We start from the raw sequence: 71,621 nt of genomic DNA on the forward strand, positions 1-71,621 counted from the left end.
ACATCTCAATACAATAATGGAAGTTGAGATGTTACTGTACTCATTTCTAGTACTAACTTACACACACATTCAGGTCTACCAGTCCAATAAATTCTTAGAAGTCAAACTGGAGATCTTTGGATGATATCTAGGGATGTATTTCTAATTATGAAGTTAAAAATGGTTGTCTCTAGGACAAGGAAGTTTAGTGAATTAAGAATGAATGTTCTCCACATATTAAAAAAAACCCAAATGTATAAATTTTAATCAAAGAGGGAAAAGATGAAAATAGAAATACATGTGGAACATAGACTTCAGATCTAAAAATATTATGCATAACGTTATTTTTAAAGTGTACTGGAATGTAGTACAGTGGTGGAACGCTTGCCTAGGTGCCCAGGTGTGAGGTTGATGTCTAGCTAGCGCTGTCAGAAGTTATTCAAACTACACAACTGGTGAACTCAGTAATGCGTCAAGCTAGCTGAGTGTGAATTAGGTGAGGGTGTAGTTTAGTGTTTGAAGGCTTGGTTAGTATGTGCTAGGTACTATGCGTTGAGAAAAAGCCACAAAGAAAGAAAAAAAAGAAAAGAAAAAAAGCTACAAGTTCAGAGAAGGAAGAGTGACAAAAATGAATTGATATCCAATTAAAAATATCAAGATATTTAACCATGTAACCATTATAAAAATCATTAATAAAGTAGTTGCAATACTTTTTATTTCAACAAAAGAGTTAATTTGGAGTCACTCTAGTTTTCATGCTGTCTTTGGAATCTGATATGTATTTCCTATAGACAACACATTTCAATAGCTCCTGCAGCAATTGGGCCCCATGTCGGACAATGCTGATCCCTCATTAGCTCCTGGATTTTGTACTTTCTTGGATTTTGTATTTTTTGGACATTCTTGGTGCCAGCATCAATCCTCAAGACAGGCTAAGTGTTCTACTTTGGTTTCTGTTGCTCTGACAAAATACTGACCAAAAGTAACTTGGGGAGGAGAGGGGTTGTGTGTGTGTGTGTGTGTGTGTGTGTGTGTGTGTATTTTATTTAATTACATTTCAAATGTTATCCTCTCTCCTGGTTTCCCCTTCAGAAATCCCCATCCCACCCTCATCCCCCTGCTTCTATGAGGGTGCTCCCCTTCCCACCTCACCGCCCTGGCATTCCTCTACACGGAGCAATCAAGCCTTCACAGGACCAAGGGACTCCCCTCCCATTGATGCCTGTCAAGTCCATTCTCCGCTACATATGCAGCTGGAGCCATGGGTCCCTTTGTGTGTACTCTTTGGTTGGTGGTTTAGTCCCTGGGAGCTCTGGGGTGGGGGTGGAGGGGTCTGGTTGGTTGACATTGTTGTTCTTCCTATAGGGTTTCAAACCCCTTCAGCTCCTTCAGTAATTTCTCTAGCTCCTCCATTGAGGTCCCCACGCTCAGTCCAATGGTTGCTGCAAGCATCTGCCTCTGTATTTGTCAGGTTCTGGCAGAGCTTCTCAGGAGATAGCTATATCAGGCTCCTGTCAGCAAGCACTTCTTGGCATCTGCAATAGTGTCTGAGTTTGGTGTCTGTATTTGGGATGGATCCCGGGTGGAGCAGTCTCTGGATGGCCTTTCCTTCAGCCTCTGCTCCACACTTTGTATTTCCTTTAGACAGGAGCAATTCTGGGTTAAAATTTTGGAGATGGGTGGTGTGGCCCCACCCCTCAACTGGGGACCTTGCCTAATCTCTGGATATGGTCTCTACAGGTTCTCCCTCCCCTTTGTTGGGCATTTCAGCTAACGTCATTCTCATTGGGTCCTGGGAGCCTCTCGCTTTCCTGGCTTCTGAGACTTGCTGGTGGATGCCCCAGTTCCGACTTACAGGTTCCAGGCCATCATTAAGGAACGCCAAGGCATGAGTTCTAGGCAGGAGCCTACAGGCAGCAACTGAAGCGGAGATGACGGAGGAGATCCAGCTTACTGGTTTGTTCCTCTGGCTTGCTCACTTGTGTTTTCTTTGTAGTTGTTTTTCTGTTTCTATTGTCACTTATCAATTGTGCACAATAATGGGTTACATCACAACGTTTCATGCATGGTTATAATATACTTTTATCATCTTCAATACCTGATGGTCATATCCTGTTGACAACTCTTACTGTTTCCCTCCTCTACCTCCACGCCCTCCCATTGCTTTCCGGTATTATCTCTTTTTCTTTTTCCTTTAATTATTATTGTTACATGTATCCATACATATAAATATATAAATTCAACTTGCTCTAACTATATATGCAAGGGCCGACCACTTAGTATTGCATATCCTGTTTGGTGGGGAGGGGCTCATTTGTGGGAAAACTTATTCTCTCTCGGGGGTCACTAATTTCCTGCAGCTCTTCATTTAGGGGTAGGACCTTGTGAATTTTTCCACCTCCATTTTGGGATGCTGTCCTGATGTTGTCATTGCCCAGGATTTGTTTAGGTTTCCATGTTGTTGAGATTTCATGGCTGCAGTTTCCCTATTCAATGTAGAAGATGTAGTCTCTTAGCAGGTGTCTTGGTCCTCTGGCTCTTACATCTTCCTGCTTCCTCTTTCCTGACCCTTAGCTGTAAAATATTGTAGATATGTCAGTAGGGGTTGGGATCCCTCTTCATGGTCAGATGTTCTCTGCATTTCAACCAATTGTGGATTTTTGTGATGGTCTCCATCTGCTGCTGCAAAAAGAAGCTCTCTTTGATGAGAGATGAGAGCTATCCTTTTCTCTGTGTATAAATATTTAGAACATAGTTAAAATGTATTTTGATTTAGGAAAATGGCAGTAGTAGGCTCTCCTCTGAAGACCACAACCTCACCAGCCATAGGTAGTTGGCTAGGTTTACAGTTTTGTCATGAATTCCATCCTAGTGGGTGGGCCTTAAGTCTAATTAGACAGCTGTTAGTTATCCCCAAGATATAGATACTACTATTATACTTTTGTGGATATCTTACTGTACTGGTCATTGTTAGATATCTTAGGCATCCATAGACATTGGTAAGACTATTAATCATTTTTCTCCCTTGGAAGCTTGTATAGCCCCTTTCAGTAAATGAGAGCTAGCTCTAATGGAGAAGGCTTCCAAGTCAGTTTCAGCTAAATTCCTCCAACTCTTATTTTTGAAGCATTTGGTGTCTTCAACAATAGTTACCTTCAAATTCCATAGGTAACCAAGGTCAAAAACCAGGCTCAATAACCTGCATTTTGGTGGGAGTCTCTTAGACTCCCCTGAACTTGGAAGAAAGTTTCTCATGTTTGGTACTTGGATTTTTGTTGGATAGACTATGGCTTTTGGGAGGGCATTATTAACCTTAGTGCTACAACTTCATTTAGACTATATGTACACTTGTGTGAAGAGTACACATACACATGAAATTTCATGGAGACTAATATGATTTTTTTCTTTGCCTTCTTTTTTTGTTTTTGTTTTTTGTTTTGTTTTTCTTCAAGAAAGGGTTTCTCTGTGTAGCCCTGATTGTCCTGGAACTCACTCTGTAGACCAGGCTGGCCTTGAACTCAGAAATCTACCTGCCTGTGCCTCCCAAGTGCTGGGATTACAGGCGTGCGCCATCACTGCCAGGCTAATAATATGATTCTTTATGGCTGTCTTTTAAATATCCTTAGTGTCATCTACCCTTCCTTCTTCCCTCTCCCTCTGTATTTGCTGTCCTCTTTGGTCCTCAATTAAAGACCCCCTCCCCCCTTTTCCAATTCCCATCCTTATAGTACCTGTAGCCTACTAGTGCCTTTTCTAGAACTCCTCCCCCCATTCCCTTTCTGCCTCCCCGGTTTCTGTAGTTGCCTTTCTTTCATATTGCCCAGGCCTAGCCAGAGATGATACCACTCAGAGTGGGCTGGACCCTCCTACATCAATAGCAATCAAGAACATACCTCACAGACATGGCCATGGTCCAGTCTTATGGAGACCACTCCTCGGCTGGTGTTTCTTTCAGGTGTATCAAGTCAGCAGCCATGATTAGTCATCACCCTGGGTGTTTTACTCCTTGTAGCCCTCATGCTGGGTACTGTGACTCATTGATCTGTTTTCCTGGAAAAGGCCATGTATTCGACCTCTATGGTGAGTGGTGGTGAGTGGGCCCTGGGAAAACTGCAGCCAGTGGAACTGATTTTCTGCCTGTGAAATGTGTTGCAAAATTCCTGTTTGTTAGTGATGACTTCTTTGCCCTACGAAATGTTTAAACTGTTATGTGAGCAAGTTTTTTCTTTTTATTAAAAATCTATAAAAGTATTAAACAACAGATGTTAGCATTTTTTCCAGTAATCTCCATTTTGTATATATTTTATTTTTCCTGATACTAATTCAAAATGTATGCAGAGAGGAGACTATATTATTATGAGCCCCTAGGACCTGTCACTCAGTTTTAATGAAGATCAAATTTTTGTTTTCACTTATACTGCTACCTTCTTTCTCACCAAAATTTTATTTTGAAGTCACTTTTAAGTCAATATTCTTGTTTATGCCAATCCTGCAGGGTGAAGCCAGGTGCATGTCAGACAACTGGTCTACCAGCATGCACAACTTCTATAAATGTTTGAATGTGTTACCAGAAAAATGTTTTTTTTTTTCTGTTTCCTAGAGTTTTTTAGTGAGAGCAGGAACATGTCAGGTCACCAGTCCCAATGTCAAGGTAAATGCTTAGGCATTTAATCGGATGGCTTGTTCACGACATGAGCAGCCGGTATTGCCATTAACCCTTGATTTATGAAGCCACATGTTCAGTTGTATGACGGATGTCATTAACATCGGTGTGGCAGGTTCATTCATCTGTCTCTGCCGAGAACTCTTCAGTCATGAATGCACTCAACAGATGGGGGATTTCATGGTCACAAATGGAATTGTTTACCCTCTCATTGTTCCCCTGTCAGCAATCAGACAAAATCCATTACCCACCAATAAAAAGATCAGCCTGCTGCCGGTTCAGCTGGGGAAGGAGCGAAGCTATGTTGGAGGGATTTAGAGTTTTAGAAGAGATAAAAGATGCAATAAGAAGACACATAAAAATTAAGACCCCAGAGAAAAATTTGAGTCTCTCATTCTAAACCCAAAGGATTAAGGGATTTGAAAGAGAAGACCCAATAAGCCTCCATTTTCTTTAACCTAAATACTCTGGAGCCCCTTTAACTATGAACACTGCGTAGCATCCACTGTGTACTGACAGCTTTATTATGCCATTTTAAATTCATAAACACTCAAACTGTTTTGTTTTATTGTTGTTGTTGCTTTGGTTGGCTGGGTTGGTTTTTCACCGGGTTTTGCTGCATAGCCTTGGCTGTTCTGTGTCCTGGGAAAGACAAAGTTTGCTTTTCTTTGGTGTGTCTGCTGTCAGTAAATGGCTTTAGGAACTGAGGTGCTGAATGCCAGTCTCCAGACACCAGAAGAAATTTTCAGGGCAAAGCCCTTTGCTTAATGATTCTACGAGGTCAGCAAACTATCTGCCCTTGGTAAGAATAAAAGACAGCCACCTGACCTGGCCTTGGGACCTTGTAGAGCCAGAAGAAATGTGAGGTTCCTATTCAGACACCTGTTTATTCATGACTGGATGTTTTCAAGGGTCTGCATGGCTAGCAATGAACAAGGGTTTTGAGCAAAAGAAAATATTGATAATATCCAAACAGAAGGCTGCTGCAGCTGCCTCTTCTCCTTCTCCTCCTCTTCCTCCTACTATTACTACTACTAGTAGTAGTACTACTACTAAAAGATTTATTTATTTATTTTTGTGAGTACACTGTTGATGACTTGAAACATGAGAAGAGGGCATTGGATACTATTAGAGACAGCAGTAAGCCACCATGTGGTTGCTGGGAATTGAACTCAGAACTTCTGGAACAGCTGTCAGTGCTCCCTCTTAATGGCCGTGCCATCTCTTCAGCCCCAAGAAGGCTTCTTAAAATGGAGTAATCAACATCCCAAATGTCATGTAGAGTCTACTGAGCTTTAAATTTAATTTCTAATGCACTGCTGTCAATTAATATTCACCTATGGACTACTTGGTCTACTGTATTTCCCCATCTTATCTGTGGTTAGGATGACAAAATGTTCTGTTTTTGTCAAGGAAAGTAAGCATGCTTTATGGGTCAGGTTCGATGAGGGAAAAAACTCTATTATGTTAGCTACTGGGTCTCAGGAACCACCCATGACTTTTCCTCTGTATCATACCAACATGTAAATATAACCAAATCTGTAAATATGCTATATGCTTCAATGCACTTGGGATTCTTCATAATGAAATGAATTTGAGAGCAATTTGCAAGAATAAAGCACCATAGAAATGCTTAAATAAGTAAACAAACACTCAAACTGGGTTCTGAAGGAGGAGGAGGAGGAGGGGAAGGAGGAGGAGGAGGAAGAGGAGGAGGGGGAACAGGAGCAGGAGGAGGAGGAGGAGGAAGAGGAGGAGGAAAGGTCAGTTTTGTTACAGGAGGGCTGCTGAGATGGACACTGGTCAGGACTGTTGTGAGACTTTATGTCAGTAACTTTGCTCTTTAGACAGTTCTTACTCTGGCTTAGCTTGCCAGCTCTCTGCACATATGTCTGGTTGTTCTCTGGTCCTCCTAGCTGAACTCCTAGCCTCTGAAGTGGACTATGGAGCCTTGTTTCTAAGGATGTGAATTCTACAACATTCTTACCTTTTGTTCTAATACGATACGGACAGAGGTGTTGCTTCCAGCACTCAAACACAGCAGGTGAGGATCTGGGCACGAAGTCTCTCTCACTCAGGATGTGAGACTTAGCCTAACAAAAACTAGTCTAAGAGTCTGTTTCATTTTATTCTATCTTTCTTCTTCAGAGACCCACTGCCCACTCACTGCTATGGCTGTTGGCTATGATGAGAGAGCATGATGATCTTTGACAAAGACAAGGTCCTTTAACCCTAGTTAACACATTAGAGGGAGAAATAGAGCAGATAATACATGACAGACAGATACACAGACAGACAAGTACTCAGACAGATGATAGGCACACAGAGGATGCTCAGAGAACATTTCAAATCAGTGTTCCTTGGTTTCTCTAGGTAGAAAGCTAGCCAACGAGATTTGACTTTTCTCCTTCCTTCCTTCCTTCCTTCCTTCCTTCCTTCCTTCCTTCCTTCCTTCCTTCCTTCCTTCCTTCCTTCCTTCCTTCCTTCCTTCCTTCTTTTCTCTTCTTCCTTCTTTTTGCTGTCGGTAGTGTGGATGATCAAACCCAGGGACTCATATGCTCTTCCATTGAGCTGTTTCCATCTTCTACTGAAAGATTTAGAAGAATATGTATTATATGAAGACCATTCTGGACACGGAAAAGGGAATTATTTATAGGATGTTTAAAGATTGAGGCAGGAAAGTGTTTGGAATAGTGCTTGTGTAATCTAACCTCAATGTATTAGTCTCTAAGAGTTTTCTAATTAATTCCCTTTCATTACTGACCCTGCAAGCATATCTTGTTAGGAATTCATAAGGGAATGTTTTAGAGACTCTTCACCCAAAAGGACAGTGAGATGGTAAGTCAACACATGACAAGATGTTCACTATCATAACACGAATCAAGTCTGTGACAATAGCTCCATACAAACTTGCTAGAACAACTGGGGAGAAAAAACGTTTAGGCCTCAGGATATAGCGTAGTTGGTAGAGGCTTTGTCTAGAATGCTTGAAGCCCTAGGTTTAGTCCCCATTACTACATAAATCCAGGTGTGACGGTGCACACCATGCTTGGTAGCACAGCAGGTTTGAGGCCAGCTTGGGATAGATGAGCTTCTGTTTCTAAATAAATAAATAGAATAACGATCTGTCTTACAAATGTTTTTCCTTCTGTTTAGTACATGTGTAAAGCTCACACTGGCTGCCCTGTAGTTGCTGACAAAGCCATCAAGGGAGCACATACGCATACAGATTCCAGAAGGTTTTTAGAGAACATAGAGAAGTAACTTAGACCCCTGGGACGGGTCTTGGGATGCTTCCTTGCCTCACTCAGTTCTCACAGGGCAGCAACTCTTGCACTAACAAGCCTGAATTATTTGTAGAAAAGAACATTTGATTGTTGTTCTCAGCCAGTAAAGCCATGGCCTATGACTGTGATAATACAGGCCTGCTGGCTAGGGAGCCACTCCAAAGAGTCCAAGAAGATGAAATGATAGATAAATAAATAAATAAGCAAAAAGAAGATTTTATGATGTACAGATTCACTTTCCCTTTACTCAAGTAAGTTTTATAAATTGGTTTGAGTTAATCTGCCCTATGCAGATTAATCTTCAGGCTATATAGTCATCTCTCCAGCTCAATGCATCCTGTACATTTGAGGGAGCACGACTCAAAAACACACAGGGGAAGTCCTCCCCTGACACCCACATATGCTACTGTTCTTGCTATATAGTATCTTGTACCCCAACAGGTCTCTGCCAGCCTGAAGACCATTGCCAGATGTAGCTCTAGTCCCTGCATCTCCAGAACTCTGCTTCTGCCATCTCAACTTGGTGCTACCTCCAGCTCACTGGATGTCAGTTGGAGGCAGAAGTGGTGGCAGGAAGTTTTCTATGCTGTGGCTTGTTCCAAGATACTGCCTGCAAACCAGCCAACCGGATGCCTTAGTAGACAGGCCTGGGAGTTAACACTGCATGGTCAGAAGTTCATAGAACCCTAACTTTTCAGCGGACTCCTTAAAAGTCTGGTGTGAAAAACTTAGATATAGAGGCTTTTTGTTTTTGCTTTTGCTTTTGAGATTTAGAGTAGTTATTGGTGTTCTGGAACAGTAAGTCAAATTAAATTGGCCCCAAAAGACCTCAGTCTCTCTCCCTCTCCCTCTGCCTCTCCCTCTGACCCCAATCCCTACCCCCCCCCCACCTCTGCGTTGGACATATACAGACTTCCCTCATTCTTGACATTCTTAAACAACACAAAATAACTTTTTATAATAATATGGAGTTCTAAGTAATGTCTATGCACAGGACTTGGGCATCTTAAGACATTTGGTGTCCAAGGAGTGTCCTGGAAACTCCACAGACTTCAAGGGTAGACTGTCCTGACAAAAGGGAAATCCCAGTTGGTTTTTTTGTGGTCCTGTGTGAATGAACCTGGAAGCATTTATTACAGTGCTAGGGTTTGTTCTGAAGAGAAACAAGAGGTGAGGAAACAATGCTAAGGTGAGGTCCTGATACATTTCAAAGGTACACACACACACACACCATCTGCATCCTGCTGCGGCTCTGACGATAGTGAAAACTTGAAGTCACCCCAATTGCCGTCTTCTGGATAAATTACTAAAATTCCACTCTGTAAACTATTGTGTGCTACTTAAGTGATCATGGAGATTATGTGGAAACATGGGAAAGCTTAAAGCATCTTATATCCTGAGAGAAGAGATGGTGAGTATGCCTTCAATATGGGGAAAGCCATGGAAAGAGAGCACATGACTACAGCCTTGTTTGGGTAATGGGATTCTAGGTCGTTTTTCTTTTCTCCTGAGTATTTTAATTAGTTTCCAAGGTATTAAAAAAATATACAGATTGGAAAGTGATTAAAACCACCCAGCTAAAAATCCAATATTTAAAGCCATAAAGAATGGAGGATTGAAGTTAGCTGTCCTGGGCGTAGCCTCCTGAGGGATGCCACATGGGATGTCTCCTCTCAAGCGCTCATTGTTATTTGAAGGGACATTGCATTTAATCTGAGAGTGAGTGGTGTTGAAAAGCAGAGGAATAATAGCAGGAGAAACCAGGCCCTCCCAAAGCAGCTGCCATCAATTAAGCTGGGGCCTCAAGAATTAATTCCCACCCATCCACCGTGGCTTGCTTAGGAGACCTGCTTCCCCGGGACATTTTGATGGGCATGGCCTTGTGTGCCAATGGCTCCCAGAGGACCAGGCACTATGGCAGCTGTCTGGGCTGGGCTGCAGGCATCGGGAATCATAGCCTGTGCAGTGCTGACCTGGAGGTGAACAGCTACCCTGCTTAGACTTCTTTCCCCAGGGGCAACACGCCTCCTTCGGGCACAGCTTCCAATCCAAACAACCATTAATCTTTCTTCAGGGTTAAGGGGCCAGAAAAGCAGTTTTTGTGCACACACTTTCTGTTTAGATATGGTGCTTGTCTGAGTTTTATGAGAGAAGAATTATTTCATTGAACACGTAAAAATCCCTGCAGCTGTGTCCAGTGCTATACAAACAATGCCTAACTCAACACAGCCCTTTCTGGAGAAGGAGCAAAAGAGCTAAACCTGCTTATTGTGGCATGTGACAACAAATCACGGTGACCTGGCTTAACTTAGTTAACTTAAATTAGTGCTTACCTCATAAGTAAACTTGAGATGTGCGACTTAAGTGAAAGCATTGTCGCATGTGCTAACTGCATGAGCGGAGCATTATATAGACTCTTTTAATTATCCCTCCCTTCCCAAGAAAACCAAGTAAATGAACCTGTAACTCTAGAAATGGTTTTTAATAGAAAAATCAATAGAAAAAATAAATTTGAAATGAGAAAAATGTACTTGTTACCTCTAACATGAAAGAATTTGATTTAGACACTGGCCTTGTTCTTTCTGTCAGACTTAAAATTGTGGGCAATTTACAAAACACTTATCTTTCCATGCTTTCAAATTGTAGAGATCAAAATGGTGAGTTTCAAGATTTAAAAAAAAAAAAAAAAGGAAGGCTTCCAAAGTCTGTTTCTTAATGCATGGCCTTTACATTTTTCCTTTGCAGAGTCACTGTCAAGATGAATGCCAGACATTTCTGGTGAGTCACATGTAGACATCTGGCTACTGTTAGGAAAGGCATCAAATACTTAAAGGATAAAGAATTCATTTTTATATCTCAAATTGTTTTTCATTAACTTTCTTGAATTAAAAAGAATCTCACATTCAAGAATAGATAATATATAAAATATATTCAAAACATTTTCAAGCTTAAGGGGCCTTGGTTAAATAAAGTAAGAGCCAGGTGACAGGAACAAGAAGCCAGCACCCCAGAGTCTCTAAATAACACCATGGAGCACCAAGGAGCGGTACAGAAAAGACATTACTCATGGGCTCCAGATCTGGAAGTCAACCAATTCCAAATTGAAAGTATTAAAGAAAAAGTTGTCACAAATTTCCACCTAGAAAACCAGAGTCGGCTGTGCACCGATGGCTGCTGGGAGCAGGAAGTGTGTAGCCACGCCCGGCTGGAGCCTCCTGCCCTGCTCTGCTCTCCTGCACTCGCTGGCATTGCGTGCCTGAGTCTTGTGAAGTTAGACCTTCAGCAACACCAGCAGGCTTCCTAGCCTTTCCCTCACAGCACAGCACAGCCAACAATTACATGGTGTTACTTTGTGTTAGGTAGAGGGATCGAGGCAGTTTAAGGAACTAGAAGGCTATTCGTAGGTTACATGGCGGGCCATATGACTCACAGGTGAGCGTGTGTGTGTGTGTGTGTGTGTGTGTGTGTGTGAGCTCCATTTATACCAATTTACCATTTTATGTGTAAGAAGGAACTGGGCACTCTCAGATTTCAGTATCTGAGTGGGGTCGTGGAACCACTTGTCTAAGGCCAAGTAGAACAGTGTATCACTGTTTGCTCTGGACATTTCTTTAGAGTGGTGTAGATAATGGGAGAATCTCCATCTTCTGTTATGCCAAATGTACTTTCATTGACTGACACATTTTACTGAAAGTTACTTGGATTAACAGACTGACCCATTCTCTGCCTCATTTATATTAGCTTCTATTCATGTATTGATTTACAGAAAGCAGGAAGTAATTTTAACTAGATATGGTCAGTTTTAGCTAGCATACTGTTGGTATCATCTGATGCTTGTCTTTGGGTGTTGGGTATAAAGAATAAGAGTGTTTTATAGGAATTATCTATGTGTGTGTGCACACATTTGTGCATATGAGTGTATGTATCATGTGCTAAGCATGCACTCTATCATTGAGATATACTCTCATTCCCTCCTACAGATATGATGTATGTGTGTGCACCTGTGTGAGTAGCTGCACATTGTGCATATGTGCATGTATACTTAGAAGACATAGGTCAACATTGGATATCTTTGTTTTGGTCTCCACCTTTTCACTTTATTTTTTTGAGAAAGGGTCTCTGAGTAAAACTGGAGCTCACCAATTGGCTCGGTGGCTAGCCAGGGAACTGCTGTTGCTGCTGTTGCTGCTGCTGCTGTGCTGCTGGTTGTGGTTGTGGTGTGTGTGTTGGATGGGGTGCATGTGTGTGTGTGTGTGCATGTGGCCAGTGAGCCCAGGGGCTCTGCTCGGCTCACTTGCCACCACAGTGCCAAGTTTACAGATGTATGAAGTTATGACCGGCATTTCATGGATATGAGGGGAGGATCTGAACTCAGCTTCACGTATGGATGGCAAGCACTTTACCTACTAAGCACCTTCCCAACCCTGCCTTCCCCCTTAAGATTAGAAAACTGCTTCCTTTAACAAACCCAGGCAATAAGTATGTATAAAATACAAGATGAGAGAGCAGCCCAGGTATGGTGCACATTTATAATCCCAGTGCTGGGGAGACCGAGGCAGAAGAACCCCAAATTCAAGACCAGATCTGGCCATGTGGAGAGTTTAAGGCCAGCCTTAAACTGAAGATACACAGTGTGACTCTACCTTGAACCGCAGAGCTGAGGTAGAGCACTTGCTTAATGTGTGCAAGACCCTGGATTCTAATTTCAGCACCTTAAAAAAATGGAAAGCATAAAATACCCAATGCACATTTTTTCCTTAATTTATTATACCCCTGATTTCACTTCTCTGGTATATTTTAATATTTTGATGTGCACTTTTTTCTCTATATAAACACACTCACACACAGTTGAAAAGCTAAGTCAAACTCCTCTTTATATGACTTTTCTGCCACTTGTTCCCTGCCACCATCTTTTATGAAACAGATGTATTTTCAAGAGTTTTACTTCATTTTTATTAATAATACCACCATATTCTGTCATTTACTATATTAGGATTCATTTAGTAATGAATATTTAGATTCTTTTAATTTTTACTATCCAAAAATACTGTCAGAAACTTCCATGTGTGCATCCTAATATGCATTATTTTTTTGCACACTAATGCTAGTATTTCTTCAGGGTAAATTTCTAGACATGCAGTGTTTGGACATAGGCATATTTATGTATTTGATGGGGTTTGGTGCAGGAACACTGACACCATGGGTCAGTGTCCTTAACCAAACACCACAACTTATGCTAGTGGCAGATAAAGCCCATGGGTTTTTATGTAATGAGAACCAAGGAATCCCCCAAAGGATCAACATTCAAATCACATCACCTTTAAATCAGAAACAGGTGAATTAAGTGTGGTGATAAGACAACAAAGGCCAACCCCGATCAACTTCTGCTGTTTGTAACTTCTGTTGCAAGGGCCAATGGTGATTCTTTCCACTAACGCGTTAATCAGTACAGTTTCATTGATGCTTCAAACAAAGCAGACAAATCCTCTTCTGACTGGGCACGGGGCGCAAGCTTTGTGACCCTTTCCTGAAACAGTAAATAAAAGGAGTTATTCAGGGCTGGGCAATGAGTTTGTCAATGCTATGTGGTTATGTGAATTAGCAACGACTAGATATTTTAAATATCCTCTAGAAATAGCTCGGTGTCTTGGCACATTCCTATGACCCAGCACTTGAGAGGCAGGGCCAGGGGAGTCATGAGTTCAAGGCCAGCCTGGGATGTATAGAAAGATTCTGGCTCAAAAAACAGATGAGCAAAGAAACTTTCTGCCCCAGGTCCTTGTGTGGCTTGGCCTAACTCCCAGCCCAGGTTTATCAAGCACTGCTTCTTTCTCATGAGGCTTTGGGAAGCCATCAGCCCTGGTCTTCTGCTCAGATGTACAGAAACAAACCATCCCCCACACTTATCAAACTGGGCCAGTCAACAACTGTCCCTGTACAGAGTCTCGTCCCTGGTAAGGACAGTACAGTGTGGCTAAGAAAAATAACTCAAGACCACGTTCTTCACCGCTTGGTGTTCAGATGCATCCAAGAGAACTTTCTGTAGGACATAACTGTTTAGGCTATACACAACAAGGAATCCGCTTCCCTCCTATTGACCAAAGTTTTATATTTACTTTTCCAGGCTAGTTTAGTGGTTTGCTTAATGTCTCCAGTGATCTTTATGGGTGGAGTTGGTGATGTCAACATCCTGTGGCTACATGTTCTCTCGTTGGCTCCATGATCCTTCTGAAACAAGGGACTAAAAGACAATGGCTATCTGGCACCCAGATGAAAGGGAGAAACATGACATCTTGCGGGTTCCATTTTCATGGGTCATTTGGCCTAGTTTCTTGTGATAAGCAGGTGCTTGGTGTCTGCCCCATTGGCTGTGCTAGCACAGGTGCAGAGAGGCCCTTGTGTGTCTCGTGCTCTGGTCGGACTCATCGTGGTGCTTAACGTACTGTAAATGAATTGTCAACAGTTGGCTGCTGAGTTAATGAAGGTGTTAGGGAGAGGGGATAATGGCGTCTGAGAGGTCACATATGCAGGACGGACTGCTGGCTGCCCAGCCTCACGGATATCTTTGCACACAGGTTCCTTGATCTGCCAGTTCAGTCTATCAGTTTGGCCCACTTTCAAGATGAATTACAACCCCTTGCACCACAATCTCTGAGGTACCAGAGAGCTGCTGTTTCCATTTTTGCTCCACCATCGCCTCCTAGTGGTTATTCTCTTGACAGCAGCCAGATCTCCATTCCCCACAGCAGTGGGGGTTTATAAGCTCTGGATAATTTCCCTTTGCGATAAGAACAAAATCATGGCGCTGCCACATGACTCAAGTTGGTAGCTTACTTGCCTGGCAAGCAAGAAGCCCCGGCTTCTCTCTCCAGTACAACAGAAACTAGGAATGGTGGCTCCCACAGCACAGGAGAGGCAGGTAGGCCAGCAATTCAAGCGTCAGTTACAAAGGACATTTGAGGCCATCTTGGGATCCGTGAGATTCAGTCCCCACATATCATGATGTCTGATGTCTCCCTAACCCAGCTCTGTTTCTCGGAGCCCCATCTCCCGCTGCCTCACGCTCCCCATTGTTTGATCGAGGCAGACTCTATGTAGCCCCGACTGGCTTCAAACTCACTGTTCAGCACCGGCTTGTACTGCTGATGCCTCTGCCCTGCTTCCTAAGTGCTGGGGTTACAGGTCACACCACCGTACCCTGATCCACCATCCCATTTAGATTTTAGCCCATCTCTTCATCCTTGTCTAGTTGCCATGTCTGGGTTGGGAATGTCGCACAAGTCACCTGACTGCCCTCCCTGGAGTTCCCCCCACATTGTCCCCACAGGGTTTCTCTCCACCTCCTCGGGCCTCCCATCCCACCAGTGATCACATCTAAACCTCTTATGTCACTTGCAGATGCCTGTTGCCTGCTTCAGAAGGTGGTCAAGCTCCAGGTATTAGCCCTAAAACACTTGAAGGAATATACAAACAGTATATGTGCTGATGTCCAAAATATAAAAAATCACTCTTAGAGCACAAGAGCAAAATACCAAATGGATCAACCCAAAAATCAGCAAAAGACTTGAAAACATTTTCTCTAAAGAAAAATACATGAATGGCCAGTATGCATGGAAGGAGGTGGTGGGGATTCTTAGCCTTTGGGGTGTGTGTGTGTGCAAATCTAACCCTCTCCACACCACTGGGATGGCCATTATAAAAACAATGGAAGCTAACCAGTGCTGGAGAAGATGAAGAGGACCAGAACCCTTCGTGTTGTGAATAGAAATGTAAGTGGTGTAGGCTCTATGGAAAGTTACCAGAGCATTAGGAAGTTAAAAACTGGGCTGAGAGTGGTGGCACTCACTGGAAATCCCAGCTTCCTGATGACTTGAAGTGGGGGTCAGGGCAAGCCTGGGCTACATAGTGAGATCCTGCCTCAAACAAATCCAAATAAATAATATGATTATCATACAAAATAACTAGTTCTTCCAAAAAACTGAAGGATGGGGTGCTAGCATGCACTTGTGCACCAGCATTCAGAACAGCCAGAGGTGGGAACAATGTGTGTTCTAACACACGCATGAAATGGTAAACAAAATGTGGTCTATCTACACAAAGAAATGTTACTTATCCTTAAACCGGAACAGAATTCTGACACATGCTACCACCTGGTCAACACATTACGCCAGCCACAGAAGCACGGTGCATGATTCCAGGTGCTTGACACTTTCAGAGATGGGAAATAGATCCCAAGTTACTACGGGCTGTGAGAAAGACAACAGGGCATATGTTGTTTCGTGGATGTAGAGCTATTTGGGATACTTAAAAAAAGTTCTACAGTGGGTAATGGATACTATATAGTGCTATGGATGTGCCAAATAGCATTGTATTATACACATAAAAGTTATTAAAATGCCACATTAATATGACTTTACTACAATTAAAAAATAAAAATGAGAAGGATGGATGCCATCTTGGAGAAAGTGGGAGGAAATGTTGATGAATACAAAGGGCAAAAATTTATATTCTGTCAGATCTTGTTAATAGTCATTCATCAATCATTTTATCATCTATGTATCTATTGTCTATCCTATCTACATACCATTATAATCAATCACTCTATCTCTATCTGGCTATGTATCAATGTACGAATGTATCTATCTAATTTAATCTAATCTAATCTAATCTAATCTAGTTTATCTTGAAAAGAAAAGCTGGATCTCAGTGTGTGCTATAATGGGAGGTGAAGGTACTGGCTCCCACCACAGTTTATTATACCACAGGAGTCCTCTGCCGAGCTCAGCCTTTGGCCATGATCCGTCCGTTCATCTTTGGAGAGGCAGTTCTGGACGTTCGGGAGCAGCTGAGCTCAAGCCTAGCCTACCTTTCTTTCTGACATTTCCAACCCCAGTGATTGCACAAACACAGATGGAAACAATGTATCTGATCCTGTGCCAAATCAGCTCAGAAGGAAGATGTGTTGAGCAATGTGCTATTATTTACAGACAAGAAGACCAAAGAACAACTGATTGATATGGGCACTGAAGTAAATACTTCTCTTTAGCACATCCGTAAAATAACAGCATTTCAGCTGGTCCGTCTACCAAGTGTGGGAGTGCTCACTTGGGCAGACAGCTCTCCCCAGTGAGGAAGTGTTTTGTTTTGAAATGCAAAATGGTTCTTTCCAGAGGTTTCCAAAGTCTCTCTCTGAAGATGAGCTTGTTCTGGCCTACTCCTGCAGCTGGGCCATGCAGTTGGAAGGCTGTGTGCGGGGCCGCCATTATCTGCCACTGGCAGAAGCTGTGGTGTCTGCTTAAGGACACACTGGCCTCCCTGGCTCCTGCTAGAGAAAACCAACCACTGGCTGCCGAGTAAAAAAGAGCCTTTATCAAAAAGAACTATATAAAAATAACGTTCTGGCAAGGCTCTTTGCAGGGACCAGTTTATCCTAATCCTACAACATTAAATCTGGTAACTATTAATGAGCGAAGATTGGCCTACTGTATGTGTAAAATTCTGAGGTTGCCATGACATTCCTGTAAAATGTTCCCTGCTGCCAAAAACCAAACCAAACCAAACCAAACCAAACCAAACCCCCCTATACCAGTTCTTCATCTGCAGCTTATTTCTGTTCTAGTGAGGGCTTTCTGTCGTTGTGTCGTGTGGGGATGGAAAGGCTAATTTCATCACAACAGTTCCCCAGGTCACAGTCTATCGCTGAGGGAAGTCGGGGCAGGAACCTGGAGGCAGGATCTGAAGCAGAGGCCATGGAGGAATACTGTTTACTGGCTTGCTATCATGCTGCCAACACCAGTACCTTGCGGGAGACTCTTACCACACACAAGTTTGGCTACCATCTTGAGATGCAGCCTTGGCCCCCTCTGGACCACAGCTTCTGTGTGCTGGTTCTCAGGAAATACTCCCCTGACGGTGCCAGCTTCTGATTAATCACAGTTGATCTTTCAGCTCGAGCTAACCAGAATCCATTATTTCCATGAAGCCAAGGTTCACATCAATGCTGCTGGTCTATTGTGAATCACAGCAGAGCATTCGGTCCCAGCTGACCAGAAACCACAGAGTCTTAATTTAAAATATCAACCAGGGGCTGGAGAGATGGCTCAGTGGTTAAGAACACTGACTGCTTTTCCAGAGGTCTTGAGTTCAATTCCCGGCACCCACATGGTGGCATCTGTGATGGAATCCCATGCCCTCTTCTGGTGTGTCTGAAGATAGCGACAGTGGAGTTAACACAAAAACACATAAATATATCATCTTTGAGGGACTCTCAATCTTCCCTGTGGCACTCCACAAGCCAGGCCTCCGTCGTCTGCTTCTGTCTTTAACACTGCTTTCTTCCGAGCTCCCGTAACAGCTTAGTAAGGTTGAATTCTTAAGAAACTGCAATAGTATTTATTGTATGTATATGTGTGCACCATGGTACAAGGTGGGCAGAGGACAACTTGTGAGAGTCAGTTTTCTCTACCATGTGGGTCCCAGGAACTGAACTGGCTTAGCCGCAGGTACCTTCACCTGATGAATCACCTTACTGGCCTAAGAAATTCATATTCTTAAACACAGTCCTGGGATAAACTTCAGAAAAGACAGTATCCCTGAGAAAATGATATGAAACCAGAAACCACATTGAGATCATGTGGCCACTAGGTCTGTGGAGTGTGTGGCCAGGCTTTCGTGTCTGTCTTTGCTTCACCCAGTCTTAGGACACACCTGCAGCCACTGCCACCAAGTCACTCGCTCACCTGGACAGAAGTTTTAGGAGAAGCTGCAGACACAAGCTCACTTGATGTGTCTATTAGCCTGTGCTGGGCGGGGCAGAGGACAGAGGGGTAAAACAGGTGCCCGCCTTCCTGAGGAGGCTTGAACGGTCACTACCACGGCTCAACTTTGGCTCAACACATTAGAACTATAGATTTGTGGGTTGGCATAGCTACTATGCTACATCTTAAAACACTTGGGTTTCTCACTCATGTACACCGATAGATAAAACTGGATCTACTGGGCTTGAATCTAAGTCAGGGAAACAATTAGCCCATGGGCCGTATTTCACCAGTACACTGAGAAGCCATGGACTAGGTGTGGGAGCTGATGATTTTCTTACAAGTTGGAAAGTCTACCTCCCCAGGAACCTAAGTTTTGCTTTCCACTTTACTCCCCCCCCCCCCCCCCCCCCCACTAACTCAGAGTACTTGGTTCATTGCTATTCCCACATGCTTCTGTAGATATATCAAGCTGTGAGCTCAATCTGTACAAATGTCTTCTGTGAATGATGAGGTTAGCAACGGTCTGTACAGTGACGGTGTGGGGAAGGAGGGGCTAGCTTGAGTTCTTGCTTTCCTGGAGTTGGGTAAGGAAAGGGTACCACTGTTTGTGGTAAGCAAGGTCCTGCCTGAGCGGATATTCTAGCTGTGTGCTGTCTCAGTGTTGTGTGCATGTGTGTGTGTGTGTGTGTGTGTGTGTACACTGTGATCTCTGCTTTCCCGCTTGTCCATATTGACTAGGAGGACTGGGGAGAGCACTGGGTGTGGTAGGCATGGTATGGGCCACTAACTAAATCGGTGCTCAAGGATCTGAGGTCCCTACTTTATAGTAAATAGCAGTATCAGGGTCTTGGCCCCTTCTGATCTGGTGTACTAGCTCCAGAGAGCTCTAAACAGATCACATCTTTACGAGGTTCTTGGGAAGGGGAGTTTTACATCTGTAATGATTCTACTTTATAAGTGGGGATAATTTAGTTCACATTCTTTAGCAAAGTTTAAACAAGTGACATAAGGCACAGAAGGACACAGATTGTGTGAAATACACAATGTCCCCCCAAATAATTCAAATGCAAAGCTGCCACAGTTTCAACATTAAAGCTATGCTGCCTTCTATAGAACAGCAGGAATCTCTGATGTTTTATAGTGGAAAATAGTAGCATCAGTGGTCCTTTTGAAAGGGCCCCGCTCACTGTCTTACGGGAGGGGTGGGGAAACTCCTTAGACAGCAGAAATGTGGGAAAGGAAGGCTGAGGTTTCCACAGCTCAAGTCACTTTGGCAGTTTGCATCTTGAAGTTTTCATAAAGGACCCTTTCAGTTTTGCCACACTTTTACGGAGGAGTGAAGAGGCACAGGGGCCAGGCTGCCTTTGTACTGTGGGTTCTCTCGCGGCTGTGAGGGACGCTGTGAGGTCACCAGCACACTGGGCGTTGGTCCCTTCCGGCTCTGTGTTTAGCGGGCATGAAGGCCTTGCTGTGAATCTTACCTGGGGCAGTGTTCCTTTTACCAGTGAAGGAATGTCATCCTTGGAATAACCAAGAGCAGCGAGGCCGTCCTCAACATTTAGGTCAAATAGGAATTTTCGGAGGGCATCTGCCAACACAGGCCCAGCATCTTGAGTCTTGGCGGTGCGGATATTGGCTCCTAGAAGAAAAGTTCAGACTATGAAGAGAGGGGAGTAGCTTCCAGATATAGCTCAGTCACAATATCAGCTGAACATGTAATTTGTACCCAATGCCACCTCCAAACACTGGGCACTACTAGGGTTTCCTAAGATGTCTCTGTAGTCAGCGGCCCACGGATGACAGGCTCAGATGCCATTAGTTCTTTAGGACAACCCTGTTCACCCTTTGTATGGTGGGGGAGCAGAATGACAGAGCCAAGAAAGGAGGTACTGAATAGAGGCCGGGGACGACACTGGCACTAGGATTCAGGGATGGCACATTTGTAGGGGGGCATAGCTTATTTGGCTTTCAAGGCTTGGCATTTACTGACCCCTAGAGGTGTGTACATTCAATGTCTTCTTTAGCAGCAACACAAGGCTCCTGCAAACACTTTTAGGTAAGGATACAGAACTAAGATGGCAAAACTCTGTTACATGTGATTAGGGAAAGGGTTTCCTCTTTGTACCTTAAAAAAATTGGACTACGTTGCTAAAGGTCAGGGGATGTCCCTCTTAATAAAGGTCTCAGTGGCAGCTGGGCACAACAAAGACCATGGGCTCAAGGAATAGTGCTTCCTGTGAAGTTGACCATGTGAAGAAGGTTGCCAAGGTTTGGAGATTTGTAAGGACAGAAGTTTAATGATTCACAGCACAAACGATAACAGAGATGCCAGTCTGCAAGGGTCATGGAGTTCTGTTCTTGGGTAGGATAGTGTTCAAATGCCCAGGCGAAGGGGACAGCTTTTCCAGTCCGTACTTAGGCCTGTCAATCATCTATCTAAGGGGCACACCTGTGCTGCCCACAAGGCTAGCATTCTGCAAATGAAGGTAGCCTTGGACGAGGTATGAAGGCCTACGAGGGAGAGGAGGCCCTTCCTCGCTGCAGTCAGATTGATGCCTCTTCCTTCTGTGAGGGTCAGAGCCTCTCTAGTTCCAGGACAAAGTAGACAGAATCAGGTACGGCCAGATGGGAGCAACAGGGAGAGGGGTGCTCCAGGCTTGGCAGACGCGTCTGCAATGCCTGGCAGCAGCTGAGAGCGGATTAGGTGAGAGGCATGGCAGGATATGGGGTTACAGTTTTACGACCGCGGGAAGGTTGCCACAGAACACACGGTGCAGACACCCAGGCTTCCTTATGGTGCACTTTTAGAAAAAATAACAAAAAGCAGGCGACAGGAAAGAATATAACCTGGGATCGCTAAGAAAAAGCCAAGATTTCATAGAGACTTAACATACTTGACCGGCGATGTGGGACTGGAGTCTCTAAGCAGTTAGGAAAAACTGCTGGGTTCTTCTGCCACGTTAACAGGAGATCTGTCTTCTGGCAATGTCTGTGCTGCCTGGAACATGGTCACTACGATTTTTTTCCCATTTACAGTAGATCTAGTCTACCGTTTAGGACCCCTTCCCCCAATTTCTACCACCCGTATATCTACAGAGGCCAGAGCTATGTCCCAGCATGGCCGCGATTCCCCTCCCTAAAGGGAGAAGGGATGCAGGCCCTGGTCTCACTGCCAACGTGTTCCCACAGTACACAGTGCAAACTGAAGCCGGCTTGGCTCCACGTCTTGGCTTCTGACATTAACATTCGCCGCACAGCACCTGGAGCCCCGGGGCTCACACAAAGGGCTGGTGTGTGAGGGCGGGCCAGGGCAGCAGCCCCATGGGAGGATGTCTGCGGTCATTCCTGCCTCCTTGGGAGTAATCTTTCTAACGGCTCAAGCTGCAAGAGGATAATGAAGGGCTTTCGGTACGGTCTTTCTCTTCCCACCGTAAACCCAAGTAGGGGGATAAGATGGTCTACAAGTAAATCGGGTTCTCAAGTCACCTAAAAAATAAGAGACTTCTTGTTTCAGAAAAACACCTAGATTGTTCTTGTTTTTGTTTTCTTAACCTCCTACTCCAGAATATAGTTTTATTTCTGTAAGCATCAAAAGGCACAGTGGGCATCTTAGGAGAGAGATTACTTATTCGACAGTATGCCAAGCCGGTTGCGCGTTTGCAATCGCTTTAGTTTACTGTTAGGCTTCTCTGTGACTGAGAGGTCACTGTTGCTTTCTTGATTAGTTTTATGAGTGACTGCACAGCAGAAGTCAGAGAGGGCATTAGCTGTGTGCCAAGCAGTACTTTCTCAAGAAGCAAGCGCAGAGCAAAGAGCGATAGGTCACACTTAATAGGGTCAGTCTTAGGTCTGCTTACTTACGGAGCCTTAGAAGGCTAAAATTATGGCATTTAAGTGCTGTCCGGGGCTTCGGGCAAGTCACTGTCCTTTTATCACTGAGTGACTGCACCGTGAACGCTTTTGTTCTCATCCCTGGGGAATGCCCCACCTTGGAGGCCCACAGAGCCAGGGTAAAGGTTCACACCTAATATCTCTGCTGTCTCCAGGTGCCGCTCTGGAAACATCTGGGCTGTGAAGGTGAACACTGCAGGAGAGGTGAGCACCACAGAAAGGCCATGAGGCTGTGGAGAGATGCACACATCGGCGGTTCGTCCTCAGCACTCTGCATGACTAGTACTGTGAGCAGTCAAGAACTCTCAGGGTGGGCTGGGTGCAGCTTGGCAGCAGGGTGGGTTCCAGCCAGGGTTCCATCCCCACACCCGCTGACAAATATACTTACAGAAATTGGGATAATTATAAGAGCTAATTTATTATTATTATTGAGTAATTTATTATTAAATATTTTTTACCACCAGAGGGTGATCCACATTGTATTCCTTGGCTTTATATGTCTTCACTAAACCTGAAATGGGGTAAGACATTCCATGGCTGGAAAAGAAAAAGAAAATCTTTTGTTGACACACAGATGCTAGAATCAGTAACATGGATAGTGTTGCAGGAGTGTCCCTCACATCTCTGGACCGTATGGTTACTGACAGGGTTCTACATGGTGTGCTTCTTGGATGCAGGGAATGCACTGTGACACACTCCAAGTTTATTGGATTCACTAACAAAACCTCTGAAATGATCAGACTCCAGTGACCAAAGAGTTTTATGCATTGTATAATATGCAAACTAGACCTGCTAGCGATCTATTCTGCAAATAATCAACAGATTGTTTCAAGCGCTGTATATTAACGGTGCTGAACTATAAAGAACTAGTCTACCCCGAGAAGCTCGGTTAATCAGTCCTATTTAACTGCCTTTTATTTGCCTGCATCTTGCCTTTGCAAGCACAGGGCAGGAGAGGATATGGGTGTCTTGCTATATTATTCTTGCTTTGCTTTATCCCTGTCCTGAGACAGGGTTCTGAATCTAGAGCTAGGCTGGCAGCATCTCATAGTGCTTGGACTATAGGCAACTGTGGCCATCCATGCCCAGCTTCAGACTTTTATGTGAGTGCTGGGATCCAAAATCAGATCCTCATGCTTGCGCAGAAACACCCTACCCATTGAGCCAGTCTCCAGCTCACAGTGGGTTTTGCTTTTACCAGAAAATAGAAACTTTATATCCTCTTGAACTGTTTACATTGAACAAATAGGAAAACATTGTAGTTTAATAGATGGTTCAGAACATTGCAACAAGTTAATATATACTATTCACAATTAATATTGTACAAATGAAATGCTAATGTGAGCGAAATGGTCTCATTCTTATAAAATAGACTATTGGAAGGTTGCAAGCATATTCAGCAAAAGATCTCATGAAAGGAAGTATTTTGATGAATTACATTAATATTTATCCAAATGTTTTCAGACACCTTGCATGAGATAAATTGGAAGCTACTGCTTCCCTGAGTTATTGGGTACTTTAGAATGTACTTTATCTCTCTTGGAATCAGAAAATTATTGATTAGTATGCTTTCAAGTAGTGTTAGGATTCATGTAGCTTTCAAAGGCAACTCTCTAGCAATACTTAAATTTTCATTTTTTTTAATTTTTAAAAATTTATTCATGTATGAGTGTTCTGTCTGTATGCATGTATATAGATCCCATTATAGGTGGCTGTGAGCTACCATGTGGTTGCTGGGAATTGAACTCAAGACCTTTTGAAGAGTGGCCAGTGCTCTTAAGTGCTAGGCCACCTCTCTAGGTCCCAAAATTTCAATTGTTTTTAATAGTTGTCTATGTTCTTTGTACAAAATAAAAACTATTCACAGTTTCTTTCCTTCTGGCCATTTTATGCATATTTAATTTATGATCATATTGAACATAATTTCAAGATTTGTTTTCCACTGTATGTGTTTGTGTGTTTTGCCTGCATGTAGTCTGTGTGCCCCATGCATAAGTGCCCTGGGAGGTCAGAAGGTGGCATTTGATCACCTGGAACTTCAGTTCCAGGAGCAGTAGACACCACATGGGTGCTGAGAATTGAACCTGGGTCATTTGGAAGAGCAGCTGATGATCTCCAAACTACTGAGCCATCTCTCCTGCCCCTGTATACTGCTTTTGTAGCCTAAGATTCTTTATTTGTTTTAAGACTGAGTCTCAGGCTAGAGAGATGGCTCAGTGGGTAAGAGCGCTGACTGCTCTCCCAAAGGTTCTGAGTTCAAATCCCAGCAACCACATGGTGGCTCACAACCATCCATAACGAGATCTGATGCTCTTTTCTGGTGTGACTGAAGACAGCTTCAGTGTACTTAGATATAAATAAAAAAATTCAAAATATAAATAAATAAATCTTTAAAAATGTCTGGTGTTGTAAACACTTTTCTATATTAATCTGCCTTAAACATGACTTTATTTTATTCTTTAAGTACTACAGTTGAGTATTAACTATTGGAAATCAAACATGCATCCGAAATTTTCAATTATAAATTACACTTGAGTGAACATCTTTATAAGGAAACCCGTTGTACATACCATGAATATTACTTAGGCTAGATTCTTAAAAGTGAAATAGTGGGCTAAGGGGGATGAATCTCTTCAGGCTCTAGCACATTTTGTTTGCTAGTTTTTGGTATAATAAATTCACCCTCCCGTGGCACAGAACGCGATGCTCGCCGCTGCCCTGCACCCTAACATAGCACTACTCTTAATTCTCAACATTCTGTTTTTTTAATTTTTTTTTTTTTAATTTCAAGGTCCTAGACAATAAAGTTTCAGTCAAAGATTGATTTGGGGATATAAATGGAGATTCTGACTGCTCCTTCCTCTGTTGTATATGAACGTTAAGGAAAGATCCTGCACTTGAGATTTTACAAATCACAATACATAGCAAGACGCAGAGGCATGGGAACCCTCATCCAGCACTGCTGTGAATGAAAAAAAAATGGTGTTAAAACTAAAGAAGAGTGGTAGTTTCTAAAAAAAAAAAATGAATAATAATAATACAAAATTATCATAGATTTGGAAATTCCATTCATTTGTATCAGATAAAAGAAATAAAAATGTGCACACAAATACTTGTACAGAGCATTATCAGTACCCACACATGTCTACCAACTGATATTAGGTCAAATCGAATGTGGTATCTCCATACAATAGGATGTTATTTGGCAATAAAAAGATCTGAGGTGCCCCTGCATGAGTGAACTGAAGGTTCTAACAGTATCTAGAGAAAGCACAGCAGGCACAGAGGATCATGTGACTTTATGTCGATATCATGTCTGTGACACACCCGAAATAGAGAATCCCACAGAGAGCTAAAGTTGTTCAGTGGTCTCTGAGCTCATGTGGGCATTGGTGAACAGTAGCTGAGGATGTGGGATATCTTATTTTTCTTTTAAACTGGGGGTAATAAAATGTTCTAAAACTAACGGTAACAGGACTTTGTGCACAGAGTAAAAACCATTGAATTACATGTCTTAAATGAGCAGACTGTATAGTACATAAATTGCATTTTAAAAGCTATTATAAGAAACCCATGACCCAATAAACTAATTCAAATTAAGAAAATGTTTTTGGAATCTTAGATTTCTTTTTTGCATAGCATATTTAAAATTTTCCACTTGTCCTGAATCACATATATTAAAACTCAGAAGCAGAGGCCCGAGTTAAGAAGATGAATTGCACGCTCACTCACCACAGATGAACACCAGCATTTCCGAAGCCAATGCCGGCAAAAGCGCTTGCCAAGTGCATATTAGACCTTGCTTCCAGATCGTCGGGGTTTCTGACAGCCCTGTGGATTAGATAAGGGTGGAGCCACACACCAGCACTGGTGTTTCCTTCTGAATGAAGAGCTGCCTCAGGGAAAGGCAAGGCAGCGTCCGTCAGTAGGAAGAAAAAGTCGGCAGGTTACCCAGACAACCCCTTGTCTTCTAAGTGAAAATGGAAGGCAAACGTATGTTTCTCATCAACGGTTTCACTGAGGACATAATAAATACTCTGTCAGCTGCTCAACCCATGGGAAGATGCCAGGAAGGCAGAGCCCTGACCTTGCACCTTGAGTGCTGCTCTGGGGAGGTGACCTGGGGCTCACTCAGTCTTCATTTGTCAATGGATGGACTCAGGGAGAACACATTCTCAGAGCGCACCCTGTCACCTGAGGCCACCGCAGGTTAAGCCGGCCGGGTCACCTTCCTCTCTGTGATGCTGATCCAAACTGCACTGCATGTTTTTGCTGTTTCGGGAACCTCTTCCCATTTGGCCTCTCACAAATAATGACTGTAAATGTGTGTACCTATATATTTGTATTCTTTAAAAAGTTTAAGGATTGCCATTTGTCCTATTGATGGTGTCCTTTGCCTTACAGAACCTTAGCAATTTTTAATGAGGTCCCATTTGTTGATTCTTGATCTTACAGCATAAGCCATTGGTGTTCTGTTCAGGAACTTTTTCCCTGGGCCCATGTGTTCGAGGCTTTTCCCCCACTTTCTCTTCTATTAGATTCAGTGTTTCTGGTTTTATGTAGAGGTCCTTGATCCACTTGGACTTGGGCTTTGTGCGGGGAGATAAGAACGGATCGATTTGCATTCTTCTACAAGTTGACCACCAGTTGAACCAGTACCATTTGTTTAAAATGCTGTCTTTTTTCTACTGGATGGTTTTAGCTCCTTTGTCAAAGATCAAGTGGCTGTAGGTGAAGGAAAGACCATCCAGAGATTGTCCCACTGGGGATTCATCCCAGATACAGTCACCAAACTCTGACACTATTGTGGATGCTAAGAAAGACTTGCTGAAAGGAGCCTGATATAGCTGTCTCCTCTGGCCCTGCCAGAGCCTTACAAATACAGAGGCAGATGCTCGCAGCCAACCACTGCACTGAGTGTGGGGTCCCAGTGGAGGAGTTAGAGAAAGGACTGAAGGAGCTGAAGGGGTTTGCAACCCCATAAGGAAGAACAACAATATCAACCAACCAGACCCCCCAGAGCTCCCAGGGACCAAGGAGTACACATGGCTCTGGCTGCATATGCAGCAGAGGACGGCCTTGTCAGGCATCAATGGGAGGAGAGGTCCTCGGTCCTATGAAGGTTTGACAGATGCCCCAGTATAGGAGAATTGAGGGCAGGGAGGTGGGAGTGGGTGGGTGGAGGAACACCCTCATAAAAGCATGGGGAGGGGGAATAGGAGAGGGGCTTTTCAGGAGAGCGGGAAACCAGGTAAGGGGATAACACTTGAAATGTAAATAAATTAAAATAAAAACAAGTATTGAAAATGTAACTATAAATATAATAAAATGCCTACTTCAAGTTTATAAATTTGTTATATAATGAAGTAACTAAAAACAAAAAAAAAAAAAGAAAAGAGAAGGAAGTTCACAAATTTTTTTTTAAAGATTAGTCAGTGTCTAAAATATTTAGCTAGAGAGATGGCTAAGTGGTTAAGAGCAGCACTGGCTGCTCTTCTAGAGGAACTAGGTTCAAATCCCAGCACCCCCACTGTAGCTCACAACTGTCCATAGCCACAGTTGCAGGGGCTCCGACACCCTCACACAGATATACACAGAGGCAAAAACCAATGCACATAAAATAAAAAGAAATAGTCAATTAACAGAAGAAAATAAAGAAATCCTATCTTAAAAAACAAACAAACAAACAAAACCAAAATAAATAGATTCTATATAAAGAAACTTATGCTGGGCAGTGGTGGTGCACACCTTTAGCCCCCCCACCTCCACCTGGAATTTGGGAGGCAGAGGCATGCCAATCTGTTAGTTTGAGGCCAGCCTGGTCTACAAGGTAAGTTCCAGGACAGCCAGGGCTACACAGAGAAACCCTGTCTCAAAATACCAAATAAATAAATAAAGATAAAAATAGTTAATTAAATATTTTGTTTTCAGATTTGAGGTCTTGTTACCCTGCCCAGGCTGGTGTCAAATTCCCACACTGTGCCTCAGTCTCTCTGGTGGCTGGGTCTCCTTGTGTGTGGCTATACCCAGTTTGTATCTGTGTTCTTAAATCTTCCAGAGGCTCCCTGGAACTCTTTTACATGATCTGTCTCCTGAGTATCTATACTTTTTTCCTTGCCTTTAATTCATGTGAGTTTTCTCAATGGGTGGCTTCTGTGTGCTTTTAGGGTACAGATGACCCAGCCAGCATCTGCGTGTTCCTCATTCCCGCCAAGGCTCACAGACATCCCCCTCCTGGCAGCTTCACTGCTGAATCTTTGCCGTCCTGGTTAGCCTGGTCAACTCTAGCACAGCCTGGCCCTCAGGTGCATAGCAACCCTCCTGTGTCAGACTCCCAAGTTCTGGAATTACAGGTGTTCACCTGGCTATTTTGGGGTCGTTAGTGAGAAAACCTTTCTTTAATTTTATCTGTACCTTTTATGCATTAGGAGCTTCTGTTGGGTTCTGAAACTCTTGCCTTTGCGAACCGAGGGGCTCCAGTTTTCTCCTGCCTGTCCTTGGATCTCTTCCGGGGAAACAGGTAACTGATCTGGTCAGCAGCCCATTTAGCATTAGGCTTGTCACCTGAGAGCGAGTCCCATCTCTCTGTCCCCAGGCTGACATACCTCTTCAGATATTTGGCGACGATCCGCAGTGCGTGGACTGCCCAGATGTCGCTGATTGGGTTGCTGCCCTGGTACGCCGGTCGTTGGATGGGATTGGAAGGGCAGGGGCTCCGCATGCTGTAGGGAATGGCGGTGTATGACTCCAGAGCGTGGCTGAAGAGAAGTGTGTAAATCACAGAGTGAGCTTCGCTTCTTTCCGCCCTTTCAAGGCTTGCTCTTATAACTATTTTTACAACAAAAACTAATCCTTATAAGGGAGGACTGAGGGACCCCCAAAGGAAGACCAACTAACCCGGACCCTCGGGGGCTCCCAGAGACTGAACTACCCACCAAAGAGTGAGCACAGGCTGGACCTGGGCCCCCGGCACATGTGTAGGAGATGAGCAGCTTGGACTTCGTGCGGGTCCCCCAACAACTGGAACAGGGGCTGTCTCTGAGCCTGTGGCCTACTGCCTATGCGTCATGCTGCCCTAAGTGGACCACCTTGTGTTTTGTAGCAAAAATGTGACACGTGGATGAACTATGGTGGTTTGAGACTTGCTGAAAGGAAGACCTGGGTGGTCTTCAAAGGAGATCGGCACTAATGGTCTGGCTCAGGAACACGTCTGCAGTAGATACACACATCACAGATGAAACCGCATGAGCCTATATGGGCCTGGTCAAGTTACTAAGCACTGGACACCCACTCTCTGAGTGTCACACTGCAGTGCTACAAGGAGGCCATTTTTGTGAGGTGCTGGGAGACACATGGTGGGTGTGCATCCTGGAGACACTAGCCCCTTGACTGATCTCTCCTGGGTGCAGCCCTGAGCCTTCCCTAGTTTGTGTGGCTGTAGAGGCAGGTGGTGTGGTCCGGAGATGCCTTATGTCATCTTGAATCGATCCTTTCTTTCTCTGTGACTCCACCGACACAGGTGATGTCTAGGGTGTCCTCTTTGGAGACAGGCTGTGGGCTCTAAGATGACTACGTCCCATCAGCAACATCTCCTGCCTTCACATTTGCACCCAGCAAGGGGACGGTGACCGCCAACGGGAGCTGTGCTGCACAGTGCAGGCTTACCAGGACTGTACCAGGAGGCGCTGGTACTCACCAGAGGACGTCGAAGCCACTGTTGGCAACCACCTGGCGAGGCATGTGGAGAGTGTGCAGGGGGTCGACCAGCCCCAGGGTGGGCTTGATGGCTCGTGAGGCAATGCCTAAAACACAAGACATTACTTAAAAACAAAAGTGTGAGAAAAGATTCCTTTTCATGTAGTGATGTGAGAAGTAGTGGAAGGCTCCTTAGGGCCAGAACCTGTGACCTGGTGGTGTGCTGGGCTGATTCCCCATCCCACAAGTCATCTCAGGTAGTTCTTTCAGCTGCATGGAGAAGTGACTGGCCCAGCCGGCAGTGCTGACCACACAGAAACTGACAAGAACTACAAACCAGAGCTTATTTCTCATTCAGTTCCAAAATATTATTTACCAGCAGACCACTGATGATTGTTCTACACCTTGCTATGTTACAAGTCACTTAACCACTGGGAGTTAGGCCCTACACACACACACACACACACACACACACACTCACACACACGCATACCACATGCACATGCACACACATACCCCCCCCACACCCATACACATGCACACCCACACCCCCACACCCACACACATGCACACACACGCACATATACACGCACATACACACACACACACAAACACACACACAAACACACACACACACACACACACACACCACTCGTACACACACATACACACACATGTACACACACCCCCATACCCATACCCACGCATACACATACACACCTACACACACATGCACACCCACCCACACCCATAAACACATCTACACACACATACACACACACACCCCACATGCACATGCAGACACATGCAGACACACATACATGCATGCGGTTACATACACACTCATACATACTACAACAACACCTGTCTCAGGAGCTATAAGGATAAAATGAGAAAATATGTATATAAGCCTTTTAAACACCATAAGGTGGAACTTAAGAGTTGCTTGTTATTGCTGTTAACCATGTCAAGGGATTATTTAACAAAAATAAAGAAGCTACTCTGAATGTGTAGTTGAATGCCAACAAAGACTGGAAGCAGTATACTGAATCAAACTTGTTTCTACCACAGGCAAGGAGAAGGTAGGACCAAGATACCTAAGAAGCCGGAAGACAGAGGGTGGGCCGGAGGGACTGGCTGGGTGGAGATATGGAATGTCTAGGATCTTGATTTGCCATGTGCATTTGTTAAAATCCATCAAACAGACTCTTTGAAAACTATGCATTTTGTTACATACAAGCATCTTTCGATAACATTGATTTAAAATGTTAAAAAATGCCAAAGAGATCTGGGCAGGAGAATGGCCTGTTAAGGAAGATTCATGGCATTGGGGTCTGGGAAGATGGCTCTGTGGCTAAGAACATTACTGTTTGTTCTGAGAAGCAAGGTTCGATTTCCAGCACGAGTCAAGGGGCTCGCTACTGCCTGTAACTCCAGCTCCAGGAGATCCGACAGCTTCTTCTGGCCTCCAGAGGCATTCCACAGCTATGGAATACATTTATACATGCTCATGACTAAAAATGTATGTGAAAAGGAGATTCACGGCATCTTGATAGGCTTTTCAGTTAACTGCCAACAAGAAACTCACCAGCCTATTTTCATATATTTTCTTCTTGGGAAGAGAAATGTGTGCTTGAGTTGCTTTAATTCCCTGATTTTTGAATAACAGTACCAAGGTCAAGGGAGTGAGGTAGAAGGCTGTGAGAGAATTAGGAGTAAAGTTCTTACCAGTTTTTACTTTCAGATGTTCATAGTCAAAAATGGCAACCCCGGTAGTCTCACTGCCGGTCCCCGAGGTCGTGGGAACTTGAACAAAGCAATATCAGTATTAGAAGGAGTCTGAACAGACGTCAGTGGAGATCCTCAACGCCATCTCAGAACAAGGGGCAAAGTCTGACACCTGTGTCTGTGTAACATATTTTGTGAAGGATTCATGTGATGTCCATGCTTGAGTTAACACACCGTGAGTGTTCCCATCAGCATGCTATGTCTGTGGTGACATTAGAATGCATGTATGCAATCTACATCCATGCATATGTATATAACTACACATATATAATATATATGTTTAACATACATTATGATGTTTGAATGCACATGCATGCTTAAAATATATCATATCTGTCTATTTTAACATGAGTTCTATTGGTCTATTTAACATTTACCTGGCTTCTATATCTGTATTAACATAATATACATGCTGCATTAACATGGTTGTATACTATACATGGCTGCATTAACATGTATGCATGGTTAACATGCATGAGTATTTAATATGCCTGCTATCTGTATATGTAAAATGCATTTCATGAATTTACATTGAATAAATGAACGTACATGCATGGTTAACATGCATGCATATTTAACTCACATGCTGTCTGTATCTATACTAACACCAATCTGTGTTGCATATATGACTCTGTTGTAGTTGATGTCTATGTCAGTATTAATATGTACATGACAATCATACCAGTGTGGGAAGTCTGCCATATTAGTGGCGATGATCTCTGGGAAGTCTGGCTCGAGAGCCCGAGATCAAGTTGCCTAGCACCTCCAGTAGGAACGCTTGCACATCCTGTCTCTAAAAGACATCTTTATTCCCCCTTGGCAACAGGCACAGGAACGAGCTGTTTTGCTAGGCCCTGTGGTTTTGTAGCTCTGTCAAGTTTTTAAACTTTACTAATCGCTTCTCTGTGTGGTACCGACACCGTTTCACCAGCGGGCTCCATTTGCCAGACTGCAATTCTGCTTCTCCCTGCTGAGTCCTCATTCACCTCAGAGCAGTTCATCTGCCACCGACTCCTTCAAGTCCCTACCGTGGGCGTTCATGATAGAGCAGAAAAGCAGGGGGCAGGGACTACTTAGGTTGAGGCTGTTTCCTTATTCCTAGGTAGTGAGCAGTGTGCTAACAGCCATAGAAATTAAAAGGGAAGGAAAGGAAAGGCTAGAAAACTTCAAGTGCTCCGTGGGACACTCAGGCTACTTTTGATAAGGATTTGGGCCCTGGGCAGCTGTGGAGCAGATGTCATCCAAAATAACACATCCATGCTTGCCACGTGTCCTGGGAAAAATGCAAAACTCCAGGTCAGCTGAAGAGACATTATACTGAAGAAAGGGTTGAGTCCCTGAGAAAACACAGTAAATGTTCTCTGCAAACTTCGAGGTGGCTGGGAAATAAGGCAAAGCAGACGGATGTGGAGACAAGGCTGGCAACCGGGGACCTACCAACCGTCAGTGAGGATCTTTGCACCCTCCACACGGTGACACAACGGCCTAAAATTCCAAACTTCCTCTAACTGATCCAAACTGTCTATCTGTGCAATGATGAGGGTCGGAATTTATAAATGAGTAACTTGTCTATTTTGGTCTCCAAAGGTGCCCTGATTTAAAATGAACACATCAGAGGTTCTGGAAATGTAGACTTCGACATTAATAGCTGGCATGGCATCTGTGGCCTTTTCTGCTAGTTGTAAAATGAAGCAAGCGGGCAGTGTTTACCTGCGATCAGAGGTTTAAGAGGCACAGTTACTGGCTTCCCCTTGCCGATGGGGGCATTGACATAATCAAGGAACTCGGAGCGAGGGCTGGATGCATACAGATTAGCCGCTTTACAGGTGTCCATGGTGGAGCCCCCGCCCACAGCGACATAGGCGTCAAAGGCTCCCTTTTTGGCAAATTCAATCGCATCCATGAAGCTTAAGAAAACAAAGGCTGTATTATGCGATATTAAAAAAACAAAAACCACACTGTCACGCTGTTAAACAAGGTCGGGGATGACTCTTCGATGGCAGCCATTTTGTTGGCTTCTGCTTAAGTAACCAAGAAGCCCACGGCATTACCTTCCATCTGTAGGTTCTACCCTCACGTCATCATAAACCTGAAAACTGATGCCGTTCTTTGACAGGGAATCCATAACTATTTGTACAGGAGGGAGCTGGGAGAGGTTCTTGTCTGTCATCAAGCAAACATTCTTAGCTCCCATGTTCTGTAGATCCTATAAATAATAAGAATGAGTTCAGAAGTTAGGCTTGAACACGGCAGCACCTTTAGGCAAGTTTAACACAAAGGACTTGGGGATAAAGACATGAAATACATGTATGTATGTATGTATGTATGTATATATTTACATATATACATATATAATTAAAAAAGAACAAAGGATTTGATTATTAACACGTGTGTTTACAGGATATCACCTTTGAAGCTGCAGACATCTCAAATACTTGCCATGCCTACTTCCTTTGTAACCCCTGCTCCATATCTAATATTTGAGACAGCCATCTGAAATTAAAACAAATTATGTATTAGAGTTGGTCAGTGTATTTCTAAACCTCTGAGATGCCTGAGTCCTCATTGTTTAGAGAATATATAGCATGTTCTGTAGCACATCCTTTAGAGAATATATAGCATGCTCTGTAGCACGTCCTTTAGAGAATATATAGCATGCTTTGTAGAACGGCCTTCCGCAGGTCTTGCCTTTTGGCCTCCCCTCCCCTTTAAGCAAACCTTGGCTCTAGTCTTATTGTAGTTTTGTATTTGTCTTTTCCCAAAGACACTAAATTCTTGCTTGTTCTCCTAGCTTCAAGTGCCTGCTTGCCCTAGTTCCCAATCAAAGTGAATATCTGCTTCCCCTGGTTCCCAGGTCAGAATGAACAGTTTTTACTTTCCGACCCATGTGTCTCATCGGTGGTTCTGCCCCTCCATTTATCTGATCCCGTGTGCATCTATCCAGTGTCCTGTCCACCAAGACCTCAGAGGTGCTCTGTTGGAGGCCTGTGCTGCACTCAGATGACACCGTCACTAACACAGAGGCATGGTCTTCTGGGCTTTACTGCAAAGGCGGAGCTTTCACACTAACGTGGACCGGCCACTTTTCAATCAAAGGACAAACCAAACAATCATGTCGTGTTTGATTCATGATCTTTTCTTTTCTTTTTCTTTTTTTCTTCCTTAAATGGTTAATAACTCCTTAAATGAGGATTTAAGCAGTTCCAACAGGGTTGCCTGGATCTCTGTTACTCTCCAATGACCTTGCAACCACCAGGATTAGAGTTTTCAACTGTCAGCTATCATGTGGGGCTGAGTACCTGCAGACGGGGCTTGGGCTAGCAGAAGGCTCCCAGTGACCTAATTTATGATTCCTAACTGAGGAGGGGCAAGGAGCTAAACAAATAATTATAAGTAATTATGTAATTAGCATGGCAAATTGCACCAGAATGGTTGGTCATTTACTCTGGCTTCAAAACTTTACTTTGACTTCTTTTGTTAGATATTTTCAGAGGCTTAACATATAATTTGGGAGTATGTAGAGCTGGGAGTTTGTCACGTTTTAATATGAAAGACGTTTTAAACATTATTGTTTTCTGCCTATCTTCCCCTATCTTCCCAATGCACATTGCTGCACAGAGCCAGATCAAAGTGAGACGGGGACCATCAGCTAACAACAGATTTCAAATGGAACACGAATGCCTCAGCAAATACGTACGTTTTTTTCATGCCATCCATAAAAGAAAGAGTGAATCAATGAAACCTACCTCAAAGGCGTAATCTGTTGTTTTTCCTGAAGGGGAGACTCCAGGGGCTAGAAGCAGAGACAGAACCATCAGATCATGTATCAGAAGATAAACCTAAATATTGTTTTTGAAAATAAAACCACATTGAACTTAAACATCTTCCTTGAAATCTTACCTAAAAGTGTATGTTTTTGCCATTTTACGGTGTGTATATACCACACATAGGTCACTATTTACAAAAACGTACTAAAACCTGATTTTTTTCTTTCTGTTGTTATATCAGGGCAATAGGGGGCCATCAATGAATTTCATACTTAAAAAAGTTATTATTGTTTTGTGTGCCTGGAGCATGCACATGGAGGTCAGAGGTCAAGTATATGGAGTTGGTGAACCTTCATGAATATTCTGGGATTCAACTCAGGCCGTCGGGCTTGTATAGTTAAGTGCCCTTACCAGGTTGACCATCTCCTTGGGCCCTTATCTTTCTTTTAAAAAGTAATTTATTTGTTTTTATTTTATGTACACTGGTGGTCAGCCAGCATGTGTGTCTGTGAGTGTCTGATTCCCCTAGAACTGGAATCACAGACGGTTGTGAGTTGCCATGGGGGTCCCGGGGGAATTGAATGTAGGTTCTTGGAAGAATAGCTAGTGCTCTTAACCACTGAGCCACTTCCCCCACCCCGTCCATCTTTGTTTTTAATCTACTTCTCAATAACCAGTTCTGGTCAGCCACAAGATAAAGGAAAAGTCAACAGAATAATTCACACCACCAATTTTTTTGCTATTAAAGAAAAAGAGACCAGAACTAGATGACGACAACAAAGATGACATCATTATCTTCGACGACATCATCATCATCATCATAATTTATCTTTCTTTCTGTCATTCCCCAAGTAGAAAAAAGCCAAAAAAAAAAAAAAAAAAAAAAAGATTAGACCAAAAAGGGTGAAAACAAAATTGTGCCTGTTTTCCCCGGGGCTGTAAGGCCGGCTCCACCTCATGGCTGGTGGTTAGAGATCCCATCCGCCCTGAGGGTGAACCGCTTCTTCTGACCTTTAGACTCCTCCTCCTCAGCCACTGCTCAGGAGCACACACTGGTTGACCTTTCCTTTCCTGCCTGTGTTTATAGCTTACCTCTTTCCAAGAAGAAAATCAGCTTCTGTGTCAATCATGTGACATGGTGAAGCTACATCGAACTTTATGGACCACGGAGTCAGTCGGGGTCAGGAAGGTGGGAGCCAAAGACTTTTGTTATTATTTTTAATTATAAGGAAATTGGATATTTCAAAAATGGATAGGAACAAGATTTTTTTCTTCTAGCAATCACCTTACTTTAGCTTTTAGAGTGTTTTTTTTTTTTTTTTTAAACCTCAAAAGACTTGTTCCTCAAGACCCTAAACATCCTTAAAATGTCATGTGTGTTTTCAGTTTTGGAAAATATTATGGGGCTGAAAAGATGGCTCAGTGGTTTAGAGTGCTTGCTTGCTCTGCCTCCAGAGGACCTGGGTTCAGTTCACAGCCCCTACATGGTGCTCACCATTGCACGGTTGGAGCCGCGTCTCACCAGTCCCCAGTGAGAGGCCGCTGTTTTCACGCCTCAAGCAGGCCTTTCAAGTCTCTTTCCCACACTTTACCCAAATGCCAGCTGGAGAAAGCAAAACTGAAGCTGATGTAAAAATTCAAAATGTATTATTACCTTGGGAGTACGTGTGAGAATGAGTTGGGCACTGACATCTAGGGAAAAGAAAGCAAACAGGAAAACCCAAAGTGAGAAGCCTTGAAGTAACTCACACACGACATTCTGGCCCTGAGGTTGCAGAGTGCAGCAACAAAAACCCAAGGATAAGGCCAAAGACAAAATCCAGCCCGGGTGCCCTTCAGCACCCACAAGCTCCCTTCACGAGGCTCTGCTGAGCCAAGGCCCGTGGGCAGCTCCGAGGAGCACGCTGAGGGCGCACGCCTGGGTTGTGAGGCTCCAGCCCTCACAGGTCAGGAGCTGTGACTCAACCAAGTGGTTCTTCACCCAGCTCGAAACCCTGAGGACATTCTACATAATTCTCCCACATCCTCAAGGCTTGTCTTCAGACTGGTTCTGCACTAGCCTCCAGCTCTCAGAGCACTGGCCTTCCAGATAGATCAGCTACTCACATCCACCACTGCATCCTCCCTGCACCGACCCCCCTCAGCCCCAGAGCTGGTCCCGTGTCCAGCAGGGACACCTGGCACAATCTCCTTCCTGAATCCTTTCACCCATGCACTTCCCACGGTTTTGTTTTTTTTCTGGAAACTTCCCTCCCTTCCCTGCCCATGGGCTATTTTTTGGACAGCCCCCCCCCCCCCTTCAGTTTCTACTTTTCATTTGTTTCTCTTTCTGGCTCGGAGGACCTTGCCACAGCGGGGTGGCGGCAAATGCTTGACTGCAAAGCCGCCTCTCGAACGCGCCAAAACTCAAGTCTGGAATTAAAAGACCCAGGGAGGGAAAAGGTAAAGGGAGGAAAAGGTGGTTGGTTACTCGGTGACTCTCAGGATCTTAGAATGTCTTGAGATCAAGAAAAAAAACCTAAGGCAAGGCTGCCACCTAGCGGCCGCCTGCTTCCACCAGGAGAACAGGCCAGGCCCAGGCCCAGGCCCAGGCTTACTCGGTTTTTCTTACCAAACACGCCCTGCATTAACTTCTAAGGACAAGAGAAGCCGGGGGAAGAAAGACATCTGAAACCAATGCCGGGAATATGGCTGCCTCTCCCCACCCATTCATGTTACTGTAAATTCTAAAGGCTAACTAACTCATTTCTAGCCCTTAGCTGAGGTTCAAGCCCAGCTCACCCTTGCCTTGAGGATGTCTCCCTGGGTTGATTTCCTCACTATCCTTCCTATCCTATCAGTGATTCACGTCTGCATCACTTTGCTCATCCTTTGGTTCTCCCCTGGGTCTACATTTTTCTGCTCCGACAGTTGTTGTGCAGGCCTTACTGCGTCCTAGAAGGCCTGCCCGGACTCCATGCTGGGTCCTGGAACCACACCGCTCCCTCCTCTCCAGCGCCCGGCTGTCCCCTCCCCAGCTCACGGCAGCAGCTTCCATTTCCCTGGCTGACTCTGGCCTTCACACCCACTACTCACACACCCAGCCTTTCTGGAAGGACCCAGGGCAGGGAGGGTAACTCTCTCTATGTGGTCTTTCCCGTTTACACCCCATCTGCTGAGACTTGCGACAGGTGCCTGTCCCCTTATTGGATCCTAAAGCCGCCCATGCTCTTCGGCCTTTCGCTGTTGTTCTCTCAGAAGAGAGCAGTTTCTGCACATAGACTCCATACACGTGTTACTTCGATGTTAATTATCGCAGCAAGGACACCAAAGGCTACACTACTTGCCTCACTGTGGGTGCAGGCTAGCTTCTGAGAACATCTCCTTAACGGTAGCCGGGCCACACTGCACCATCCGTCCTACCATAACATGCCCTGCACGGCCTGGGCATACTGTGGCTTTCCTGAACTCTGGAAGTATCCCGGTTATAATCGCCTGCCCAGCTTGGCAACGCAGGGGCTGCTAAGCCCCGAGGCATCGCTGGCGCAGCCTGTACTCACGCTGAGCTTTGCAGGTGCCTCAGCAAGTGTGTGATGCGAGCGCGTGCAGCTGCGGCCATGGCAGTTCTCGGGGTTCGCAGGCTGCTCCACCCCCACTGTCAGCCAATCGGGCACCGCTGGACTCCGGGAGGAGGACTGCCTCCAACGCACTCGGCAAGGTCACCTGACCCAGCCTTGGCTCATTTTTCAGCCAACTCTGAAATTATCTCAATGGCAAGAACCCCACAGGGTCCTTCGCAAACTTAAAACAAACAAACAAACAAACAAACACAGGCCCCCAAACCGGACCAACCAAAATTCCAAAGCAAATCTTTGAAAGGCCTGTTGCTTGCAGTTGGGAACTGGGCTAGAGGTTACTTTTAGCTGCCAACAGCTTGGTTTTGAGAAAGTTCTCATGGGTACTTAGAACTATAAACTGGCAGGGCTCCCCAGTGGAAGAGTTCAGTAAGGACTAACCTAATTAGAACTTTACCCAAAGCCATTAACAATTCAGTATTTTCATTAGTTGTTATGAAACAAGTTGAGCTTTCCTTGCCTTTTCTAAAAGTAACCTTTTAAAAACGAAACACTAAAAGTAACCTCCAATCCAATTAATTCCCGACTGCTAGCAACTGAGAGACCAACTTGCTTTACAGAAAACACTCCTCCCTCAATTCTAGCATTGCTAGTAATAATTTACAATAATAATGCAAATACTAATTATGCAAAGTTAAGTTTATTAAGGTCAAACTAAGAAAAGGAAACAGGGAAAAACATCCAGTACGGAAAGAAACAGGACATCTGCTGCGGGGTGTGCTTGCTTGTTTATAATAATCTCAGCACGTGGCCTTGAGTTCCAGGTCAGCCTTGGCTCCAGAGTGAATTCCAGCCCAGCTCTTGATAAAAACTGAAACCCAAGCGTCCGGTTACAAACAAAATGACCACTATTTTCTGGAGTAACAAGGTTAATTACCATTACTTAATGTGGTTCCAATTTATCACTGAAAGCAATTCACTGGCCAAATGCACCACCTGAACCAACATCAAAAAGCACTATACTTGTAATATTATAGTTAGTGCTTCCTAATACAAGGGGTCCTTTTATAATCATTGTAGCTATCATTTTTTTCAAGCACACTCCATGTTGGTACCCAGGTTACTGGCTTTCCATACAGCCTCTACCGACAATAAAAGTTAAAAGCAATACTAGGTACTCTAGGTACCTACCTGAGTACCTTTACAATACTTGCAAATCACAGGTAGATATAATTCCCCCCTCTTCCCTGTTTTGATAAATATACAAGCTTTGTTACAAAAATAATGCAAAAACGCTGAAACCAATCAGAAATCTGATCAACCCTTACCCAGTAGCCAAAGTCAAGATAAAAAGGCAGGCCTTGATTTATTCCTGGTTCTGGCCTTATCATTTCTGTAATTCTCAAGTGCTCAAAATACACCTATTTCCAGTCAGCGTCTCCATTAATTCATAGTCCCGCACTGACTCGAGGGGAGGCAAACCTGTCCCTGCAGTGTCAGTTGTCATTAAGGGAAGCGGCCACCTCCGGAACCAGCCTACACCGCGCACAACCTAACCTCAGTCCAGCCCTAGCTTTTCAGGACAGGTCCGTGGGGAGAACACTACTTTCTCCTCTTCCCACCCTTGCCACCGAAAGCAGGCGGCCGGGGGTGCTTCTTGCCTCCCGAGCCTCCTTTCCTTCGCTCCCCCTGCCCCGGCGGGCCGCCCTTCCTCCTGCCCGCAGGTCCTTGCCCCTTTCTCTTGCCCTTGTGGCGCATCTGCCGCTTCCTGGCAGCCTCCTCTTGGTCCTCTTCCCTCATCTGCTTGTTGGTGGCCCTCGTCACGTCCAGCTGCGGCTTCTTGCTGTTCATGACTCGAAGGAGCTCCAACTGGTTCTTCTTCTCGGCCGCGAAGTCCCCAAAGAGGGGCTGAAACTTCCTCTTCTTGCCGGCGCCCCGGGGAGCCTTCTCCTTGGGGAGGCGCTCCTGGAAGCGTCCCACCGAGGCGGTGGAGACCTTGGCCACTTGCATGGCGCGGCCCAGCTCCTCCTTGCTCTGGTGTCCCGTAGGGTGCAGGCCGGCCGAGCTGGGCATCTGCATCTTGTGCGCGCGGGCCAGGTTCCGCAGACGGTTCAGCTCGTTCTTGGCCACGCGCTCTTTCTTGGCCTGGATCCTCTTGGCGAACTGGTCCTCCATGGGGTCGGCGCTCGCAGGCACCTCGATCAGCCATTCCTTCGTGTCGTCCCGGGCGCGCTTGTAGCCCCAACGACGCCGCCACTGGCCACTCACCTCGTCCCACACGAGGTTGGTCTTCTTCTTGGGACGGATCCCTTTCAGGCGCGCGAACTGCTGCCAGCGGGTGAGCGGCCGAGGTCGCGGCAGCGGCTTCTCGCGGGGCAGGCGAGTGGCGGGCTCCGGCAAGCGCGCTACCACCGCCTCCTCCACGCGCTCGGTCGGCAGCTGCCACAGCTGATTGATGAGGAGCTGCGTGTTGTCCCGCGCCAGGGCCCGCAGCTCGGCCTCCGGCGAGGGTCCCGCCTGGCGCAGCACCGTCGGGGGGTTGCGGTCCGAAGCCAGCAGGTTGCCCAGGTCGAACTCCAGCTCTAGCTCCTTGTGCACCGTGATGCGCTGCAGCTTCTCCGCCTCCTGCTGCTCTGCCTTGGCCAGCAACTCCTCCACGCTTTGGCCCTCCATGGCTCCCGCTACGGCTCGGCTCCCTCGCTTTGGGACCGCAACGCCACTACAGCAGGACCCAAGACCCGGCAACCACGTGCGGACGTCCGGACTCGTAATCCGGAAGAGAAAAGATCACTTCCGGGGTACCTGGAACCGGCTCGCAAACTAGGCGGCGAGGCAAAGAACGGCAGAGGGCGGCATTGGAGAGCAGATGGGCTTGGAGGCGGGACTTGGACTCGTAACCGGATGTTGGGTGTTTGAAGACTCACATGCGCAGGGCCTGGTTAGGACTACGTTTCCCAGCATGCCGTGGGGCCCAGGCGGTCGCGTTAGGACGCGGGCTGCTCAAACTCTTGGAACTGCCGGCGTTGTGGCTTCCGGAAGTGTAAATACTACTCGTCTATGGGTAAATCTATCACAGAGGTGTTTGGGGCGAGACAGATTATTTCCCTACAGTTATAGCCGGTTCTCTGTGCCCTAGGTGTGAGCGGAGACCGATCCCACGGGTACACTTAAAAGCACCAAGTCTGACCATGCCGCTGTTTGATTCTAGGAATATTCATGTAGGCCAGAAAAATCGTGGAAGATGGAGACTCTGATAGCATCCAGGAGTGTTTAAAAGGTAAATGTGTTAACATGCTTGAAGGAAGGCTAGGATTCAGTGACAACCAAATAGGTTTTATTCGGTAGTCATGGCGGCTTGGGGAGTTAAAATCTCAGCTTACTATTTACTGCCATCAACTTGTATAGGTTTTTACCTCAGAAATCCGCCCGCCTCTGCCTCCCAAGTGCTGGGATTAAAGGCGTGGGCCACCGCTGCCCAGAAAGATCTTATTTATGAGCCCTTCCTTTGTTTCATACTTAAGGAACAGGACTGAGGTAGGCAGAGGCAGGCGGATATCTTGAGTTCCAAGCCAGCCTGGTCTACTGAGTGAGTTCCAGGACAGCCAGGGCTACACAGAGAAACTCAAAAAACCAACCAACCAACCAAATAAATAAATAAGATCTACTGTTGCTTTTACTGACGAAAAGGCAGACTTAGGAATTGACTCACTATGGTTAGACAACCGAGGAAACGTGTGTGCATTTTGATTGGCACATATTCATCTAATGTCATCCAAAAAAGGTTTTTAAATCACATAAGTAGACTTTTACTGAATAATGATTCAGTAAAATTTTTTAGTCTAGACCACATGAGCTTGAGGCTGAGCTGTCCCACGCAGCGGAAGAGAACTTGACTTCTTGGGTCTCCTACCTCTCTGCCAAGCATTAGTATTTCAGGCATGCAACTTCATTTCCAAAACTAGATTTTCGGATAGAATGCAAAGCCATCATTTTCAGTATGCTGCTTTCATACATGTATTATTGTTACTTCCATCCTTTCCTGCCTTCCCCACCCCCCTTAAATAGATATTTTAAAAATGCAGACTAAGCTGGGTATGGCATATGCCTACCCAGGCACTGTCCTCTGGGTCTAGACGGTCCTTGGTTCTATCAAGAACCTTGCAAGGTTTCCTGATGTTGTGGCCATGGCTTCGTAAATATTCCTCTTGTTTATTTTTCTGTTTGCTGCCAGGTCTCTTACTAATATTATTAATATCCTGAGGCTATTCTGGGAATTCTGAAATTTCACTTCCCTGAATGTGGCCAAAGCAAACTAATGATTATTCTCAGTCCTGCTTACCACCTGGGTTCAAGTCACTCAGAAGTTGTAAGTCAGAGTGGCCTTCTTCACCCTTGTTCTGGTCCAATCCTACATTTCATTTTAGCTATCTCTGGAGCCCAAGGGCAAAATGAGATGCAGGGCAGAAAAACAGCTAGTATGATTTTGTGTTTTGTGACATTTCTCAAGTGAGGTTTTCTGTTTCTTGTTCCCACCTCACCCCAAAGAGGCACAAAAGGTCTTTAGGGGTTATGGGACTGTTTAAGTGGTTTATCTGATCCTGATTTAACTTAGGTATTTGGTATCTGTCTAGAAGATTGTTCATTTCATCCAGATTTTCCAGTTTTGATGAATATAGGCTTTTGTAGTAGGATCTGATGATTTTTTTGAGTTTCCTCAGTTTCTGTTGTTATATCTCCCTTTTCATTTCTGATTTTGTTAATTTGGATACTGTCTCTGTGCTCTCTGGTTAGTCTGGCTAAGGGTCTATCTATCTTGATTTTCTCCAACCAGCTCTTGGTTTGGTTGATTCTTTGCATAGTTCTTTTGTTCTACTTGGTTGATTTCAACTCTGAGTTTGATGATTTCCTGCCTTCTACTCCTCTTGGGTGTATTTGCTTATTTGCTTCTTTTTGTTCTAGAGCTTTCAGGTGTGCTGTCAAGCTGCTAGTGTATGTTTGCTCCAGTTTCTTTTTGGAGGCACTCAGAGCTATGAGTTTTCCTCTTAGCACTGCTTTCATTGTGTCCCATAAGTTTGGGTATGTTGTGCCTTCATTTTCATTAAATTCTAAAGTCTTTAATTTTTTTTCTTTATTTCTTCCTTGATCAAGAGTAGGGCCTTGCTCAGCTTCTGTGTATATATGGGCTTTCTGTTGTTATTGAAGACTGGCCTTAGTCGGTGGTGATCTGCACCTGTTTGATTGTGTTTTCCTGTAGTTTTTAAGGGATTTTTATGTTTTCTGTTTACCTGCATTCTCCTGCATCTCTTTAAGAAAGCTATGTCTTTCCTAAAGTCCTCTATCATCATCATCATCATCATCATCATTGGGTGTGATTTTAAATCAGAGTCTTGCTTTTCTGATGTGTTGGGGTATCCAGGGTTCACTGTGGTAGGAGAACTGGGTTCTGATGATGCTAAGTAGCCTTTGTTTCTGTTGCTTATGTTCTTGCCCTTGCCTCTCGCCATCTGGTTATCTCTGCTGTTAGCTGGTCTTGCTGTCTCTGACTGTGGCTTGTCCCTCATGTACGCCTATGTGTCAGTACTCCAGGGAGACCAGTTCTCTCCAGGAGTAATTTGGGTGTTGAGAGCTGTGGCACAGGATCAGCTCTCGGCACAAATGAAAACTGGAAGGGTCCTGTGTCCTGAGGGCTCTGGGCGGGTTCCTGGGAGCAGAAGCAGTGGTCTTACCTGTGCTCACAGGTGTGTCTGCATTCCTGGGAGACCAGCTCTCTTCCTGCGGTATTTGGGTATGGAGCGCTGTGGCACAGGATCAGCTCCTGATGCAGGATCAGCTCCTGGCCCAGATGGAAACCGGAAGCCACACTGACTTTCTAAGTCAGTTCTGAGTATTTGGATTCAGGTCTTCATGCTTGCACAGCAAATGCTCTTACCATTAAGTTATCTCTCCAGCCTTTTGAAAAACTTCTTAATCATAGACCACATTTCCTTTAACTTTAGTCAGAAATCTATATTAGAAGTCCATTATTTTAAAAAGAAACAAGGCCTAGCTATTACATTTTGTGTAGTTAGTAGAGAAGTAAATAGAGTAGCTACCAAACATTGCACTTTCAGCTACATGAAATTTTCGGTTTTAACCCTGAATCTGAGTGTCTTAATATAGATTTTACTGCTGTGAACAGACACCATGACCAAGGGAACTGTTATAAGGACAACATTTGATTGGGGCTGGGTTGGTTACAGGTTCAGAGGTTCAGTCCATTATCATCAAGGCAGGAATGTGACAGCATCCAGGCAGGCATGGTGCAGGAGGAGCTGAGAGTTCTACATCTTCATCTGAAGGCTGCTAGGATGAGGGTCTTAAGCCAACGCCCACAGTAACACACCTACTCCAACAAGGACACACCTTCTAACAATGCCATCCCCTGGACCAAGGGGATGTTTTGCTGTCTGGAAAGGCTTAATCTTTGTTTTCTAAAAATTGATCAATCAAGCTTTCTGCACTTGCCATAATCTTATCACCGCCTGTAAGATGATGTGTTTTTACTCATAAACCACCATATCCCAAGAGAATGAAACTGTGCTAACTTTCAGATGTTACTTCTAGAAGGAGATTAATTCATAGATGAAAGATTTGTATATAAAGGAAAGTTGTAGTTCTAGAGGTTTAGAAGTATTTGTATTCAGTGTATCCAATTAGAAAATTTTGGTCTACTTATAAGGTAATTATTTTTAATTAAATCTAAATTTATGAAAGCAAGATTGCAATGAGCAAGAAATCCTAACTGCCTAAATATGGTGGTGTATGCTTGCAGTCTGTGTGCAAGAGGAGAGACAACTCTTGGATACCTAGCTGTCTCAAAATAAACAAATAGCCATCAATTGTGCACATGTGTGTGTGTGTGTGTGTGAGAGAGAAACAGAGAGAGAGAGACAAAGACAGAGAGACAGACAGAGACAGACAGAGACAGACAGAGAGACAAAGGGAGAAGCAGAGGAAGGGAGGGAGGGAGGGAGGGAGAGAGAGAGAGAGAGAGAGAGAGAGAGAGAGAGAGAGAGAGAGAGAGAGGATCTCATTATGTAGCCTTGGCTGGATTAAAACTCACTGTGTACACTGGCCTTGAACTTAAAGAGATCTGCCTGCCTCTGCTTCTTGAATGCTGAGATTAGAGGGCTAATATCCAATATATACAAAGAACTCAAGAAGTTAGACCCCAGGGAACCAAATAACCCTATTAAAAAATGGGGTACAGATCTAAACAAAGAATTTTCACCTGAAGAAATTCAGATGGCCGAGAGGCACCTTAAGAAGTGCTCAACATCATTAGTCATTAGGGAAATGTAAATCAAAACAACCCTGAGATTTCACCTTACACCAGTCAGAATGGCTAAGGTAAAAAACTCAGGAGACAGCAGGTATTGGCGAGGATGTGGAGAAAGAGGAACACTCCTCCACTGCTGGTGGGGCTGTAAGATGGTACAACCACTTTGGAAATCTGTCTGGCGGTTCCTCAGAAAACTGGACATGACACTTCTGGAGGACCCTGCTATACCTCTCCTGGGCATTTGCCCAAGGGATTCCCCGGCATGCAATAAAGACACTTGCTCCATTATGTTCATAGCAGCCTTATTTATAATAGCCAGAAGCTGGAAAGAACCCAGATGCCCCCCAAAGGAGGAATGGATACAGAAAATGTGGTATATTTACACAATGGAATACTACTCAGCAATTAGAAACAATGAATTCACAAAATTTTTAGGCAAATGGTTTGATCTGGAAAATATCATCCTAAGTGAGGTAACCCAATCACAAAAGAATACACATGGAATGAAATCTCTGATAAGTGGATATTAATTAGCCCAGAAGCTCTGAATACCCAAGGCACAAATCACATAACAAATGACTCCCATGAAGAAGTATGGAGAGGGTCCTGATCCTGGAAAGGATTGATCTAGCATTGGAGAGGAATATAAGGACAGAGAAAAAGGAGGGAGGTGATTGGAGAATGGATGGAGAGAAGAAGGTCTGTGGGACATATGGGGAGGGGGGATCTGCGAAAGGGGAAATCATTTGGAATGTAAACGAAGAATATAGAAAATAAAAATAGTAAAAAAAAAATGATTAAAGCAACTCTAATTTTTTAGCATAGATTCACTTAAGATCCAGCAATTGAATCATCAGTAACTTTGTCTAAAGGAAAACAATATTTAGTTTTCATTATATTACCATATATTATATAATAATAATAATAATAATAATAATAATAATAATAATAAAAACTATGTGAGTATATAATAATCCTGATAAATTTCTAGCCAAGCAATTTTTTCTTCTAAATTTTCTGTGCCAGCAACATTGAAAACACATGGAGGTTATGGTGAACCTAATAAACATTTGTTGTTGGCTCCTGGTAGCTGGTTTGTTTCTAAAGATTAACCCACTGTTTTGTAGAATACCTAGAAAAGTGAAAACAAATAGAAAGTGGTTGTAGGCCACACTTTGCTTTCCTTGGTGCTTTCACTTGCCACAGGGAGACAGCGAAAGGGAGAACCTCCCAGTGGCAGGTAGGTGTCACTGTATCCTTTAGCATCCAGGCCTCCTCAGCCTCTCCAGCCCTGGGAGCCTCTGGTGCAGCAGACAATGCAGTCATTGGTGGGATGTATAAACAGTGACCCCGGCGTTTCTCAGATTTGACCTCTTTTGTCTCATTATCTATGTATGTGAATTTAGGGGTGCTTCCCTTTGGGGTTGGATTCCAGGATTGCTCCAGGCTCCAGCTTATTCATTTGGAAAATGAAGAGTTTGACCAGGTAGGATTTACTGTGATTCATCTCTCTGATCTTTTCCTCTTGTTACAATCCTATATTCTTTAGGTGCTCGAGTTTCATGTTTTTAATAAGGCACTTTCTTCTCTGAACGCACTCCTCATGGGTCATGGATAGATTTTTTCTATGTGACCTGACCCGTGACTCTCACTTAGAAAGCTCATTTATTTTTTTGTGGGATGAAGCGCATGTCTGATATGGAAAGGACGGACCGAGGAACTTCCCTGGATATTGCAGACATTTTTAAAATGAGTCACTTCTTTGCCTGCTACCTTGAGATGGCTCAGCTGCCAAAGGCGCTGCCCACCAGGCCTGCTGTGTGATTCCTGAACCCTGATCTGAGGGAGGAGAGAACTGACTTCTATAACCTGTCCTCTGACCACCACGTGTGTCCACAAACACACAAATGGTAAACACAGAAGTCGTTTCTTAAGCCCACTGCTGTGCAGTGGTTCATGGCACTCTGCTTTGAAAACTGGACCCCTGTGCTAGCTAAAGAACCCACACACCTCCATCATGTTAACCGTTCTATTATGTTCATAACACTTGGTGATTTCATTGGCTCTCATTTTTTTTTAAAGTAAACTTAAAACACGGGGACTTAGTCATGATTACTGCAGTAGCTGTGCCAGAAGTATTTACTGACTAATGCTCAGTAAATATCTACTAAATGAATAAAATACAGTCCTTTCCAAGGGATTTATGGTCCTGTATGGAAAAGTAAGCACATCCGGGCAGGAAAAGAGTGGGGACCCAGTCCACCATAAAGTAGTGGAGGGGTTCTGGGTTTAGTCTCTGATGTCAGACCTCTGTTTGTCCTTCTGTCCCTGACAGTTCTGGGCTGTATTGTGTCCCTCTTTTATTCCTCATCTGTGCTATTTCAGTTTTGTCTGTCTGTCTGTCCGTCCGTCTGTCCGTGTTCACGCGCATGCGTGCATGATTGACCGTTGATGCCAGCAAGGCCCAGGGACAATCCTGTCTCTATCTCCCCAGTGCTCTGATTACAAACTCAAGTTACTATGTCTGGTTATTAATGCATTGCTGGGGAATGAACTCAGAACCCCAAGCTTGGACAGCAAACACCTTATTGACAGAGCCGTCTTCGCATTGACTGAGCCATCTCCCCATCCTCTTTGTCTTTATTTTAAATCAGTCATACTATAATACTTTATGTCACTATTTTATTTCAAAGATTCTTTTTTCTTTAGTTGATACCAGTCTCTGCACCTTTGCTTTCCATCTTAATAACTAATTATTGCTCTTTTTATAAATTTTATTTTAACTCTTAAGTTTGCTGTTTTCTGATTGGGGAAGTAGAAAGGCAAGATACTTGTGATTATCAGTACCACTCATATTCACATGCATATACTTACATACGAATTTTCATGCTAAGGACTAACCCAGGGCACCATCCACACCACTGAGCCTTTACATATGTAACTTTTTTGTTGATTCTGAGTTTCATGTCCATACACCCGAGGCCCTCTCATCTCTCCATTATCTGCCCCTTGCCCTTGTATCCTCCCCAAGATAAAAAGCACACAAAGAAACAATAAAAAAGCATAAAAAAATCTTAAATCATAGAAAATACCTTATCATAGAAGCTATAGTATGTCACATCTGTCCCACAGGGTATCCCTCTGTCCATCTTTGCTTGCGAATGAATACTCATTGTAATGAGTCATAGGTCTGGTTTGAGATCTCTGGATTCTGTAACACCACCAATATTGGATCGTCACTGGGACTCCTCCTGGTTATCCTGTTGTCCTGTGTCATGAAGATCCTGCAGCACTGGATCAGCAGGACCGGCCCTTTCACGTGTCGTGTCCCGACCATTTGCAGATGATAAAGATTTTGGGGTGGGCCAAATCAGAGCCCCGGATTTAGACCTGGGTGGTACTGAGCAGGTCAGCCTGCTGGCTCTCCCTTAACAGCACCACCAGGGGGAGCTCTCCAGCATTGCTCGGGCTAAGCTAGGCTACCCAAGGCCCCCAAGGGCAGGAGGCAGGGTCAGCTCTCCTGCTCTCATGCCCTCACGGTGTGTGCCTCTAGCGCAGGCTCCACTGTGCTGCCTAGTTAGGTGTGTGGTCCACTTTCCCAAGGTCTGCAGCCAGTGAGGGCTGGGCCAGCTCTGCCATGCTTCCATCCTGTGTGGGCCAGCTCATCTGTACCCGTCAACCAGGGCCAGCTCTACTCAGGTGAGCTGCAGGGCCCGCTCTCCGAAGTTCTGCAGCGGGTTAGGGACAAGGCCAGCTCACCCCGCTCTCATGACCCCGGTGCCAGCTCTCTGAATTACCACGGGTGGGTGGGTGGAGGGGAGACATCACCACTGCACCCTTGCCACCTCAGGGCAGATGAGTGCTGGGGTCAGCTCTCCTATGTTTTTGTTCTTGGGATTGGCTCATGTGTGTCTCCAGCACCTGGGTCAGCTGGGCTGTGCTGTCCAGGCGAGGTGCAGGGTCTGGCAAGTGCTGCAGCTGGTGAGAGGCAGGGTAGATCCTCCCTGCTTATGGCCCCGTGGAGGTGTCGAAGCTCTGGGGTAGGGTGAGGCATCACCTCTGCGCCTATGCCATCCCATGGCAGGCAAGTGGCAGAGTTAGTTCTTCCACACTGGCTCTCAGGGCCGGCTCACCCACAACCCCACCACCAGGGCCCCTGTGCTGTGTGGGCGAGGCACAGATCCTGCTCTCCTAAGTGTTGTTGCTAGCGAAAAGTTGAGCCAGCTCTTCAGCAGGCAGTTAGGGGCTGGGCCAGTTCTGCACAGCCTCTGGACATCCACATAGTGCTGCCCCACCCAGTGATGTTTCCGTGTTCTCCAGTGGTAATATGATCCACGGATATCAACACTGACCCCTGCTGTTGTCACAGGCCCTCAACAGCTGCTTGGACTGGGACCTCACCATGGCCTCAAGTGGCAGGGCTGGCCACTCTCAACGGGCTGCGCCTTCCTGCCTTTGAGTCTTCAGTTCCATCTGTCTTTATAACGCTCAAGCTTTCTCTCCTCTCTGTCTGTCACATACTCACACATTGTGGTGGCTCCCACTGCAGGCTGCTCTGGTGGCTGGTGGGGCCCTAGATGACGTCCTCTGTCAAGTGGGTGTCTATGTCTGTGCTGTGCACTGGAGTACAGGTCTGTGGGTGGCTTGTCTGTCTTCTCCCACACAGCGCCACGTCGGGGTAGGCTGGGCTCAGGGCTCTGTGTGTCTGTGGCCCTGTTCTTGGGTGGAGGGCAGGTCTGTGGGTCTCTTTCCCCAGTTGCACCATGTGGCGTGGCTGAATGCAGTTCTATCTTCCTCCTCCTGAACTGTGCTGCCTGGATTTGCTTTGCTTTGCTTTTTATGTGTCCCAGGCATAAAACAGCTTTGGCCACCAAGCCAGGCATCAAGCTAGGATCAACAAAGGACTGCCTGCTATCTGCTCTGTCCCTGACTGATATAAGACAACATTACTAACAAGGTGTCTCTTTGACCATTGGCAGGAAGGAACTCTTGTATGTTTAATTTCACCAGACTTTGAATATGTATGTGTGTGTGTGTACATGTATATACATGTTTGTATGTATTTAGAACTATGTGTTCTCTGCTATAACATTTATGCTTCCTGCATTTATACTTTGTTGTTTTACACTTCCCTGTATTTTCCAGGAATTAGTCTTCTAAACTAAAATTTCTATGTCTTTGTGTGTGCTTGTGCTGAGTAACTAGATTTTGTCTCAGATCACGTTAGTTTATTATTATAACATTCTGCTCTGAAATCAACCACAACTCCAAGAGAGGAGTCATTCATCCGAGAGCGCTGACCTGACATTTGCAATTAATTTCTGACAACTTAAAGCTTTTTAGTGACATCAGTATCCAACAATGAACACACCATCAGCTAAAGGAATTGTTTATTAAAAGAGCAAAGTTTTTCCTGCCTTCAAATTGGCAATAGAGATAGCTTACATCTGGGAAGAACATTAAACTCAGCATGCTCTAAAGCAGAGGCTCTCTACCTTCCTAGTGCTGCAGTCCTTTCCTACATTTCATATGTTGTGGTGACCCCCAAACATACAAGTATTTTTGTTGATACATCATAAGAGTAATTTTGTTACTGCTGTAGCTCATAATATAATGTGTTTTCTGATGGTCTTAGGATAAATGACCCTTAGGTAAAAGGGTCATTGGATCCCCAGATGGATTGACCCACCGGATCAAAACTAAAGGATGGGAAACAAGGCTTCCCAAAGTAAACACACACACACACACACACACACACACACACACACACACACCCAGTGTGATCCCAGAGACTGGGGTATTGCTATAATTGGCCTGACTATGCCTTTGTTTGGAGGAATGTGGACTTTGGGACTTTGGATTTGGAAAGCAGTTGAATGCTTTAAGGGGGGGCCTAATGAGATGTACTAGTAGGAACATGGAAGACAATGGTGCTGAGAGTGAGTTAAACTGTGGGGGTCTGACTCAAGTGGCTTTGAAGGAGAAGAAGTGGCCTAGAGACTGTCTATTGAGACATTTTGTCTAAGAATGTGGCTGCTTTTTGCCCTTGTCTGAAAAGTCTGCCTATGGCTAAATTGAAGAGTTTTGGATTAATTGTATTGGCAGAGGAGATTTCAAAAGAGTCCAGTATTGACTGTGTCACATGGTTATTAAGTGCAAGTCTTATAATGAAAAGGAGCAAGCTGAGCAAGGAAAAACATAAAATATACAGTTTGAGTAGAAAGGAAGCGCCCAGAAGTGTAAACAGGGTAAAGAAAATAAAGGGTAAATGGAATAAAGGACTGGTGACCTCAGAGCAAGACCCCATCCAGCTTGGCCACCCTGGAACTCACTCTGTAAACCTGCTGGACTCAAACTCAGGTATCCACCAGTCTGTGCCTTCTAAGCACCGGGATTAAAGGCATGCGTCATCACAATTGGCCCTAAGCTTTGATTTCTTTTCACAAACTGGAAGCTTAGCAGGGTGGGGTCTATGATACCTGACTAGGAGTTACTAATGGTGTGATATAAGCCTAAGAGAAAAGAGTGTGTTTAGTCTAAGGAGTTAGACTCCTGAAAGGAGTTAGAAATCCAAAGAGCACTTTGGCATCAGACATGTAGGTGCAGAATTGGAGTTTGCCCAGCTGGGTTTGGCCTTGCTTTGGTCCAGTGTCTCCTCACTGTGATCCTTCTTTCTCCATTTTGGAATGGTAATGTACATCCTGCACTGTTGTGTGTTGGAAGTGTGTGATCTCATTCTCAGAACAGACTTTGAACTTTGGACTTTTAAACAGAATATAATGAAAAGGAGCAAATGAGGCCGTTATAGACTATGGGGAGTTTTGATGTTGGACTAAATGCATTATGATATAGCTATAAGCCTTTGGGGATCAGAAAGTGGAATGTGATGGTTTGACTAGAAATGACCCCCATAAGCTCACAGAGTTGAATGCTTGGCCACCAGGGAGTGGTACTATTAGGAGAACTGTCTTCTTGGAGTAGGTGTGGTCCTACAGGAGGATGTGCATTGCTGAGAGTGGGCGTTGAGGTTTCAGAAGCACACGCCAGTCTCAGAGTCATCCTCTTCCGGCTGCCTGATGATCTTGATGTGGAATTCTCAGCTTCTTCTCCAGCAGTCTGCCTGTGCGCTGCCATGTTTCCTGCTAAGACTACAATGGACCAAGCCTCTGAACCTGTAAGCCAGCCCCAATTAATTGCTTTTCTTTATAAGAGTTGCTGTGGTTACGTGTCCTTTCAATAGAAACCCTAACTGAGACAACCAACAGAGGTAAAAATCTCGAGGTAAAACAATCTCTTTTCTATCAATTTGCAGAAACAAAAAAGCATTTCTGTTTTTCTAACCATTTCTTCTAGCAAAGATCTTGCTGCATCTTCCAGAACACCTAAAGCTGACAAACAGGCTACTTGGGTAGTGCTTCCCAGACACTGAAGTAGCTAGGTTTTGAGAAGACTATCGACAGTCTCTCTCTGTCTTTTTTTTTTTTTAAAGATTTATTTATTTTATGTATGTGAGTACATTGTTGCTCTCTGCAGACACAGCAGAAGAGAGCACCAGATCCCATTACAGAAGGTTGTGAGTCACCATGTGGTTCCTAGGAATTGAACTCAGGACCTCTGGAAGAACAGTCAATGTTCTTAACTGTAGAACCATCTCTCCAGCCCTGATAGTTTCTGTCTTTACCTGGATAGTTTAGTCATTAGTAGTCCCTAGATTTAGTATGTGTGTGAATTATCTTTGACTTCTTTTGTGGTCTGAGTCATAAGCCCAAGGCAATCAGGTTTATCACTGGCTCAACCACAGAGTGGTGGGAAGTCTGGGGCAGGGAACCAGTTATGGCGGTGCTCCTCCATGTCCACACAGTGCTGGCAGTGCTCCTCACATCCACACAGTGCTGGCAGTGCTCCTCACATCCACACAGTGCTGGCAGTGCTCCTCCACATCCACACAGTGCTGGCAGGACTCCTCCACATCCACACAGTGCTGGCAGTGCTCCTCACATCCACACAGTGCTGGCAGTGCTCCTCACATCCACACAGTGCTGGGCAGTGCTCCTCACATCCACACACAGTGCTGGCAGTGCTCCTCACATCCACACACAGTGCTGGCAGTGCTCCTCCACATCCACACACAGTGCTGGCAGTGCTCCTCACATCCACACAGTGCTGGCAGGGCTCCTCCATGTCCACACAGTGCTGGCAGTGCTCCTCACATCCACACAGTGCTGGCAGGGCTCCTCCACATCCACACAGTGCTTGCAGTACTCCTCACATCCACACAGTGCTGGCAGTGCTCCTCACATCCACACAGTGCTGGCAGTGCTCCTCACATCCACACAGTGCTGGCAGTGCTCCTCACATCCACACAGTGCTTGCAGTACTCCTCACATCCACACAGTGCTGGCAGTGCTCCTCACATCCACACAGTGCTGGCAGTGCTCCTCACATCCACACAGTGCTTGCAGTGCTCCTCCACATCCACACAGTGCTGGCAGGACTCCTCACATCCACACAGTGCTGGCAGTGTTCCTCCACATCCACACAGTGCTGGCAGTGCTCCTCACATCCACACAGTGCTGGCAGTGCTCCTCACATCCACACAGTGCTGGCAGTGCTCCTCACATCCACACAGTGCTGGCAGTGCTCCTCACATCCACACACAGTGCTGGCAGTGCTCCTCACATCCACACACAGTGCTGGCAGTGCTCCTCCACATCCACACACAGTGCTGGCAGTGCTCCTCACATCCACACAGTGCTGGCAGTGCTCCTCACATCCACACAGTGCTGGCAGTGCTCCTCACATCCACACAGTGCTGGCAGTGCTCCTCACATCCACACAGTGCTGGCAGTGCTCCTCACATCCACACACAGTGCTGGCAGTGCTCCTCACATCCACACACAGTGCTGGCAGTGCTCCTCCACATCCACACACAGTGCTGGCAGTGCTCCTCACATCCACACAGTGCTGGCAGTGCTCCTCACATCCACACAGTGCTGGCAGTGCTCCTCACATCCACACAGTGCTGGCAGTGCTCCTCACATCCACACAGTGCTGGCAGTGCTCCTCACATCCACACAGTGCTGGCAGTGCTCCTCACATCCACACAGTGCTGGCAGTGCTCCTCACATCCACACAGTGCTGGCAGTGCTTCTCACATCCACACAGTGCTGGCAGTGCTCCTCACATCCACACAGTGCTGGCAGTGCTCCTCACATCCACACAGTGCTGGCAGTGCTCCTCACATCCACACAGTGCTGGCAGTGCTCCTCACATCCACACACAGTGCTGGCAGTGCTCCTCACATCCACACAGTGCTGGCAGTGCTTCTCACATCCACACAGTGCTGGCAGTGCTCCTCACATCCACACAGTGCTGGCAGTGCTCCTCACATCCACACAGTGCTGGCAGTGCTCTTCCACATCCACACAGTGCTGGCAGTGCTCCTCAAATCCACACAGTGCTGGCTGTGCTCCTCACATCCACACAGTGCTTGCAGTGCTCCTCACATCCACACAGTGCTGGCAGTGCTCCTCACATCCACACAGTGCTGGCAGTGCTCCTCACATCCACACAGTGCTGGCAGTGCTTCTCACATCCACACAGTGCTGTCAGTGCTCCTCACATCCACACAGTGCTGGCAGTGCTCTTCCACATCCACACAGTGCTGGCAGTGCTCCTCACATCCACACAGTGCTGGCAGGACTCCTCCACATCCACACAAATGGTGTTTTGACCAGATAGAGAATTCTTGAATCATAATCCTATTCTTTCAAATGTCTCTCATTACTGATATCTGAGTTCAGTGGGTGCCCCTGGAGGGGTTCCAGGTTCTTGTGTCCTGGAGTAAGAAGTTGGCCGAGATGGGTGGATTGTAGTGGAAGTGGGAACATGTTATTAGAACAAGATTCACGTCTAAGGCAAGAAGCAGACTGGAGCACGGAGAGGGCCAGCAGTTTACAGAGCAAAGCTGTGCAAAGGATCACACTTGCCCAGCCATTTGCACAGTGCAGCCTTTCTTGCACATGTATGGCTTTGTGTAGTATGCACGGTGTGTATCATTACACCTATGCCTTCCCCAGAGTGAGTGACTTAGTATCTGGATCACAGGCCTCCATCCCTTTCCTCCCTTGGATTCTAATGCTGCCAGTGAGAAATGCGACAGCATATTTCTGACTATTTTGTGTATGCATGCAGGAACACGCATATGTACAGGGATGTGTGTGTGTGTGTGTGTGTGTGTGTGAGCAAGACAGAGACAGAGAGACTGCGAACCTCCACCTCTTGGATCTGGCTTCTCTGCTATGGTTACAGCAAGATGAGGAATCTCCACTACAGGTTACAGATGGTATCCTACATTGTTAACATTTGGGTTGGAAAATGCTAGTAGTCTTCTAAATTAAATTGCAGGTGTTTTGATCTATTAGTCCCAGGATGACAGTTTGGACACAGAAGTTGACAAGGAAAGGCTATTTAGGGCGCGTAAGCTAGCTGGAGATAAGTTATAAGCATGCCCTGTACCTGCAACACTACTTTGCCCACCACTGCAGTTCTGATCAGTCTTTGCAGAGGCAGCTTCTTTCCAAAAAATCTCAATTACATCTTTCACTGGATTTGAAACTTGCTGCTTTGGCTATGTGACTGGTCACTATATCCCAGGACTTCTGACTCCATGCTCCAGCTCTGGCTAATATGCACCCTGTGATGCTGGGGTCAGAACTTAGACTCCACCCTTGGGTGGCAAGCTCCTTACTGACTGAGTATTGCCTCTGTAACACAATTTCCTCTAATTAATTTAAATATTAATGCAACAAGAAGCCTGTGATTGGGCAGGGAATAGGGAAGAGGAGCTAAGAGTTTCACAGACAGACAGGGACAGGAACAGGAAGGGAGGAGATGGAGGAGGTGGATGAGAGATGGATGGAGAGGATGAACCTTATCCACGTGGCTTTATATAGCTACAGGTAGCTATGAATATCATAAAAGGATAGATAATTAGGATAACCTGTCTGATCTAGGTGGGCAGCGTGTATCATTATCAATTGACTCTAAATTTATTGTGTGGACATCTTGTGAATTGAGAATTTATTGATATATAAAACTGGCTGGTAACTATAAGCTTTAAGAGTTTTGATTTACTGGGTAAAGGGGTTTAGTGAGAGGTCGCTGCAGGGGGTGGGTGGCTGGGAAGGTACAAGTGACTCTGAGACAGGGGCATCTGGAGCAGGGAAGACCAGCGCCTGGGGCTAGCCACAGAGGCGGGGATACCGAGACCGCAGACAGTAGCTGGGCAGTAGCAAGGGATGGTGCCCAATTTTAATATTTCCCACAGCAGCCTCATCTCTTAATTTTCATTTAAGATAACTGATCCATTTCTAAAAGTTTATATGCTTTTTTGTCCCCAACCCCATCTTTGAAGCTCAAACATTTCTACAGAAAGTGCCTAAAGTTTTCATTAATCCTGCCTGGCCTCCTGCAACGTTTAGCTTAGAAAATAAGAAAATTTACTTTATTGTGACATCTTGTTTTTTTCTTCTCTCTGGAAACCTTACCTTTGTCTGGATGTGTCTTCCTCAGAGCTGCTTTCTTATGGCCTTCCTGGGCCTGCCTCCTTTGTTTGGGTTTCTTCGTGTGGTAGCTTCTCTCTATCTGATCTTCTGGATCCTGTTTAGTTCCGTTGTTACTACTTGGGTTTTTAGCAGTAGTGTTTTTTGCTTGTTTGTTGTTTTTAATATTTTTTTTTCGAGACAAGATTTCTCTGTGTAACAGCCCTGGCTGTCCTGGAACTTGTGAGGTAGACCAGACTGGACTCAACTCACGTAGATGCACTTGCCTCTGCCTCCGGAGTGCTAGGGTTAAATGCATGAGCCAGTACACCTGGCTGCAGTGGTGTTTTAAAGTTCAGTCCAGAAGTATAGGTTTTTTATGTGCCAAAACATTTCTTTCCTTTAAATAAACCTACCCCAAAATTGTCATTATATTTTTTATTAAAGTTCTTTTTAGATTGTTCTCTCTCATAAAATTTGCTAGATGGGCTTCATCTGTGTAGTAATAGTCTATGCTTTCTGTGCCTGCTCATGTCAACTAGAGGGGGCTGGATCTCAGGAGGTGTGCATTTGGGCTCTCTGAGAGCAGCCTGCCCTCAGAGTTGTTGAGGCCCAGCTGCCCTCTGAGGAGGCCAGTGCGTATCCTCTGGTCCTCTCTCAGAGGACCTCAGCACTATCTTAGGCATGGGCGCAGAAACCCACTTTTGCCCTTGGGAACTAAGTGTCTTAGGTTTAAGTAGGATTGCCACTGTCTTAACAGTGACCCTCCTTCTCTCCCTCTCCCTCCCTCCCCTTCTTATGAGCTATTTATTTGTTAAGTGACTTGGAGTGAAGCACAATATATGAAAACTCGTAATTCATCTCACACCTCTCTGCCTCACAGCTGTTCCATGACTTTTACCCTGATCTTGAATGCATGCTATATTTTCTCATTTCTGTATTTTAGAAGATGAAAATATGGGGAAAAGGTGTAAGAGTATTAGAAATGTGGACTCAGCATCCTTTGGCCCCCTGTTTTGTTTGTTTCTTTGTTTGGAGACAGGGTCTCTCCATGCTGTCCCAGGCCTTGCTATGTAGAACTCACAGAAATCCTCCTGTCTGTCCCTACTTAGTCCTAGGATTAAAGTAATGCACCACTATGCAGGGCAATATTAGGTTTTGATGTAACATAAGTATCAGGAAGAAGAAATGAGCCTAGAATTGTGTTGATAGGGAAGTCTGGCTAAAGTGATGTAGGAATAGAGGCAGGAGCGCAGGAGAACTGGAGGCACATTTTCACTCACTCACTCACTCATTCATTCATTCATTCATTCATCAGATGACTGTGATTGAACATAAATATCTGAGGTTCAGAAGACATCTATAACTGAAACAGGAGAGGGTGGAATAAAACTGGATCAAGAATATATATTTAATTTTTTATTTCATTTTTAATTATGTGTGTGTGTGTGTGTGTGAGTGTGTGTGTGCATGTGTGTGCATGTGTGAGGAACACTCATGGTACCTTTTGATTCAAAAATTTTCAACTGTGTGGTAGAAATTGTGCTGAGTTGTAAGGATGCAAGTTGCAAAATACAGCATCCCTGCCTTCTGGAAACTATAGGCATTGAGGGGCTGGCAGAGTGAAAAAAAAATCATGGCTGTAGATTGGTGGTGGCACACCCTGGGACACTGAGGCAGAGGAGATTCAGAGAGGAGATGGCAGCAGGAGTTCAGGGGAGGAAGCATTGAGGTTTGACCATGCAGAGGGATAGCAGTTGGTAGGAAAGATGCAATAGAGAGACATGAAGGGATTGGAGATGGCTGGACCTGGAGAGGGAGGTGAGCCAGTCACATCTGGCTGCATCCTTTCTTGTGTGGCTAACAGATGTGTGGTGGAATGCTTGTTTCTGGAGACAGCAGGAAGGGGGGAGGAGGGGCATGGTACTCATCCCCACTGTCCTCATGTGTCAGGCTTGGAAGGTTAGATTATTTCTGTATCATAACTGACTTGTTGGAAATGCTCCTGTGGAGAGATAGTTCTCTAAGCTTTTACTAAAACAGAGTTTCTTTGGGGGCAGTTTAGTAAATTGTTTCATATGAGTGCTGGGAAAATGAGGTATCAGTGCATCCTTCAGTTAGAAATTATATAATGTGAACTATTTAGTGCTTATTAATTCGTGTTGCCTTTTAGTAAGGGAAAAGGCAGTGGCTGTTTTAACAAAGGGCACGTCATCAATGTCCTATCCCTTATTTCTCTACCCTCAGCATCTTGTTAAAAACCATTTCTTACACTATGCAACAAAGGATTTAGTCCCTTGGCAATATATTTAATAACAGACAATTTAGCAGACATTATCAATACCATTCACATCTTGGTTTCTCAAATTTTTCTGAGCAAATAAATGTTAAGAACATTTTTGTACAAATTTTTCTTAGATTATAGCTCCCAGGTTAACCATAGATATGAACTACACATTGCAGCTGTTTTTGTGAGCTTTTGTGGCAACATTTTGTTTTTGCTGCCTTGAAAATGAACACAGTAGAATATTTCACTTCCCTCCCACTTCTAGTTTGTATTAATCATGACTCAATAAATACTTAGTGAATGTGTAATGCAGTGGAACACCAGGTGTCACAGAGAGACAAGATGACTATAGTGCAGAGGCTATTAGTCTAATTGAAAAGACAAAATTCAAAGAAAGAGAGAGAGAGAGAAAGATAGAGAAAGGATTTATTGAAATGGCTTAAAGGCTGTGGTTTAATTAGTGCAACAATAGCTGTCTACCAATAGAAGGTCCAAGAATATAGAACTTGTTCAGTCCATGATACCGAATGTCCCAGCTGGTATTCAGTGCATGCCACAGTCCTGAGGAATTAGGCACTAATGCTAGTGGAGGAATGGATTTGTTAGTGAGAGTCAGAACAAGCATGCAAAAACAAAACAAAACAAAACAAAACAAAAAACAAAACAAAAGCAAAAAACAAAATAAACCCTTGGTCTTTCTATGTCTTTTATACAGGTGACCAGCAGAAGGTATGGCCCAAATCAAAGGTGTGTCTTCCCACCTTAAAGATCCTGAATAGAAGTGGATCTTCCCATTTTAAAAGATTTCTCAACATAAAACCAGATACACTGATTCTAATAGAAGAGAAAGTGAGAAAGAACCTCGAACTCATTGGCACCGGGGTGGGGGATGGTGGGGGGTGGGGGGGGTGGGGGAGTGGGTGTGGGATTTTGTAAACAACTCCAGTGGCTCAGGCTCTAAGATCAAGAATTGATAAATGGGACCTAATGAAACTGAAAAGCTGTAAGGTAAAGGGCATAGTAAGTAGGACAATTCGGTAACATACAGACTGGGAAAAAAAATCTTTACTAACCCACATCTGAGAGAGAGCTAATATCCTAAATATATAAAGGACTCAAGAAACTAACCACCACAAAACCCAAACAACTTAATATAAAAAAAAAAGGGATATAGAACTATTCACAACACAGGGATCTTGAATGACTGAGAAGCACTTAAAGAAATGATCAAAGTCCCTAGTCATCAGGGAAATGCAAATCAAAACAACCCTGAGATTCCACCTTACACTAAGCAGAATGGCTAAGATAAAAAACTCAGGTGACAGCAGGTGCTGGTAAGGATGTGGAGAATGAGGAACACTCCTCCATTGCCGGTGGGATTGCAAACTGGTACAACCACTGTGGAAATCAGTCTGTCGATTCCTCAGAAAATTGGACATAGTATTACTTGAGGACCCAGCTATACCACTCCTGGGCATATACCCAAAAGATGCCCCACCATGCCACAGGGTACATGCTCCACTATGTTCATAGCAGCCTTATTTGTGATAGCCAGAAGCTGGAAACAACCCAGATGTCCTACAACAGAAGACTGGATACAGAAAATGTGGCTCATTTACACAGTGGAATACTGCTCAGCTATTAATGGGGACATTATGAATTTTGCAGGCAAGTGGATGGAACTAGAAAATATCATCCTGAGTGATTCCTGAGTAGATCAGTGTCATCTCAGATGGGGGCATTTTGTTTAAACTACGCTTGTATTGGTTTAAACCTTCTTAAATCAATTGTAGACTTTTAGGTAGATAGTTAATAGTTTGTTTCCTTATTATGTAATCAGATGTTATCTATCCTCCTTCTGTGTCATCCTCTTTCCTACAACTCAAAGGCCCCTCATTTCCCCATTCAGATAATTTGTACTCCACTTTTCCCTTCTCTGGTGCCATCTCTCATTGGTTGTTTTCTACTTCACTGTTTTATGGCTTTATTTCAGGTTGCAAACTTAACTGGAAGATTTGGAGTTGGGAACCCCAGATGAGAGAGAATATGCAACATTTATAGTTGCGGGTCTATGCAAACTCATTCAATATGATGTTTTATACTTACACCCAGCTGCCTACAAAGTTCGTGATTTCATTTTTATTTACAGTTGAATAGAATTCCCTAATGTGTATGTACCACATTTTAAATTATTCTTTCACTAGTTGATGGACGTGTAGGTTATTCCCATTACCCAGCTATTCTGAATAGAGCAGCAGTGACCATGTCTGAACACGTACTTAGCAAGGATTCTTTGTAATAAGGGATATGGAGCCTGAGAAGGCCATCTTCTGTAACCAGGTCACTTCCAGTGGTGGGACTGGAGCACCAACCAAGCCACAAAATCTTTGACCTGCAATCTATCCTGTCTGCAAGATGTGCATGGGCAATGGAGGTGCAGAACTTGTAGTAGCGTCCAACCAATGGCTGGTCTAATTTGAGGCCCACATCAAAAACGGGAGCACCCATGCCTAACACTGCTGGGATGACCAGGAGCTGGAGGCTGAATAGATAGCCCAGAAAACAGAAATAAATCTATATAGCTAAATCTAAATAGAAATAGATAAATAAAATAGAAAAAAAATCAACTTAGTTATTGTCTTGGTCAGGTGCTATTGCTGTGAAGAGACAGTTTTCCTCTGACTGGGTTGCCTCACCTAGTCCTGATAATAATTTGTCTCTAATCTTATTGTAACATGTTATGCCATGTTTTGTTGAGATCCCTGGAAGGTCTGCTCTTTTCTGAGGAGAAACGGAAGAGGAGTGGATCTGGAGGGGGAGATGGGGATGGAGACTGAGAGGTGGAGGGAGGGGAAACTGCAGTTGGAACATACTGTATGGGAGAAGAATTAAAAAAATAAAATAAAGTGAAAATGAAAAAAAGGGAAAAAATAAAATGAAATTTATTCTGAACATGAACGTCTTTCCCACACTCTACTAAAGTTTATACCAATAGGAGTAAATATAAAGAAATGAGCTTTCTCTCAGACTCTGCTCCACACTTTGTCTCTGTGTCTCCTTCTGTGGGTATTTTGTTCCCTCTTCTAAGAAGGACCAGAGCATCCATACTTTGTTCTTCCTTCTTCTTGGGCACATTTGATCTGTGAATTGTGTCTTGGGTATTCCAAGCTTCTGGGCTAATTAATATCTACTTATCAGTGAGTGCATACCATGTGTATTCTTTTGTGATTGGGTTACCTCACTTAGGATGATATTTTCCAGTTCCACCCATTTGCCTAAGAATTTCATGAACTCATTGTTTTTAATAGCTGAGGAGTATTCCATTGTGTGGCAATCCATCCCATATATAGTTACAAAACCCAGACACTATTATTGATACCCACAAGTGCTTGCTGACTGGAGCTGGATATAGCTGTCACCTGGGAGGCTCTGCTAGTACATGACAAATACAGAGGGGGACATTCTCAGCCAGCCATTGAACTGAGCACAGGGTCCCCAATGGGGAGCTAGAGAAAGGACCCAAGGAGCTGAAGGGGTTTTCAGCACCATAGGAGGAACAACAATACGAACCACCCAGTACCCCCAGAGCTCCCAGGGACTAAACCACGAACTAAAGAGTACACATGGAGGGACCCATGGCTCCAGATGCATAACCAGCAGAGGATGGCCTTGTTGGACATCAAAGGGAGGAGAGGCCCCTGGTCCTGGGAAGGCTCCATGCAGTAGTGTAGGGGAATACTAGGACAGAGAAGTGGGAGGGGATTGATTGGGGAATGGGGGAGGGAAGAGGGCTTATGCGACTTTTGGGGGGGGGGCCAGGAAAGGGGAAATTATTTGAAATGTAAATAAAGAATATATCTAATAAAAAAAAGAAATGAGCAAGAAGGCGAAGAGGCTGTTGCTGCTCTCTGAAGATGGTTTCCTGCCGAGGGGGAGGATTTGGGAGTGTTGTCATTTTAATTGCTATATAGAAGTTCAGCATACCAATATACCATTGTTTAATGATAAGTTTTGAAAAATAAAGGACTGAATTATTTCTATTTTTTAAAAAAGGACAATTCTCAGCTTAAGACAGTTCTTTCTCTCTTGAGAAATTTAAGAACACCCAGATTAGCTCCCCAGAAATCCTTTCTCACAGGTTTTTATTCTCATTTGTTCTCCTTCATAATCTCTCTCTCTCTCTCTCTCTCTCTCTCTCTCTCTCTCTCTCTCTCTCTCTCTCTCTCGTTCTCTCTCTCTCTCCTCTCTCTCCTCCTAAACTATACTTCAAAATTAATTTAGAAAAAAGACAAACTACTTTTTAATGGAAGAAATATTTGAATGGGCAATTTATCAAAGGAGATATTTAAATGATCAAGAAGTACAAGCAATGGTGTTTCCGTGGTAATAGCCTCATGAGGGAATAAAACACATCAACCAGAATTATTACAGCTAACACTATTGTCAACACCAAGAGTTGACAAACATGCAGGATTTTCATACATAGGTGGTAATGTGTAAATTGATTCTGTTGTTTTAGAAAACTCTTCCACTAAAGGTCAAAGCGGCCTGCTCAGTAAACAAGAATTTTAGGCCCCGGGTTTATGTTTAAAAGGAATAAATAATCACTTTAAAATGCATACATAAAAGTGTTTACAGCAGCTTCATTGATAATATACTGCTGTGGTCTGAATATGCAATATTTCTATGTTTCATGTGTTTGAAAACTTGTCCCCAGCTCAGGACACATTTGGAAATGTTGCAGAGCTTTCAATAAGTATAGCCTAGATGAATGAAGGAACAGTGCAGGAGGCTTGATGCTGAAGTCCCAGTTCCTGCCTATGCTCCGCATGCTGGCTGCACCATGAGTAGCATGTCTAGCCAGCATGAGTGGCCAGCCCTTGATCCTGCTGCCATGTTGCTCCTACCTGATAAAATGCAACCCTTTTCAGCCATGAACCAAAATACACCATTTCTTTCTTAATTTGCGTCAGGTCAAGTATTTTGTTCAGTCATAGCAATGAGAAAATAATAGACACACAAAAGAGTTTAAGGCTGGTCTGGTCTACAGAGTGAGTTCCAGAACAGCCAGGGCTGCACAGAGAAACTTTGTCTCAAAAGAAAACAAACAAACAAACAAACAAACAAACAGAGCTAAAAGAAATCTATCCATTTGGTACTTGGATCTGGTTTGTGGGAGTACAGAACTGTTTGGAACTTTGGTCTGCAAAAGCCTTAGAATGTGGTAAGCTTAATGGGTCATTCCTGTGGGAGTCTGGAGCTCAGATGTCAACAGAGATGCAGAGGAGAGGTCCAACTTGAGAATTTCCAGAGAGCAAGGACTGAATCAGAATTTGGACTACATGCCATTCATGTTATATCCTGGAAGAGAATCTGGCTGCATTCAGCGGGATCCTCAGAACTAGAGTGAAGCAGAGTTCTAGTATAACTGACTAATTGATTTGGTTGGGCAAAGTTCAACACAGAGCTGCATTAGGCCATGTTATTGTTACTGCATACCATTTTTATTTGATCTGCAGTTAGACCAACAATAAGATACAAAGTATGCCACTGGGTACTTAAGGGAACATATTTAAAATTGTATACAAGGCAGTGCTAAGAAAACAGCTGTAATTTTTGAAGAAATAACTAGCATTATAGAGAAATCTTGGGGCTGGAGAGATGGCTCAGCGGTTAAAAGCACCGACTGCTCTTTCAGAGCTCCTGAGTTCAATTCCCAGCAACCACATTGTGGCTCACAACCATCTGTAATGGGATCTGATGCCCTCTTCCAGTGTGTCTGAAGACAGCTACAGTGTGCTCATATGAGAGAGAGAGAGAGAGAGAGAGAGAGAGAGAGAGAGAGAGAGAGAGAGAGAGAGAGAGAGAGAGAGGCAAGCTAACTGCAGGCTCGTCTTATGTCAACTTGACCCCATCTAGTCATTGGAAAGGAGGAACCTCAACTGAGAAAAGGCTTCAGTAAGACTGGGCTATGGCAGGCCTGTTGGACAACTTCTTAGTTATTAGTGGATTATGTGATTTAATATGGGAGGGGCACCTCTCAGCTGGTAGTCAGGCTTTTATAAGAAGCTGGCTGAGCCCGCCATTGAGAGCCAAACCGTAAGCAGCACCCCACCATGGTCTCCGCATCAGCTTTGGATTCCAGGTTCCTGCCCTGTTACATTTTCTGTCCTGTGTTCCTTCAGTGCTGACCAACAATACAGAAGTGTAACCCTATAAACCCTTTCCTTCTCAAGTTACTTTGTCGTGGTGTTTCACCATAGCAACAGGAATCCTAACTAAAGACACTAACAGAAGGCTTTCCCCATATCCTCCTCTCTTCCAAGTCTACCCCCCCAGTCTCATCCCCAGCTCTGCAAAAGAACATTTGTTGCAGCCTTCATTTTCCCACAGACTTTCTCCTTCTAACTTACCATCTCACAGTTGCTCTATCTCAGTCTCCAACTCCAGCAGGTACTCCTGCTAACCTACAGGCCTCTACTTCCAGGGAACCAGGCAGGCTGGCTACAGATGTTGACCTCTCCCTGTTCCCTGACCCAATCTTGCTTATCCCTGGCTCTATAGTGTATTGTCCCCTAATCCTCCCCTCTCCTCTCCTGTCTTCTTTTCCTTTCTTTCTTTCTTTCTTTCTTTCTTTCTTTCTTTCTTTCTTTCTTTCTTTCTTTCTTTCTTTCTTTCTTTCTTTCTTTCTTTCTTTCTTTCTTTCTTTCTCTCTCTCTCTCTCTCTCTCTCTCTCTCTCTCTCTCTCTCTCTCTCTCTCTCTCTCTCTCTCTCTGTCATTCAAATTTACCAGTGAAGACTCAGGTAAAAGTCTGCTAGCTCAGAGAGGCAGAGAAAGCACCCAGCTGACCTTTCTCTTCAGCTGATGTCCTAGAAGCCATCTTTCCTTTTCCTACACTGTCCTTCAAACCTAATGTCCCTCCCTTCCACTTCCTGTGTGTCTCTCTAGCCATTCTCCTCACTTCTACTGATTTTCTATGGCTGTTTCTTAATGATCCTGTGTTTACTTCCTGTTAGCTGGTTGCTTTTCCTGCCTCTGCTCTTGACCTATTGTTTACTTTGTTTAATCCTGTTTACAATATTAAAGCAGAAACGCTTGGATTAAAGTCTGTGCTAAGGCTGAGCCACACAACAACTAAAAACATTTTTCCCCCGTAAATAACACAATTTTGGGGTTCACAGTGTGATCAAATACCCTGCAACAAATTTCAGTTGCTTTTCAGGCAGAAAACCGGTTCATAAGCTTGTTCTCATACTGGCCTTATTCCCTTGAAGCTCATCCTGCTCTGGTAAATGCCCTAAAATGCCCTCAGCTCCGGGACTCCAGCTCGATAAAGCTCAGTCATGCCCATTTTGTCTCAGGCATTATCTACTTTAGATAGCTTTCTGTTCTGATTCCTGTCCCTAGCCACAGCTATACAGCCAAGGAAGGCGCGGACCCCGCGTGCAGCCGTGAGATCCTGTGGTCCCCCGGTGTCTGTGTTCTAACATGTTTACAGTCTTTGTTTCTTTCCCTCTCTTCTCCTTTATTTTCGTCTGTTAACTCTTCCCTTTCACTCTTTCTTTCATTCCATTTCCATTTTCGTTGCTTTGTTCTTGGACAGGGTCCCTGGCTGCCTTCTGAGGAATGGTATTTCAGGTCTATGCTGTCCTTTCAGCCGTGCTTTCTTTACATCTACAGGCCTCTTCTGTGTGTCCACCGGCACACATTTCTCACATCCAACGTGGGCAATAATTTTTTTAAAAATTTCATTATTATTATTATTTACTAATTCACTTTACATCCTGCTCACCGCCCTCCTCCCAGTCAGCTCTCCCACAGTCCTCCCCCATGCTCATCCCCTTCTCCTCTGAGCAAGTCAGGGCCTCATGAGTATCCCCGACCTTGGCATTTCATGTCTTTGTGAGTCTAGGCGCTTTCTCTCCCACTGAGGCCAGACAAGGCAGCCCAGTTATGAGAACATATCCCATGTTCAGGCGACAGCTTTTGGCATGGATAGCCACTGTTCCAGTTGTTCCGCATGGAGGCCAAGCTACACATCTGCTACATATGAGTGGGGAGGCCTAGGTCCAGCCTGTGTATGTTCTTTGGTTGATAGTTCATACTCGGAGAGTCCCAAAGGTCCAGGTTGGTTGACTTTGTTGGTCTTCTTGTGGAGTTTCCTGTCATGTTTGGGGCCTGTAATCCTTCCTCCTATTCTTAAGTAAGAGTCCCCAAGCACCATCTGCTGTTTGGCTGTGGGTGTCTGTGTCTGTCTGCGGCAGCTGCTGGGTGAAGCCTGTCAGAGGACAACTTGTCCCTGTCTGCAAGCATAGTAGAGAATCATTAACAGTGTAAAAGGATTAATGGTTAAATTGTTTTTATCTTGATAATTGTAGTAAGAGGCATCATCAGCTTTTTTTACTGGACAGTTTGGTTTCAATCTATTCATTTTGGTGAGCAGCCATGGCAACCACCCATCTCGTAACTCTTTCCTGGACAATGCAGCTGCCACGCTACCAACATCCAGCTTCCCAGGCTCTCCCGGCTCCAACAACCCACAGGGGGTCACAAAAAACTCTGTGCTGCCTTCTTCTGCTGAACTTTTACAATGACCACAAAGGAAATGTGGGTTCCCCAATGTTTTGCTTTTTCTAACCACATTTGACTTTGGCAGAAACAATGATTTGCTCATAGGAAATTAGAATTCTAAATTTATCCTGTCATTGGTTTGATTTATATCTCAAAAAGTTCTAACGTTTGGGTTGACTTTGCAGTGGTCTTCAGTGAGACCATTGCTGGAATGAAACAGTACGCTGTACTGAGGAAGCTCACGCCCTTTAACATTTTGTGTTAAGTGAATAGATTGAATTAGGAGTCTCTGAGCTATCCAGAATATGTATATTTGTTATATTTGTGTTTTCTGTAGTAAAATGCTATGCATTATAAAAAAAAAAAAACAAATAGAGCACCACCCCCTCATCTCCCACCCCTCTCTGCTTGCCCTGCCCTGTCATGGATATACCACTGTAAAGCTGTCCTTGTGGCATGAGTGAGGGAGAGCTGGTCTACCCTGTGCTTGGGAAAAACCAGAGACTTGGTCCTGATGAGGAAGGTGCAGGTGAGCTGGCAGGCTGACCAATTCAGCTAACACCAAGGCCCAGATCCTTTGAGTTGGCCCACTCCAACATGTACACCACCTATGAACTGCAGGAACATGTGAAAGGACAGGCCCTATAGAACCAAAGCTGCAGATCTCTGTGACTGAGGGCAGCAACAGGATTTCCGAGAGAGTCTTGGTGAGGATCCAGTATTGATCGTGTAGTAGAATTCAGAGGCCTTGAACCAGATCAATGACTCAGTTCAGTAAACATTTGCAAGTAAAGATGTTTGAGCAAAAGAATATACTGTGTGACACACTGTGACAAACAACAGCCTCCACTATGAACTTTTTTCTTTTGGAGGAAGGTTGCAATGGTGGAGGGCAGCTATGGAGGGTGGGGAGATGAGTGGAACTGGGATGCATGATGTGAAATCCACAGTGAATCAATAAAAGTTTAAAAAATGGAGCATTACTTCTATATTCACAAAAATGGATGTGTCTGGATATGTTTTATGATTGTGTACAGCATGACTGAATTTCACAATATTGCCTCATAAAGATTTTGTACTGACTTCAGTATGCCTAGCCCTTAAGTTGAACAACTATTCCTCACAAGATAAAAAAGGTTATATAAACACACACATTTCAGCAGTGACTACTTATCCCTGTATCCACGGATCCATTCTGTCAGTCATAGAAATACTTTTTTCTTTTTTTCTAAGAACCTAGCTTTGAAACTTTCTTTTTTCTGATGTTAAATAATTGTGTTTGAAAGCAGGTTGGAAAAGTTACATATTTATGTGTTTGACAAATGTGTTTGGTTTGTTTGAAACTCTTTGGAAGAGTTTATATTTCTATTTACAAATTTTACAAGTTTATAAATATAAAGGACTTTTTGCAAAAACATTTATAGCAACAACAGAACATACTATTGAAATTATTCTAAACACTATAACTAAAATGCATCCTTAGATCACGATTTTTTCTTTAAAATCAATCATTTTCTCCATGTTAAAATCATACTCTATGTTGAAAGGTGTGTTTGATGTCATTATGTTATTCGTACAGACTGCTATGCCACACAGAGAAGATGAACAAATTTGGACTACTTGTTTTCTCATAATTTAACTCAACCCTTTTTACATCTAGCAGCATGCTGAACATAAACAGAGATTGGAATTTTATGTGGTCTAACTTATCAACACACTTTGTTCTATGAAAATGCCAGCCTTAAGATATTGACTCACTGCGCTCTAAGTGATACTCATGTGGTATCAATCAACAACTACCAAGTCTACAACTGCTGAGCTCCCAGATTCCAACCACACGGTACGAAGACTTCTGAAACACAGGTCACTACACAGAAAATTTATTACTAATGTTATGACAGAGCCCATGTAGAAGATTTCTAACAATTTTTTAACCCATACATTTGTCCTAGGTCTCAAGACACCCTGTGACTGTCTGACCATCAAGTCAAAGGTTTTGTAAACGCCACCTCATTTTGCATCCCACATTAGGTTTATATCCTATTATGTGGTTTTAAATTGTACTCTTTCTTTCCTTTCTTTTTCTTTTTTCCTTTGGTTTTTCAAGAAGAATCTCTGTGTCTGTCTGTCTCTCTGTCTGTCTGTGTCCCCCCCCTCTAAGTTTTCTGAGACATGTAGCTCTGGCTGGCCTGAAACTTCTGCTTGCCTCGGTCTCCTAAGTGCTAGGATTAAGGGCGTGTGCTACCAAGCTGACAAATTGTGTTATTTCTATTGTCTTTATTCTCTTTCTGTGAAGTAAATGGAAACTTTGATAACATAAAATACCTTTAACCTAAGCAATTATAGTGATTAGTATTTAATGGCATTGTTTATACTCTTCAGATAAGTGAGAAAATGATGGGAAATGAATGGGATGAAAGACATATAAATAAATAACAGGTTGTACTGTGTGTGAGGAAGAAAGTAATTAAAAGTAGAGAAATTATGGGAACTAACAGTGGAAGGAAAGAATGA

General features: G+C 44.3%; 2 protein-coding genes and 1 non-coding gene across 5 annotated transcripts; all 3 read right to left on the minus strand.

Moving 5' to 3' along the window:
• Positions 1-12,411: 12,411 nt before the first annotated feature.
• Positions 12,412-39,541, minus strand: Adhfe1 (alcohol dehydrogenase iron containing 1). 3 transcript variants are annotated; one of them, XM_052175982.1, is made up of 14 exons: positions 39,370-39,534; positions 37,485-37,522; positions 35,810-35,856; positions 34,503-34,556; positions 34,115-34,269; positions 33,774-33,970; positions 32,004-32,081; positions 30,277-30,382; positions 29,186-29,338; positions 26,313-26,411; positions 23,039-23,117; positions 22,714-22,810; positions 20,171-20,328; positions 12,412-13,456 (listed from the first exon to the last, which is right to left on the minus strand). In XM_052175982.1, the coding sequence occupies exons 1-14, from the start codon at positions 39,426-39,428 to the stop codon at positions 13,373-13,375; spliced, it is 1,404 nt and encodes a 467-aa protein (XP_052031942.1). In that variant the 5' UTR covers positions 39,429-39,534; the 3' UTR covers positions 12,412-13,372. The 3 variants fall into 3 exon arrangements, 2 of the variants coding, with proteins under 2 accessions (XP_052031942.1, XP_052031944.1); XR_007976957.1 differs by lacking the exon at positions 22,714-22,810 and having other exon boundaries at positions 13,361-13,456; positions 39,370-39,541; XM_052175984.1 differs by lacking the exons at positions 35,810-35,856; positions 37,485-37,522; positions 39,370-39,534 and having other exon boundaries at positions 34,472-34,554.
• A 524-nt stretch (positions 39,542-40,065) lies between these two features.
• Rrs1 (ribosome biogenesis regulator 1 homolog) lies at positions 40,066-42,167 on the minus strand. The gene has a single exon (XM_052175985.1). The coding sequence runs from the start codon at positions 42,055-42,057 to the stop codon at positions 40,987-40,989; it is 1,071 nt and encodes a 356-aa protein (XP_052031945.1). The 5' UTR covers positions 42,058-42,167; the 3' UTR covers positions 40,066-40,986.
• A 9,375-nt stretch (positions 42,168-51,542) lies between these two features.
• LOC127681911 (small nucleolar RNA SNORA48) lies at positions 51,543-51,689 on the minus strand. The gene has a single exon (XR_007977253.1). It is a non-coding gene; the product is annotated as a small nucleolar RNA SNORA48 (small nucleolar RNA).
• Between the last annotated feature and the right edge of the window lie 19,932 nt (positions 51,690-71,621).

This window comes from Apodemus sylvaticus, chromosome 3 (assembly GCF_947179515.1).
Source record: "Apodemus sylvaticus chromosome 3, mApoSyl1.1, whole genome shotgun sequence".
Classification (NCBI taxonomy): domain Eukaryota; kingdom Metazoa; phylum Chordata; class Mammalia; order Rodentia; family Muridae; genus Apodemus; species Apodemus sylvaticus.

Excerpts from the sequence above, each read along its gene's own strand:
- Adhfe1 (XM_052175982.1), bottom strand. The coding sequence starts at position 39,428 with ATGGCCGCAGCTGCACGCGCTCGCATCACACACTTGCTGAGGCACCTG. Across the intron at positions 26,412-29,185 it reads GTCGCCAAATATCTGAAGAG|GGCTGTCAGAAACCCCGACG; the intron begins GTATGTCAGCCT and ends TCTAATCCACAG. Across the intron at positions 20,329-22,713 it reads GGAGACAGCAGAGATATTAG|GAGCCAATATCCGCACCGCC; the intron begins GTGTGAACCTTT and ends CTTTTCTTCTAG.
- Rrs1 (XM_052175985.1), bottom strand. The coding sequence starts at position 42,057 with ATGGAGGGCCAAAGCGTGGAGGAGTTGCTGGCCAAGGCAGAGCAGCAG.